This window comes from Capra hircus, chromosome 6, assembly GCF_001704415.2.
Source record: "Capra hircus breed San Clemente chromosome 6, ASM170441v1, whole genome shotgun sequence".
NCBI lineage: Eukaryota > Metazoa > Chordata > Mammalia > Artiodactyla > Bovidae > Capra > Capra hircus.
In genome coordinates, this window is record NC_030813.1 from 85468631 (window position 1) to 85540719 (window position 72089).

General features: G+C 37.9%; 1 protein-coding gene and 1 pseudogene across 1 annotated transcript; both read right to left on the reverse strand.

The window, feature by feature from the left end:
- Positions 9650 to 42891, reverse strand: LOC108633190 (UDP-glucuronosyltransferase 2C1-like). The gene is made up of 6 exons (XM_005701834.3): positions 42095 to 42891; positions 32462 to 32610; positions 30062 to 30193; positions 17992 to 18079; positions 16639 to 16858; positions 9650 to 10134 (listed from the first exon to the last, which is right to left on the reverse strand). The coding sequence occupies exons 1-6, from the start codon at positions 42813 to 42815 to the stop codon at positions 9855 to 9857; spliced, it is 1590 nt and encodes a 529-aa protein (XP_005701891.3). The 5' UTR covers positions 42816 to 42891; the 3' UTR covers positions 9650 to 9854.
- The window catches only part of LOC102183411, a 13104-nt pseudogene continuing 2201 nt past the window's right edge, over positions 61187 to 72089 (reverse strand).

The window sequence follows — 72089 nt, forward strand, 5'->3', positions numbered from 1 at the left end:
CTCACACAGGAGAGGCATATAAGGATGTTATACAACATCTCTTTACTTGTTTTTCATATTTGGGTTTGCCAAAAGCTTTAAAAACTCCCAATGCTCCTGCTTACACCTCTAAGTCTTTCCAGGAATTTTGTACAAAATTCCAAATTAAACATAACACAGGCATCCCTTATAATCCACAGGGACAAGCTATAGTAAAAAGAACTCACCAAACATTAAAAATACAAATTAAAAAATTAAAGAAAGGGGAATTTAAGCATAGTTCCCCCCCCCCCATCAGATTTTACAACATGCTCTCTTTGTAATAAATAACTTAAATGCTGATTTGTCCGGAACCACTGCAATGCTTCACCATTTGTGTCTGGAACAACAGAATGCAAAGCCATTGGTGAAATGGAAGGACCTCCTCTCCAGACAATGGAGGGGTCTTGACCTATTGTTAACTAGTGGTCAAGGATGTGCTTGTATTTTTCCACAGGACACAGATTCTCTGATTTGGATCCCGCACAGGCTGATTTGCCATGTCGCAGTCCCCTAGATATCCGGTTCCCCCATTGCTTCCATCACAAAAGAGGAAGGGCACTCCTCTGCCCCTGCCGCCGCCGCCTCATGGAACAGCTGCGTGCTGGGAGCCGCGGGCAGGAGCAGCCTGGCTGCCAGGACCCAGTGCACAACGTTTGCAGCCGGTGGCCCCGCCAGTGTCCATCTGCATGCTTGGCCACCACTGGGCCCGAGGCTGGCTTAGTGAGGGGGCGAGGGCAGTGCCCAGGCGCCTGCCAGCAGGAGAGGCAAGATAAACATCGAGATCCCAGTGGGACTGACGGAGCTGCTGCAACGCGAACATCGACCAGAAAATAAATCTACTTATTCTGTTTTGGCTTGTTTACCCTCTCCTTATGTTTTTCTCTTCACTAATGTTTCCGGAAGACTCTATGTACGGATGAATTATTCAGGTGGACTTAATATACTGTCCTGTGAATGATGTATGCTTTCATCTTGCTTAACTGCTCCATATAATATTTTCTCTTTTTTGGTGTTAAAACGTCCACCCTATCTTATGGTGCCTGTAACTGTAACTATTTATTGGTATGATAAGTAGTTGGTATGATTATTGCTGTGTTACAACAACTACAAGATTTAATGTAATCACGATGGTTTGTGGGCTTACTTATCTTAGGAATATCAGCTTTAATAACTGTAATTACTTCTGTTACTGTGGCAGCAATATCATTGACTCAACAAGTGCATACTGCCCAATATGTTGATACTATGTCTAAAAATGTTTCTTTAATGTTGGCAACACAAGAAACTATAGATAGGAAGCTAGAGATGAGGGTTGATACCCTAGAGGAAGCAATAACACATATTGGGACTGAACTATAGGCATTAAAAACAAAATTGGCATTGTCCTGTCATGCAGACTATGGGTGGATATGCGTTACATCCCTGAAAGTGAACGAGACAGACTATGAATGGAAAAAAATTAAAAATCATATTTCAGGTATTTGGAACAGCTCTGACATTGGTCTGGATTTAGGGAAACTTCGTAATCAGATACCACTATGGAACACTCCCAACTAGACTTTACTGCCACAGGAGCAGCTAATGACTTTCTCCACACCTTTTCTAATTTCATTTCTGGAAAAAACATTCTGTCTACTGTTTTTAGCTATGTTGCTGTGGGTGCTCTAATCTTGCTCGTCATAATCATTCTTCCTTGTATTGCCAGGATTCTTCGGCAGAGCATTCAGAAGCTCGCGACTGAACTGCATCTGCCTGTTTTAAGAAATAAGAAAGGGGGAGATGCCGGGAGCCAGTATGGGGAATCTCCCCCATGGCAAAGGTCATGAGGAAAGGGTCCTGACAAAATGCAAAGGTGGGATCAGGCCTCAGAGGTTCCCCTGGACTTTCTTGGGCATCTACCCCCAAAACCACAGTCTTCCTGCCTTACATCATTATGCTTTCCACCTATTCTTCTGACATTATACTGGGGGCAATCCCTGATCACCTTTCTCAGGAAAAAGTTAACTGAGAGCTCCAGTTATTAGTCTTCTGCCTATAAAAGGAGTGTCTCAGCTCAAACCCCTCTTATGGCTCTCTAACTTGCCTGACAGGTTTACCTGGACTTTTACAATTACGCATGTGATTGTTTACAGCCCCCCAACTGTGAGAGGCATGGGAAGCCTAAAATATAAAGCCTTTCAAAGAGTTAAAAGCTGTTAGAATAGTGCTGGTATAAGATTTCACTGTTGAGCCAACGCTTGCTGCTAAGTTCCCATGTCCCTTATCCACTGTGCACTGGGAGAGCATTAGTTAACATAGTCGGAATGCAAGAAAAACAAGTGCAGCCTTGAAACTAACCACATCAGAACTTTGAGCTAATTGGTCCTTTCTTTGTGGTAACTTGCTGCACCTTTGCGTCGTGAAAATGTAACTCTGTTTGATACTTTCTGAGGCTAACGTAGATTAGAAATATAAAGAAAAAACACCAAGGGAAAATAAGTTTTCTGGTTGAGTAGCCTTTATCAAAAGAGGGTCATAAAATGTCCACAGGCTTCCAAGGCCAGAAGATAATATACACAACATTGTTTGTGGGAAAGGTATGCAGAATAAAGCCTGGTCTCCATAAGGATTAGGGCTGCTGACCCTGCCTGACTTTGTATTATCCATTGATCTCTATGTACAAATTAAAGTCTAAAAGCTTTCCTAGAAAATAAAAGGATGGACCAGTTTCTTGGAAATCTGCCTCCCCCTGTGTCAATTCTCTCTCTCTCTCTCTCTCTCTCTCTCTCTCTCTCTCTCTCTCTCTCTCTCTCTCTCTTTCTCCCTCTCTCTCCCTCTTCTTTTCAGGCTGAATTCTCATCTGGAACACAAAGGCTTGCCATGTCTACTTATTTGCCTGGGCTTCTAAGACCCACACGAGAGGGAGCCCAATGTGGGGCACCCTCCACTATTCAAGCAGGTACCTGTGGCCCTACGTAGATGGTGTAAGTCCCTTGTCTCGGGGCTTTATTGGCTTTCTATGTAAACCAAGGAATACAGCCTCTTTCTCTCTTCTATTCTCTTAACTGCAAATTCTTTCCTTATCTCTCTCTACATCTATATATCTCTCTCGCTCTGCCATCCCTACTTCGAATTCCCTGGATCCACTGGGGCTGAACCCCAGCACTTTCCAGGTTTCCCAGCACCACCTATTGAAGATCCTATTTTTTCTCCACAGTTATAGATTAATTTAAAATAGGTCTGTGGGTGTGTTTCTGGACTTTCTATACTATTCCAGTGATCTATATCTATTTTGTGCCAGCAGCATCTGTCTTGATGACTATAGCTTTGTAGTGTAGTCTGGGAGAGCTTATTCCTCTAACTCTGTTTTTCTTTCTTAAAATTGCTTTCACCATTCAGGATCTTTTGTGTCTCCATATTTTTTTTTAATTGTGTTAGTTTATAAAAAAATACCATTGGTAATTTGGTAGGGATTGCATTGAATCTGTAGATTGCCTTGAGTACTGTAAAAATTTTGATAATATTGATTCTTCCAATTCAAGACTATGGTATATCTTTCCATTGATTGTGTCATCTTTGATTTATTTCATCAGGGTCTTATTCTGTTCAGAGCACAGGTCTTTGGCTACCTTGGTAGGATTATTCCTAGGTATTTTATTCTTTTTGATGAAATGGTAATGGGGATTTTTTTTCTTTAATTTCTTTCTGATCATTCATTGCTGGTGTATAGAAATACAATACTGTGTTAATTTTGTATCCTGTTTACTTACCAAATTCATTCATGAGATCTAGTAGTTTTGCATATAATCTTTAGGATTTTCTATGTGTAGTATCATGTTTTCCATAAACAGTGATAGTGTTGTGTTTTTTTTTCCAGATCTTTTATTTGTGTGTAGTTGCTTTACATTGTTGTGTTAGTTTCTGTTGTACAACAAAGTGATCAGCTGTGTGTATACATATGTGCCCTCTCTTTTGGACCTCTTTGTGAACCCCCATCCCACCATCTAAGTCACCAAAGAGAACCAAGTAGAGCTCCATACACTATACATCAGGTTTCTACCATTTATCTGTTTTGCACATGATAGGGTATGTACGTCAAACCCAATCTCCCAATTCATTCCCCCTCCCAAGTCCACATGTCTGTTCTCTATGTCTGCATCTATACCCTTGCCCTGCAAATAGATTAATATGTACCATTTTTTTTTTAGATTCCACATGTATGCATTAATATATGTTATTCATTTATCTGCTGATGGACATTTATGTCATTTCTATGTTCTGGCTATTGTATTAATAAACAGTATTGAAATGATATTTGAGGTGCATATATATTTTTCACATATGGTTTTCTTAGAGTACATGACCAGTTTGGAATTGCTGATCTTCTGGTAATTCTATTTTGAGTATTTTAGGGAACATCTGTACTGTTCTCCATGGTGGCTATGCCAATTTGCATTCCAACCAACAGTGCAAGAGGGCTCCCATTTCTTCATTCTCTCTCCAACAGTTTTTGCTTGTAGATTTTTTGATGATAGCCATTCTGAGTGGTGTGAGGTGATATTGTTGTTCAGTTGAGCAGTTTTGTCTGACTCCTTGCAACCCCATGAATTGCAGCATGCCAGGCATCACTGTCCTCCACTCTCTCTTGGACTTTGCCCAAACTCATGTCCACTGATTCAGTGATGCCAATCAACCATCTCATCTTCTGTCACTCCATACTCCTCTTGCCTTCAAACTTTCCAAAGAGTCAGCTCTTCACATCAGGTAACCGAAGTATTTGAGATTCAGCTTCTGCATCAATCCTTCCAATGAATATTCAGGGTTGATTTCCTTTAGGATTGATTGGTTTGATCTCTTTGCTGTCCAATGGTTTCTCAAGAATCTTCACCAGCACTACAGTTAGAAAGCATTCATTCTTTAGCATTCAGCCTTCTTTATGTTCCAAATATCACATCCATACATGACTACTGGAAAAATCATAACCTTGACTATAGAGACCTTTATCAGAAAAGTGATGTCTCCACTTTTTAATGCTCTATTTAGGTTTGTCATGGGCTTCCTTCATACTGTGGTTGCTAAAGAATCTGCCTGCAATGCAGGAGACCTAAGTTTAATCCCTGGGTCAGGAAGACACCCAGGAGAAGGAACTGGCAACCCACTCCTATATACTCACCTGGAGAATCCCATAGACAGAGGAGCCTGGCTTGGGGTTGCAAGAGATGGACACGACTTAGCACCTAAACCACAGCTACCACCAGGTTTGTCATAGCTTCCCTCTCAAGGAACAGTCATCTTTTAACTTCGTGGCTGCAGTCATGGTCTGCAGTGATTTTCCAGCCTAAAAAAATAAAATCTGTCACTGTTTCCACTTTCTCCCCATCTATTTGCCATGACGTGTTGGGACTGGATGCCATGATCCTAGATTTTTTGAATGTTGAGTTTTAAGCTACCACCTTCATCAAGAGGCTCTTTACGTCCTCTTTACTATCTGTCATTATGAGATCAGATTTAAATAGATTTTATATTTTGTTAAGAGTACTGAGGAAATGGATTGTATAATCCCATAGAAAGAGAAGCCTAAGAGGCTACAATCCAGGGGATCGCAAAGAGTTGGACATGACTTAGCAAATAAACAACAACTGGGAGATAGTCAAGGACAGAGGAGAACGATGTGCTGCAGTCCATGGGGACACAAAGACTCAGATACCAACAACTACATCAAAAATTTACTTAATTTGAATCCTACATTAATTTTACATACAATATAAATATTTGCAAAGAAGAAAAAAACAGTTTAGAGTTGCACTGCAGATACTTTGGACAGAAAAATGCATTTAGTTTTCAGAGTAATCTTTTTGAATAAACTCAGAAAATTCAGAAATAAAGTATCTAAATCCTGAGTTACTTAAACTCCTTTATGTTAACATCATTTACTTCAGTTCAATTCAGTTGCTCAGTCGTGTCCAACTCTTTGCGACTCCATGAATTGCTGCACGCCAGGCTTCCCTGTCCATCACCATCTCCCGGAATTCACTGAAACTCACGTCCATCGAGTCAGTGATCCCATCCAGCCATCTCATCCTCTGTTGTCCCCTTTTCCTCCTGTCCCCCAATCCCTCCCAGCATCAGAGTCTTTTCCAATGAGTCAACTCTTCACACGAGATGGCCAAAGTACTGGAGTTTCAGCTTTAGCATCAGTCCTTCCAATGAACACCCAGGACTGATCTCCTTTAGAACGGACTGGTTGGATCTCCTTGCAGTCCAGGAACTCTCAAGAGTCTTCTCCAACACCACAGTTCAAAAGCATCAATACTTCAGTGATCAGCTTTCTTCATAGTCCAACTCTCACATCCATACATGACCACAGGAAAAACCATAGCCTTGACTGGATGGACATTTGTTGACATAGGAATGTCTCTGCTTTTGAATATGCTATCTAGGTTGGTCATAACTTTTCTTCCAAGGAGTATGTGTCTTTTAATTTCATGGCTTCAGTCACCATCTGCAGTTGTTTTGGAGCCCAAAAAGATAAAGTCTGACACTGTTTCCACTGTTTCCCTGTTTATTGCCCATGAAGTGATGGGACAGGATGCCATGATCTTCGTTATCCTAATGTTGAGCTTTAAGCCAACTTTTTCACCCTCCTCTTTCACTTTCATCAAGAGGCTTTTTAGCTCGTCTTCACTTTCTGCCATAAGGGTGGTGTCATCTGCATATCTGAGGTTATTGATATTTCTCCTGGCAATCTTGATTCCAGCTTGTCCTTCTTCCAGCCCAGTGTTTCTCATGATATACTCTGCATAGAAGTCAAATAAGCAGGGTGACAATATACAGCCTTGACGTATTCCTTTTCCTATTTGAAACCAGTCTGTTGTTCCATGTCCAGTTCTAATGTTGCTTAGTGACCTGCATATAGGTTTCTCAAGAAGCAGGTCAGATGGTCTGGTATTGCATATTGATAAAAAATGTAAATATATCTTGAGTTTGGCATAAAATGACCAAAGATTAAACTATAATTTAAAGACTATTATAGGAAAGGACATTATCATATTGCTAATATATGGTTTAGGTTTATGGTGTATTACTGCTTTAATTACATGTATTATGTCTTTAGTAACATCAGTGCTTGCATTTTTAAGTTCTATTCCTTAAAGTAATATAACTATTTAATTATTCAAAGCCTCACAAAATTAAGAAAATATATTTTAGCTCCTATATTTCTTTATAGTTAATTCCCCAACTAATAATAAATTATTACCTTGTTCTCATACCTGTAAAAGACAGATAATTGCCCAAATCATTTATATTTATTCTCATAGTGTTATATTCTGTTTTAAAATTTGGCAGACTTACATTTCTATTTAGTTATTTTAGGTCTATTTAACTTGATTTATAGATGTCAAAGTCCATGGTGAATCATTTACTGAACTTGGTTAATACATAACATCATCTGAGTTAGACTGAATAACTTTTTTGACATAAAGGGCAAATTATTGGCAAGCATATTGAAGATAGACTTTTAGAAAAGAAAGGAAGAGTTTTTTTTAATGGAGAATTTGATGGAATTTCAAGACAAAATCATGGCCAGAACTCCCCATATTCACCTATAGGATTAGAGAATAAGGAAAAACAAGAGAGAGAGAGAATATTCTATTTATAGAGACATGTTTGTTTTATTAAAATTCAATTTATGTCTTCATATTTGCTGCAGATTTCAGGCTGATGCAAGTTAGTAAGATGCCTAGATACTTGTGCTTAGTATAGTAGTCACAGTAAAGCTCATGAGAGGACCAGGAGAAATATTGAGACAAAGGAAAAGAAAGAAATGGATTAACTCCTGAATTTCTGAAGGAGAAATCATCCCCAAAGAAAGCAGCATTTATGGGAAGTACATTTTCTGTCCAAAGTATCTGCAGTGCAACTCTATATTGTTTTTTTCTTCTTTGCAAATATTTATATTGTAAGTAAAATTAATGTAAGATTCAAGTTAAGTAAATTTTTGATGTAGTTGTTGGTATCTGACTCTTTGTGACCCCATGGACTGCAGCACACCATTCTCCTCTGTCCTTGACTATCTCCCAGTTGTTGTTCATTTGCTAAGTCATGTCCAACTCTTTGCAATCCCCTGGATTGTAGCCTGTCAGGCTTCTCTGTCTATGGGATTTCCCAGGCAAGAATACTGGAGTGGGTTGCCATTTCTTCCTCTGGGGGATCTTCCTGGGTCAGGGATCAAATGAGAGTCTTCTGCATTGGTAGGCATTTTCTTTATCAGTAAGCCACTAGGGAAGCCCTCACTATCTCCCAGAGTTTTCTCAAATTTATGTCCATTGAGTCAGTGATGTTACCTAACCGTCTCATCCTCTGCCACCTCCTTCTTCTTTTGCCCTGCATCTTTCCCAAAAGTAGGGTCTTCCCCAGTGAATCAGCTCTTCTCATCAGGTGGCCAAAGTATTGGAGATTCAAAGGCAGCATCAGTCCTTCTAGTGAATATTCATGGTTGATTTCCTTTAGTATTGACTGATTTGATCTCCTTGCAGTCCAAGGGACTCTCAAGAGTCTTCTCCAGCACTACAATTTTAAGGCAGCAATTCTTCACTGGTGGGCTTTCTTTATGGTCCAACTCTCATAAATATACAGGAAAAAGGATAACTTCGAGTACATAGACCTTTGTCTGCAAAGTGGTATCTCCGCTTTTTAACACACTGTCTAGGTTTGTCATAGCTTTTCTTCTGAGAAGCAAGCGTCTTTTAATTTTTCAGCATCCACAGTGATTTTGGAGGACAAGAAAGCAGCTTCCACTTTTCCTCCTTCTATTTGCCATGAAATGATGGGACCAGATGCCATGACTTTCTTTTTTTTTTTTTAATGCTCAGCATTAAGCCAGCTTTTCCTCCTTTTACCCTCATCAAAAGGCTCTTTAGTTCCTTTTTACTTTCTGTCATTAGAGGGGTATCATCTGTGTATCACCTGAGGTTGATATTTCTGTGGCAATCTCGATTCCTGCTTGTCCAGGCCAGCATTCCGCATGATGCACTCTATATAGAGTTAAATAAGCAGAATGACAATATACAGCCTTATTGTACTTAAGTTCATTTAAAAGTGTGGGCATTAAATTCCAGTCATTTACTTTGGTCCATCATACCAATAACCATGAAAACATACAATAATCAGCTAGTTCTCTGAAACCAAGAAGTGTTGCAATACAAATAAAGTACTATCATTATTAATATCCAAATATCTATTATCTTGGAAAACAAACAAACAAACAAACAGTATTTTGTATTCCAAAGGGGACAAAGTCTAACGTGTAATATGAAAGCAAATTGATGATGTAAAATGTGCTTTACAGCAGAGTAGAAATCCTATCAGGCTTCTGATATTCCTGACTGGCAAAGAAGCTCTGGCTAGAGTGTGTTCTGCATTAGTTCTTGTATAGTTCTTTTAGAGAATATGAAATAATTATTGAGTACTGGACCCAAAATTATGTTAGATATTTAAGAAATATTCAACCTGATCAGTATGGAAATAGGATTCATCATTATGTTCCTGAGGCCTCACCAGCATTTCAACTGGTTGAACTGAAAGCAATGAATAAAGGACAGCACTAAACTTTAATTGTAACAATTTCCACGTGTTTATTCATTTGTCGTATCTTTGTAAAGAATAGATTATTTTAAACCTTCATTTGGAATCGTGTGGCTTATTTCTGGAGTGAGTCTTTGATCTTTGTCTTGATAAGTTGAAGACTAGATAAGAAGAACAGGAGAGAAATCTTTACAAATCAGTGGTTGGATTATTCAGATGGACTCTGTCAAGGTTTCTAGCCCAATTATTAAAAAAAAAGGCAGAAGAGACTACTCTCTTTTTTTCTTCTTTGTTGTCTTACCAAACTTCCAACAACAAAACAGGCAACATTTAGTGACCAGGAATGCAACAGCTGCCACACAAGCTAGCAGGAAGCCAATCACATCCAAAGAGTGGTGCTGGAACCAGGTGAGGTCATGGAAAGCTGGTCGAAGGTGCTTGGCTCCTTTGTGGCGCATGACAAACTCAACCCAGAAGACTGCTCGGTTCAGGGGTTTTACAGGTTGATCATGGTGAATTCTTGATAACTTCATAGCATTCTGTTTATAGCTAAAATTGAATATATATAAATGACAACCTATAGAGTTTGCTAAGGACATGATATACCTAAAACAGATATATATTATTAAAAATACATTGCATAATTGATTATATAAGTTGTGTCATAATTAATATCACCAAGAATATTAAAAGTTTAAGAAAATTTGTTTCCTCTTGAGATATTTCTAGATATGATGGTCCATTGGCTGGTATCTGTTGGATGTCTTAGAGTCTCAGCAATTACTGGAGGTAGGAGAGAAAATAATTTCCAATTGAAAATAACATTCTCAAAGTACACAAATAAGAATGGATTAATAGAATATGTAGCTTGAGAATACAGAATTTTGATCTAACTTGCTGAGTGTGGTTTTGGGAACATAATAGTGTAGGAAGTGGCATGGAAGGGGAGGTCAATGAAAAAGGAACCCTTTCGCCACTCCTTCACTCTTTCCCAGGTTTGGTCTGGAGTGTCAGTACTAATGAGACTTCAGAAGTAACAGGAAATGATTTCAGTATGCGATCTTCATGGTCCTGACATTTCAGATGAAAGCAAGAAAGCTTCATGTGATCCTCTAGGCAAGAAATAGGGTCTGAGACTGAATAGATGCTGGCATTTTTGCCTCAGGCTAAAGAGGGCTGTGTGTTGAAAAGCAGAAACATTACTCTGCTAACAAAGGTCTGAATAGTCAAGGCTATGGTCTTGCTAGTGGTCACATACCATTGTGAGAGTTGGACCATAAAGAAGTCAGAATGCCAAATAACTGATGCCTTCAACTGTGGTGCTGGAAAAGACTCCTGAAAGTCTCTTGGACAGCAAGGAGGTCAAACCAGACAATCATAAGGGAGATCTACCCTGAATATTTACTGGAAGGACTGATGTTGAAGCTGAAGCTCCAGTATTTTGGTCGTCTGATGAGAATAGACAACTCACTGGGAAAGTCCACAGTGCTGGGAAATATTGAGGGAAGAAAGAGAAGAGGGCATCAGAGGATGAGATGGTTGGATGGCATCACTGAAAATGAACATGAACTTGGGCAAACTCTGGGAGATAGTGAGGGACAGGGAGGCCTGGTGTGCTGCATTTCATGGAGTCACAAAGAGTAGACATAACTGAGAAACTGTACAACAACAACAGAGGGCTGCACCTGCAGTGGTGAGATGGAAGGATGGCAATAGCTAGAACACTAATCCTTCTAACTTCTGTCAAGGAACAGAAGACCGAACCATGGTTTTGGCTTAAGGCTTTGAATGGCTGACTTAGAAGCAAGATTTCCTTGGGTTTGTGAAGGAGGGAGGTTATTCTCCCACACCAAAGTGCAATCATCATTGATAAAGAATACAGAACATTAAATAGTAGAAAATCATGGGAAAGCATGCAAAAAGTATTGAGGATGAGAACTATAAACCTGAAAAAAGTAAACAAAGCTCTGTTTCCCTTTGGTTTAAACAACCAAGGCAGGCTTTTTTTTAATACACAAGAACTTAAGGAATAAGTACCTCTGAATACATCTCAGGAAAACAAACAATAGCAACAGAAATTCCAAGACAGACACAGAAAGTATTGATCAGATAAAAAGTCAATAAAATACTCTATTAAAACACAAGTTAGTTCATTAAATCCATATAAATATGAAATTAATACTAAATGATATTGGAAATTGTGGCCTTGGGCAAGATGCATATGTTGTAAGCTTTGACAACATTGTACTAATAATATAGCAAAGAAATCTAAGATGTGATGTTTAAGAGACACTGATGGAACCCACAGCCTGTTTTACAGAGTGAAGTAAGTCAGAAGGAGAAAAACAAATATCATATATTAATATTGTAACTTAGGAAAAAAAACTGTACTCATAACCCCATTAGTAAGGTAGGAATAGAAATGCAGATGTAGAGGACAGACTTGTGTACACAGCAAGGGATGGGACACAGTTGGACAAATTGGGGAAGTAGCACTGACTTATAGATACTATCATGTGTAGAGTAGATAGCCATTAGAATTTGCTGTATAACATAGAGAGCTCAGTCTGATACTCTGGGGCTTCCTAGGTGGTTCAGTGCTAGAGAATCTCCCTGCCAATGCAGGAGAGCAGGAGATCCACATTTGATCCCTGAGTCAATGAGATCCTCTGGAGAAGCAAATGGCAATGCATGCCAGTATTAATCCCTGGAAAGTCCTATCAACAGAGGAGACTAGCAGGCTACAGTCCATGGGGTCGAAAAGACTTGAATATACCCAAGAGATTGCCACAAAACACAAAAGAGTGGGATGGGGTGGAGGTAAGAGGAAGACTCAAAAGGAGGGGAATATATATATATATATATATATATATATATATACTTATGGAGGATTCACATTGTTGTACTGGAGAAGGGAATGGCAAACCACTTCAGCATTCTGCCTTGAGAATCCCATGAACAGTATGAAAAGGCAAAAAGATATGACACCAAAAGATGCACCATCCAGGTCAGTAGGTGTCCAAAATGTTACTGGAGAAGAGCAGAGAAATAGCCCCAGAAGGAATGAAGAATCTGACCCAAAGCGGAAACTACACCCATTTATGGATGTCTCTGGTGGTGAAAGTAAAGTCTGATGCTATAAAGAGCAATATTGCATAGGAACCTGGAATGTTAGATCCATGAATGAAGGCAAATTGGAAGTGGTCAGACAGGAGATGGCAAGAGTGAGTATTGACATCCTAGGAATCAGCAAACTAAAATGGACTGGAATGTGAAAATTTAATTCAGATGACCATTACATCTAATACTATGGGCAAGAATCCCTTAGAAGAAATGGAGTAGCCCTCACAGTCAGTAAAAGCATCCAAAATGCAGTACTTGGGAACAATCTCAAAAATGACAGAATGATCTCTATTCCTTTCCAAGGCAAACCACTCAATATCACAGCAATCCAAATCTTTGCCCCAGCCACTAATGCTGAAGAGACTGAAGTTGAATGGCTCTGTGAAAACCTACAAGACTTTCTAGGACTAATACCAAAGAAAGATGTCCGTTTCATCATAGGGGATGGGAATGCAAAAAATAGAAGTCAAGAAACACCTGGAGTAACAGGTAATTTTGGCCTTGGGGTACAAAATGAAGCATGGCAAAGGCTAACAGTTTTGTCAAGAACACGCACTGGTCATAGCAAACACCACCCTCCTCCAACAACACAAGAAATGACTATGTGTGGTCAATGTGTAAAGATAGTCAATCCCAGAATCAGATTGATTATATTCTTTGAAGCTGAGGATGAAGAAACTATACAGTTCAGTTCAGTTCAGTTCAGTTCAGTCGCTCAGTCGTGTCCGACTCTTTGCGACCCCATAAATCGCAGCACGCCAGGCCTCCCTGTCCATCACCAACTCTCGGAGTTCACTCAAACTCACGTCCATTGAGTCAGTAATGCCATCCAGCCATCTCATCCTCTGTCGTCCCCTTCTCCTCCTTCCCTCAATCCCTCCCAGCATCAGAGTCTTTTCCAATGACTCAACTCTTTGCATGAGATGGCCAAAGTACTGGAGTTTCAGCTTTAGCGTCATTCCTCCCAAAGAAATCCCAGGGCTGATCTCCTTCAGAATGGACTGGTTGGATTTCCTTGTGGTCCAAGGGACTCTCAAGAGTCTTCCCCAACACCACAGTTCAAAAGCATCGATTCTTCGGTGCTCTGCCTTAGTCAGCAAAACAAGACTAGGAGCTGACTGTGGTCAGATCATGAACTCCTTATTGCCAAATTCAGATTTACATTAAATAAGGAGGGAAAAGCAGTAGACCATTCAGATATGACCTAAATCAAATCCCTTACAATTATAAAGTGGAAGTGACAAATGAATTCAAGGGATTAGATCAGATAGACAGAGTGCATAAGAACTATAGACAGAGGTTTATGACATTGTACAGGAGGCCATGATCAAAACCAACCCCAAGAAAAAGAACTGTAGAAGGGAAAATGGTTGTCTGAGGAAGCCTTACAAATAGCTGAGAAAAGAAGAGAAGCAAAATGAGTACATCAAGAGAAATGCCAGGCTGGATGAAGTCAAAGGTGGAATCAAAATTGCCAGGAGAAATATCAAGAGCCTCAGATATGCACGTGACTCTGCCCTTATGGAAGAAAGCAAAGAGGAACTGAAGAGCCTCTTGATGAAGGTGAAAGAAAGTGAAAAAGCTGGCTTGAAACTCAACATTGGAAACCACTAAGAATATGGTATCCTGTCCCATCACTTTGTGACAAATAGATGTGGAAACAGTGACAGACTTTATTTTCTTGGGCTCCAAAATCACACTGGAGAGCAACTGCAGTTATGAAATTAAAAGGCTCTTGCTCCTTGGAAGAAAAACTATGATAAACACAGACAGCATATTAAAAAGCAGAGACATTACTTTGCTGACAAATATCCCTATAGTCAAAGCTATGGTTTTTCCAGCAATCATGTGAGAATTGGACCATAAAGAAGGCTGAGCATTGAAGAATTGATGCTTTCTAATTCTGGTGCTGAAGAAGACTTGAGAGTCCCTTGGACAGTAAGGAGATCAAACCAGTCATTCCTAAAGGAAGTCAACCCTGAATTTCATGGAAGGACTGATGCTAAAGCTGAAGCTTCAATACTTTGGCCACTTGATGCGAAGAGCTGACTCACTGCAAAAGAACCTACTGCTGTCAGATTGAAGGGAGAAAGAAAATTGGGCAGCGGAGGATGAGATGGTTAGATAGCATCACCACCTCAATGGACATGTATTTGAGCAAACTCCAGGAGATAGTTGAGGACAAGGTAGCCTGGCATGCTGTAGTCAATGGGGTCACATAGTCAGCCACAATTTAGTGACTGAACAACAACAACAATTCTAATAAGTGTGAGGTGGGAAAGGTGAGGTTTTTATTTGCATTTTATGATGCTTAGTAGTGTCAAGCCCCTTTTCATGTACCTGTTGGCCGTTTTACATCTTTTTTGGGCCAATATCTATTCAGTAACTCCATTCATTTTTTAAAAAATTTTGCTATTAAGTAATATGAGTTACTTATATCTTTTGTATATTAGTTTCTTATCAGATGTGTTATTTTCAAAATGTTCTCCAATTTTGTATGTTGCTTTTCATTTTGTAGGTCATTTCTTTAGCTGTACAGAAGGTTTTGAGCTTAATATAGCCTCACTTTTGTTTTGCATTGGTTTCTTGTATTGTTGGTGTCATATCCCAAAATTTGTTGCCAATACCCTTGTCAAGAAACTTCTTCCTGTTTGATCATAGGAGTTCTATGGTTTCAGGTCTTATGTTTAAGTCTTTAGTCCATTTCTAGTCATCTTTTGTAAGTAACATAATATACAGCTCCAAATTCTATTCTCCTGTATATAATTATCTAGTTTCCTTAGCACTACTCATTGAAGGGATAATGCTTTTCCTATTGAGTATTCTTCACTTTTTGAAAAATATTATTCAGCTTTATATATGAAGGTTGTTTCAGGGCTCTCAGTCCTATCCATTGGTCTGTATGTCTATTTTTATGACAATATATCATCTGTTTAAAATTACTATAACTTTATAGTACAGTTTGAAATAAAAAGTGGGATGCCTTCAATGTCATAATTTCTTGGGACTGCTTTGGCTGTTTGAGATCTCTTGTGGCTTCATACAAATTTAGAATTTGTTTTTCTATTTCTGTGTCCCAGAAGGCCTTAGAAATTGATCACTCAGTTCATTCTTCTTTTTCTACCAAGGGACTCTTTCTAGCTGAGAGTTCTCGCTTGGTGCTGAGCAATGCTGACTTGAGGATGATGCTGGTAAAATAAAGCTGTCATCATTTTGTTCTTGTGCGATTTATCTCAGGCTCTTTTGTTTTGGTTGTTGTTCCACTGTGTTGCTAAAATTTCATACATGGACTTTAGAGCACTCCCAGAAGCGATTTTTTTCATAGATAGTGTCTAATTGTTATTTTCTACTGGGGAACAAGAAGGCTAGGGTCTTCTCTGCCTCCATTTGGATCTCTCAATTTTGCTTCATTCTCTTTCTCTAGTTTTAATTTAAAATATACCAATATAAAATATCTTAAATTAACAAATATAACTCTATTTTTACAAATATATTTCTATTACTTTCTATTTATAAATTAGCACAAGCAAATAGCAGAAGTTTCTAAACTGGTATTGGTTAAAACTACATAAGGAAAGCTGAGTAGTTATGTTTTTATGATTTTGTTACATTTCCTAAATTCTTTAGAGTGATAATATCTGCAATTTTTAAGAAATAAAAAGTACTATTGTTAATTAAAAAGTTTATATCTTTTCAACAGTAGATAATTTTCTTTAAATAAATGTAGTATTTCTTTGAGGTTGTAAGCTATTACTCAGTAGTGGTAAGTGACAAAATAATTTCACAAAATTTAAGAAGTATAAAATAATCTTATTTGATATTAGCTATGCACTGGTTATTATATAAAAGTTATCAATTTATAATTGTATAAAACTGATTATTCCTTCAAAAACAAGAGGCTGCTTAAAAATGTATATATTCTCTACTCACAAAGGGTTGTTAATAACTGCTTTCAAAGCATTAAGCAGATCTTCACTTGTCATTCTTTGCAAGTCTACTTCAACAGCTGCCCCTTTGGCTTTCATACGAACAAGATTATCATGCTGATCACCAAACACAGGAATTCCAACCATAGGAACCCCATGGTAAATAGCTTCATAGATTCCATTGGTTCCACAGTGAGTGATAAAAGCTCTGGTTTTGGGATGTCCTAAAAATTAAAACAACAAAAAAAAGAAACATTATTATTCTAAATTGTAAGAGAGTCAGAAACAGAAAATCATGACACCTGCATAGGCCAATTCTATTAAGTAACATCTATATTATTATGTGCCATGAGAACACATATAAATCCTTATAGGCTCTGAAGAAAGCAGCAATTAATTACTCCAGGCTAAGTATAATTAGTGATTCCAGCAATTAAGTCATTCCACAGACAACTGAGAAGTTTCCTGCAGAATATATGATGGAGAGTACTTGCCATTTGACAAATTATTGCAGGAAGAATATATCAATAAAAACGAAGGGAAGAACTGTAGAAACCAAATATTTTTGAAGATGGGAAAAGGAAGGTGAGATGTGCAGGATTTCAATATGAGAACGTTGGCATAACAGGCTAGAAAGGTAGGTTACATCAAGTTTATGATGTTCTCTGTTTAAGAAAATAGGATTTGCGCTTGACTTTATACTAATATGCAGCCATTTATGTTATATATTAAATATAGGTGAAATGGCTTGCCAGATTTTTTTTTTTTTTTTTTCCTGTAGAGAAGAAAGGTAGGAGAAAATGGATGAAGAGCATCAGGAGTGTGTTACAATATTCTATACGAAAGTTAATGAGAACCTGATCTAAAAGTACTTTCTCTTACATTGATCCTGAGGAGGGAGAGATTAATCATAAATTAAAGATTTATAAACTTGATATTTATGCTAAAGTTTGACAAAGAACCTTGACCAAGATCTAGCTAGGTTCCTCTGAACTCTTCTCAACTAGAATTTGATTTTGTGGCTCCACTATCTCTGCATTGCCCAATTTTAGCAAGCATTTACTAGGTCAGTTGAACTCTTTGTAATTTTTCATCCAATGAACTTCCATTATGTTCTTTGGGGGAAAATTCCCTTTTCCTCTCTGCACACAAAGTTGTGTCCAAACTCTCTGTCTTATTGTAAGAGTCCATTGCACTAATAACTATATTTATCATGATGGTCTTGAATAAAGTGTGCCTTAATCTTTAAAATGTGTCATGAATAATCCTTTTTTACACAAACTCCTGAAGAATATTGAATAGTCATTTAGATTAAACTTCATTCAGCTCTGTTTATTTTTCTTCTCTTTGGTCTTACCAAGAAGATCATTTTGTGGAATCCATTTATACAGTCGGGTATTGGCTCCTAGTGTTTTTGGTTTCTTTCCTGTGTATCGCCACAGAACCTATTAAGATGAATGTCTTTATTAGAAGATATTTAGTATCACATCCTCTCAGAAGTTAACCTATGATTAATCAGATTTGATGCCTCCAGGCATCACACATGAGTGTTTATAAATCATTACACTACAACCATGTTTTCAAAGGCTTGCAATGATCCTAGTCAATAGCCTTTCATCTTCTGGTTAATTCTAACTTAACCGGATGAAGAAAAATGATGAAGATGTAGATGAAGAAAAACGAGAATCTGCATCTGAAAGAACTACATATTGGTGTTACTAGGCCACTCTGGTAAAGAAGATTTTTGAAACAAAGATTTCAGAGGCAATGGGGAGAGATGTTATTTACTCTTTTGAGCTTATTTTTTTACATACTTACCAGTAACATAGACGCATACAGTAAAATATTCATAATTATATTTATTATTTTAAAGTATTGTTAGTCTAGAGTTCGATGACACTAAAAACATCTGCAATGTTGTGTAACCATCAACTATATGGCATGGCATCCAGTTGCACAGTCGTGTCTGACTCTTTGAGACCCCATGGACTGCAGCCTGCCAGGCTCCTCTGTCCATGGGGATTCTCCAGGTAAGATTACTGGAGTGGGTTGCCATGCCTTGCTCCAGGGCATCTTCCTGACCCATTGGATAGGACTCAGGTCTCCCACATTGCAAGAGGATTATTTACCAACTAAGGCACCAGGGAAGAAAGCTGAGTGCCAAAGAACTGATGCTTTTCAACTGTGGTGTTGGAGAAGACTCTTGAGAGTCCCTTGGACTGCAAGGAGATCCAACCAGTCCATCCTAAAGGAGATAAGTCCTAGGTATTCTTTGGAGGGACTGATGCTAAAGCTGCAACTCCAGTACTTTGGCCACCTTATGCAAAGAGTTGACTCATTGGAAAATACTCTGATGCTGAGAGAGATTGGGGGCAGGAGGAGAAGTGGACGACAGAGGATGAGATGGCTGGATGGCATCACCGACTCGATGGACATGAGTTTGAGTGAACTCTGGGAGTTGGTGATGGACAGGGAGGCCTGGCGTGCTGCAAATCATGGGGTCACAAAGAGTCAGACACGACTGAGCGACTGAATTGAACTGAAGGCACCAGGGAAGTCCAATCAGTTCTATGTTTACCTCAAATATTTTCATCATCTATAACATCAACTCTATCATTAAATAACTGCCTAGAGCTCTCATTCCTTAACCCCTGATAATCTCTGCCCTACTTTCCATCTCTGTAAAATTGGACTACTCTAGGTAACAGGTACAAGTGGAAGCACACATTATTTGTATACATAAATCATACAGTATTTGTCTTCTGACTTATCATTTTATTTCAGGGTTCACACTTGTTTCAACATATCATAACTTCCTTTCTTTTTAAGGTTGAATAATACTTCACTATATACACATACGTATACATATATATGTGTGTATATATATATGTGTATATATATATATATGTATGTATGAATGTATGTAAATAAATTGCAAAGCAGAAATAGAGGAACAGGTATAGAAAACAGCTGTATGGATACCAAGGGGGAAGGCAGGTGGGATGAAATGGGAGATAGGGATTGATATATATACACTACTGATATCATGTTTAAAGTAGATTAACTAATGAAAACCTGCTGTAAAGTACAGGGAACTCTACTCAATGCTCTGTAGTGATGTATATGTGAAGGAAATCCACCAAAATGTAATATATGTATACATATAGCTGATTCACTTTGCTGTACAGTAGAAACTAATACAACATTGTAAAGTAACTATACTTAAACAGAACTAAAAACTATTAACCCTCCAAAAAAATTTAAAAAATAAATAAATAAAACAAATTATTTATCCATCATTTTTCTGACCTGAAAATTGTTGCTCTGACTTGTTCAGTTGCTCAGTTGTGTCCAACTCTTTACAACCACATGGATTGCAGCATGCCAGGCTTCCTGTCGTTCACCATTTCCCAGAGTTTGCTAAAACTAATGTTAATTGAGACAGTGAAGCCCTCCAGCCATCTCATCCTCTGTTTCCCCCTTCTTATCCAGCCTTCAATCGTTTCCAGCATCAGGGTCTTTTCTAATGAGTCAGCTCTTCACATCAGATGGCCAAAATATTGGAACTTCAGCTTCACCATCATACTTGCAATGAATATTCAGGACTGATTTCCTTTAGGATTGACTGGTTTGATCCCCTTGCAATCCAAGGGATTCTCAAGAGTCTTCTCCAACACCATAGTTCCAAAGCATCAGTTTGCCAATGCTCAGCTTTCTTTATGGTCCAACTCTGACATCCATACATGACCCCTAGAAACACCATAGCTTTGACTATAGGGACCTTTGTCAGTAATGTATCTTCTTTTTAATGTGCTGTCTATGTTTGTTATAGCTTTTCCTCCAAGGAGCAAGAATCTTTTCATTTCATGGCTGCAGTCAATATCAGCAATGATTTTGGAGCCCAAGAAAATAAGGTCTGTCACTGTTTCCATTTTTTCCCCATCCATTTGCCATGAAGCAATGGGACTGAATGCCACGATCTTTGTTTTTGAATGTTGAGTTTTAAGCCAGCTTTTTCACCCTCCTCTTTCAACTTCACCAAGAGGTTCTTTAGTTCTTCTTCACTTTCTGCCATAAGGGTGGTGTCATCTGAATATTTGAAGTTATTGATATTTCTCCCAGCAGTCTTGATTCCAGCTTGTGCTTCTTCCAGCCCAGCGTTTCTCATGATGTACTCTGTGTATAATTTAAATAACCAGGGTAACAATATACAGCCTTGACATACTGCTTTCCCAATTTTGAATCAGGCCATTGTTCCAGGTCTGGTTTTAACTGCTGTTTCTTGACTTACATACAGGTTTCTCAGGAGGCAGGTAAAGTGATCTGGTATTCTCATCTCTTGAAGAGTTTTCCACAGTTTGTTGTAATCCACACAAAGATTTTAGCATAGTCAATCAAGCAGAAGTAGATATTTTTCTGGAATTCTCTTGGATTTTCTAGGATCCAAGGGATGTTGGCATTTTGATCTCTGGTTCCTCTTCCTTTTTAAAATCCAGCTTGAATATCTGAAAGTTCTTGGTTCACATACTGTTTAAGCTTATCTTGGAGATTTTGAGCATGACCTTGCTACTATGTGAAACGAGTGCAATTGTGTGGTAGCTTGAACAATCTTTGGCATTGCCTTTCTTTGGGATTGGAATGAAAACTGACCTTTTCCATTCCTGTGTCTAGTGATGAGTCTTCCATATTTGCTGGCATATTGAGTGTAGCACTTTAACAGCACCGTATTTTAGTATTAGAAATAGCTTAGCTAGAATTCCATCACTTGACTAACTTTGTTCATAGTGATGTTTCTTAAGGGCCACTTGACTTTGCACTCTAAGATGTCTGGTTCTAGAAGAGTGATCACATCATCATGGTTATCTGACTCATTAAGTTACTATGCCTGCTGCTGCTGCTGCTGCTGCTAAGTCACTTCAGTCATGTCCAACTCTGTGTGACTCCATAGATGGCAGCCCACCAGGCTCCACCTACAAATATGTGTTTTAATCACTGATTTCTATTTCTTTCAATATACAGCCAAGAGAGAATGTCTAGTTCATATGATTCTATGTTTAACTTTCTAAGAAACCACAAAAATGTTTTTTGCAGCAGATGCATCATTTTTACTCCTAGTGGCAGTCCACCAAGTCCTATTTCTCTAAATTCTCACCAACATGTTATTGTCCTTTTTTCCCTTCTTTTTCTGATAATAGATATCCTATTGAATGAATTATTAATTTATTATGCTTTTGATTTTCATTTCCATTATGATGAATGATTTTGAGCTTTTTTCATATACCTTTTGACCATTTGTATATTCCTTGAAGAAATCTATTCAAGTACTTTTCCATTTTTCAATTAGATTTTGTTCTTGTTGTTGTTGGGCTCTACCAGTTCTTTTATGTATTGTGCACATTTATTCCTTACCAGATACATAATTTTAAAAGATTTTCTTGATAGGGATTGTGTTCAATCTATAGATTGCTTTGGGCACTATCCTCATTTTCACTATATTGATTCTTCTGATCCATGAACTTGGTATATTAATGTCCTCTTTGATTTCTTTCACCAGTGTTTTATAGTTTTCTATATATAGGTCTTTAGTTTCCTTAGGTAGATATATTCCTAAGTATTTTATTCTTTTCGTTGAAATGGTGAATGGAATTGTTTCCTTAATTTCTCTTTCTATTTTCTCATTATTCGTGTATAGGAATGCAAGGGATTTTTGTGTGTTGATTTTATATCCTGCAACTTTGCTATATTCATTGGTTAGCTCTAGTAATTTTCTGGTGGAGTCTTTAGGGTTTTCTATGTAGAGGATCATGTCATCTGCAAACAATGAGAGTTTTACTTCTTCTTTTCCAATTTGGATTCCTTTTATTTCTTTTTCTGCTCTGATTGCTGTGGCCAAAACTTCCAAAACTATGTTGAATAGTAGCGGTGAAAGTGGGCACCCTTGTCTTGTTCCTGACTTTAGGGGAAATGCTTTCAATTTTTCACCATTGAGGATAATGTTTGCTGTGGGTTTGTCATATATAGCTTTTATTATTTTGAGATATGTTCCTTCAATTCATGTTTACTGGAGAGTTCTTATCATAAATGGATGTTGAATTTTGTCGAAGGCTTTCTCTGCATCTGTTGAGATAATCATATGGTTTTTGTTTTTCAAATATTTAATATGATGTGTTAGATGGCAAGAATACACAGAGAACTGTACAGAAGAGATCTTCACAACCAAGATAATCACAATGGTGTGATCACTCACCTAGAGCCAGACATCCTGGAATGTGAAGTCAAGTGGGCCTTAGAAAGCATCACTATGAACATAGCTAGTGGAGGTGATGGAATTCCAGTTGAGTTATTTCAAATCCTGAAAGATGATGCTGTGAAAGTGCTGCACTCAATAGGCCAGCAAGTTTGGAAAACTCACCAGTGGCCACAGGACTGGAAAATGTCCGTTTTCATTCCAATTCCAAAGAAAGGCAATGCCAAAGAATGCTCAAACTACCGCACAATTGCACTCATCTCACACACTAGTAAAGTAATGCTCAAAATTCTCCAAGCCACGCTTCAGCAACACATGAACTGTGGACTTCTTGATGTTCAAGCTGGTTTTAGAAAAGGCAGAATAACCAGAGACCAAATTGCCAACATCCACTGGATCATGGAAAAAGCAAGAGAGTTCCAGAAAAACATCTATTTCTGCTTTATTGACTATGCCAAAGCCTTTGACTGTCTGGATCACAATAAACAGTGGGAAATACTTCAAGAGATAGGAATACCAGACCACCTAACCTGCCTCTTGAGAAATCTGTATGCAGGTCAGGAAGCAACAGTTAGAACTGGACACGGAACAACAGACTGGTTCCAAATAGGAAAAAGAGTACGTCAAGTCTGCATATTGTCACCCTGCTTATTTAACTTATATGCAGAGTACATCATGAGAAACGCTGGACTGGAAGAAACACAAGCTGGAATCAAGATTTCCAGGAGAAATATCAATAACCTCAGATATGCAGATGACACCACCCTTATGGCAGAAAGTGAAGAGTAGCTAAAAAGCCTCTTGATGAAAGTGAAAGAGGAGAGTGGAAAAGTTGGCTTAAAGCTCAACATTCAGAAAACGAAGATCATGGCATCTGGTCCCATCACTTCATGGGAAATAGATGGGGAAACAGTGGAAACAGTGTCAGACTTTATTTTTTGGGCTCCAAAATCACTGCAGATGGTGATTGCAGCCATGAAATTAAAAGATGCTTACTCCTTGGAAGAAAAGTTATGACCAACCTAGATAGCATATTGAAAAGCAGAGACATTTTTTTTGCCAACAAAGGTCCATCTAGTCAAGGCTATGGTTTCTGCAGTGGTCATGTATGGATGTGGGAGTTGGACTGTGAAAAAAGCTGAATGCTGAAGAATTGATGCTTTTGAACTGTGGTGTTGGAGAAGACTCTTGAGGGTCCCTTGGACTGCAAGGAGATCCAACCAGTCCATTCTGAAGGAGATCAGCCCTGGGATTTCTTTGGAAGGAATGATGCTAAAGCTGAAACTCCAGTACTTTGGCCACCTCATGGGAAGAGCTGACTCATTGAAAAAGACTCTGATGGTGGGAGGCATTGGGGGCAGTAGGAGAAGGGGACGACAGAGGATGAGTTGGCTGGATGGCATCATTGCCTTGATTGACATGAGTCTGAGTGAACTCTGGGAGTTGGTGATGGACAGGGAGGCATGGCGTGCTGCGATTCACGGGGTCACAAAGAGTAGGACACAACTGAGCGACTGAACTGAATTACATTGATTCATTTGCAGATATTGAAAAATCCTTGCATCCCTGGGATAAAGCCCACTTGGTCATCGTGTATGATCTTTTAATGCGTTGTTGGATTCTCATTGCTAGAATTTTGTTAAGGATTTTTGCATCTGTGTTCATCAGTGATATTGGCCTGTAGTTTTATTTTTTTGTGGTATCTTTGTCAGGTTTTGGTGATGGTGGCCTCTTAGAATGAATTTGGAAGTTTACATTCCTCTGTAAATTTCTGGAAGTATAGGTGTTAGCTCTTCTGTAAATTTTTGGTAGAATTCAGCTGAGAAGCCGTCTGGACCTGGGCTTTTGTTTGCTGGAAGATTTCTGACTGTGATCCAAAAGTCTACAAGCAATAAATGCTGGAGAGGGTGTGGACAAAAGGGAACCCTCTTACACTGTTGGTGGGAATGCAAACTAGTATAGCCACTATGGAGAACAGTGTGGAGATTCCTTAAAAAATTGCAAATAGAACTGCAGGGCATACACACTGAGGAAACTAGAATTGAAAGAGACACGTGTACCCCAATGTTCATTGCAGCACTGTTTATGATAGCCAGGACATGGAAGCAACCTAGATGTCCATCAGCAGATGAATGGATAAGAAAGCTGTGGTACATACACACAATGGAGTATTACTCAGCCATTAAAAAGAATACATTTGAATCAGTTCTAATGAGGTGGATATATTAATATTCTAATGTTATACCTTAAAGAATTATAAAATGAAGGCAAACCAAGCCCAAAGCTTGTAGAAAGAACATACACATCAAATTACCTTAAATGTAAATAGATTAAAAGCTCTAACCAAAAGACATAAACTGACAATTGATAAAGAAAACCACACTCATATATATGCTGTGTACAAGAGACTTACTTTAAACCTAGGGACACATACTGACTGAAAGTGAGGAGATGGAAAAAGATATTCCATGCAAATGTAAAGCAAAAGAAAATTGAAGTAGTGATACTTGTATCACACAAAATAGACTTTACTACAAGGACTGTTGCAATAGAAAATAAAGGGCACTACATAATAATCAATGGATCAGTGTAGGAAGTAATAGTAGTTGTAAATGTATATGCACCCAACATAGGAGACAAATGCTAACAGCCTTTTATAAAAGGAGAACTCAACAGTAATACAATAATAGTGGGGCACTTACACCAATGGGCAGATCATCCAGACAGAAAATCAATAAGGAAGCACAATTCTTAAATAATATATTAGATCAAATAGGCTTAATTGTTATTTATAGGACATGCCATCTGAAAGCAGCAGAATACAGTTTCTTCTCAAGTGGACACAGAACATTCTCCAGGATAAATCACATCTTGGGTCACAAAGCAAGTTTTAGTAAATTTAAAATAGTTGAAATTGTATCAAGCATCTTTTCTGATTACAAAGCAATGAGATTAGAAATCAATTGGGAAAGGGGGAAAATGCAAGAAAACATTGTACATGGAGGCTAAACAGTATGTTACTAAACAAACAGTGGATCACTGAGGAAATTTTTTAAGATCTAAGGATTAATGACAACAATATCAATATCATATCATATAACAATATCAAAAACATATAAGATACAGTAAAAACAGTTCTAAGAAGGGAAGTTTTAGCAATACAATATTACCTCAAAAAATCTCAAGTAAATATCCTAACCTTTACCGGAAGCAACTAGAGAAAGAAGAATAAACAAAATCAAAGTTAGTAGAATGAAGTCATAATGATCAAAGCAGTAATAAATGAAACAGAGACAAAGAAAACAGTAGCAAAGATCAATGAAACTAAAATCTGGTTCTTTGAGAAAATAAGCAAAACTAGCAAAACTTTAGCCAAACTCATCAAATAAAAAAGGAAGCGGGGTCAAATCAATAAAATGAGAAATGAGAAAGAAGCTACCATGCACAATACAGAACTACAAAGGATATTAAGAGAGTACTAAAAGCAACTATTTATCAATAAAAGACAACTGCATGACATGGAAGAAATGGACAAAGTCTTAGAAATGTACAATCTCCCAAGACTGAACCAGAAAAAAAAAAAAGAAAGAAAATATAAGCAAACAAATCACAAGTACTGAAATTGAAACTATGATTAAAAATCCTCCAACAAACAAAAGTCCAGAATCCTGATGACTTCACAGGCAAATTCTGTCAAAATTTAAAGAATTAATACCTATCTTTCTGAAACTCTTCCAAAAATTGCAGAGAAAGGAATATTCTGAATCTCATTATATGAGATGACTATCATCCTGATATCAAAAACAGACAAAGATATCACAAAAAAAGAATATTATAGGCCAATATCAGTGATAAACATAGATGCCAAAATCTTCAACAAAACACTAGCAATCTGAACCCAACAATACATAAAAAGATTGTACACTATAATCAAGTGGGATTTATTCGAGAGATGCAAGGATTGTCCAATATACACAAATCAATCGATATAATACACAACATTAGCAAAGTGGAGAAGGCAATGGCAACCCACTCCAGTACTCTTGCCTGGAAAACCCCATGGGCAGAGGAGCCTGGTAGGCTGTAGTCCATGGGGTCGCTAAGAGTCAGACACAGCTGAGCGACTTCACTTTCAATTTTCACTTTCCTGCATTGGCGAAAGAAATGGCAACCCACTCCAGTGTTCTTGCCTGGAGAATCCCAGGGACAGAGGAACCTGGTGGGCTGCCGCCTATGGAGTTGCACAGAGTCGGACACGACTGAGGTGACTTAGCAGCAGCAAAGTGAAATTCTGTCAGTCATGTCTGACTCTTTGCGGCCCCGTGGACTACATGGAATTCTCCAGGACAGAATTCTGGAGTGGTTGGCCTTTCCCTTATCCAAGGGATCTTCCCAACCCAGGGATAGAACCCAGGTCTCCTGCATTGTAACCAGATTCTCTACTAGCTGAGCCACAAAGGAAGCCCAAGAATACTGGAGTGGGTATCCTATCTCTTCTCCAGCGGATCTTCCTGACCTAGTAATTGAACTAGGGTCTTCTGCATTGCAGTTAGTTTCTTTACCAACTGAGCTATTGGGGAAACACATTAACAGACTGAGTAGTAAAGCCATATGATCATCTCAATTGATCCAGGAAAATCTTTTGACAAAATTCAACACATGTTTATGATTAAAAAAAAAAAAAAAGCTCTGTAGAAAGTGAGCCTAGAGGAAAGTTACGTCAACAAAATAAAGGCCATATATGACTAACCTGTAGCAAACATTATTCTCAATGATGAAAAATAAAGCATTTCTTCTAAGACCAGAAACACGGCAAGGATGTTCCCTCTTGCCACTTTTATTCAACATAGTTTTGGAGAGAGAGAGTTTTTGGTGCCTCTAGCCCTTCCTTAATGCCACTCCTAAGCATTGTATTTTAAAGCAATTAAAAATGCAATAATTTTATGAAGTTTTTTAGATTAAATGTTTAAATGGATGTTACTTCTACAAAGCAATTTTTGAAAGCAATTGGAATATAAATATAAGAATTGTCATAATTATTTGAAACACGATTGTTGTAATGGTATGTTTTATCTTAGGCTAGGGAAAAGGTGTCACTCAGTTATAACCTAGAATGATGTTAATATAAAATTACAGTTTGCTGGAACATTGTAAAGTATATTCTTAAATCTGTTACTGGATTATTAAAGCTTTAACTGTTTAAGAGTCATTATTTAGGATTTCATTTAGGATTATTTTTAAGATTCATTATTTAGGATTATTAGAAGAAACATTGCTGCTTCTGCTACTGAGTCGCCTCAGTCATGTCCGACTCTGTGTGACCCCATAAACGGAAGCCCACCAGGCTCCTCTGTCCGTGGGATTCTCCAGGCAAGAACACTGGAGTGGGTTGCCATTTCCTTCTCCAATGCAGGAAAGTGGAAAGTGAAAATTGAAAGTGAAGTCGCTCAGTCGTGTCCGACTTTTTGAAACCCCATGGACTGCAGCCTACCAGTCTCCTCCATCCATGGGATTTTCCAGGCAAGAGTACTGGAGTGGGGTGCCACTGCCTTCTCGAAGAAGAAACATTATTTAGGTTTAATTTTAGAATATGCTCTTATATCCAAGTTTCATTAAGACAATGTTTAAAATCATTAATTATATGAAAATATAGTCCCAAGACATGCTGTGAATCAAACCTATTATTTTAAATAGCTTTTCCTTTATTCTCTGTCATGTTATTTGTAACTTGTTTATATGCTTCAGATTTAAAAGATATATATAAGAACAGCCAAAGATGTTAAATTACATGAATGACTTAAAACCTAGGCTCAAAGCTGACTGATGCTTTAACAGTAGCATATGATTAATTTCAGATCATTATTTAAAGAAAATAATGCAATAGAATTTTCTGTTAATAATGCCAAGTTTAAAGCAAGATAGCAATCAAATACCCCCTTTTATCATTTGTACTTTTTCTTTAGCGCTCACTTAAGTTGAGACTAACAATATCAATAGCCTTTCCTGCATTTTAAAAGTATACTTTAGTTTGCATTCCCACCAACAGTGTAGGAGGGTTCCCTTTTCTCCACACCCTCTCCAGCATTTATTGCTTGCAGATTTTTGGATCGCAGCCATTCTGACTGGTGTGAAGTGGTACCTCATTGTGGTTTTTTATTTGCATTTCTCTAATAATGAGTGATGTTGAACATCTTTTCATGTGTTTGTTAGCCATCCGTATGTCTTCTTTGGAGAAATGTCTATTTAGTTCTTTGGCCCATTTTTTGAATGGGTCGTTTATTTTTCTGGAATTGAGCTGCATAAGTTGCTTGTATATTTTTGAGATTAGTTGTTTGTCAGTCGCTTCATTTGCTATTATTTTCTCCCATTCAGAAGGCTACACTGTTGGTGGGAATGCAAACTAGTACAGCCACTATGGAGAACAGTGTGGAGATTCCTTAAAAAATTGCAAATAGAACTACCTTATGACCCAGCAATCCCACTGCTGGGCATACACACTGAGGAAACCAGAACTGAAAGAGACACATGTACCCCAATGTTCATCACAGCACTGTTTACAATAGCCAGGACATGGAAACAACCTAGATGTCCATCAGCAGATGAATGGATAAGAAAGCGGTGGTACATATACACAATGAAGTATTACTCAGCCGTTAAAAAGAATTCATTTGAATCAGTTCTGATGAGATGGATGAAATTGGAGCCGATTATACAGAGTGAAGTAAGCCAGAAAGAAAAACACCAATACAGTATACTAACACATATATATGGAATTTAGAAAGATGGCAATGACGACCCTGTATGCAAGACAGGAAAAAAGACACAGATGTGTATAACGGACTTTTGGACTCAGAGGGAGAGGGAGAGGGTGGGATGATTTGGGAGAATGGCATTGTAACATGTATACTGTCATGTAAGAATTGAATCGCCAGTCTATGTCTGACGCAGGATACAGCATGCTTGGGACTGGTGCATGCGGATGACCCACAGAGATGTTATGGGGAGGGAGGTGGGAGGGGGGTTCATGTTTGGGAATGCATGTAAGAATTAAAGATTTTAAAATTAAAAAAATAAAAAACTAAAAAAAAATAAAACTAAAAAAAAAATAAAAAAATAAAAGTATACTTTACCGTGATCATGGATTTTAAAATACCTATCCCTGAAATAAATTTTATCTGACCTTCTGTGGAATCTGGGCAAGGGCTGATGCAATCATATTAGACTTTTCTTCTGAGAGGTTTTTGATCATTGACCCCAGAGTAAACACCATGACTCCATCTCTTCCAGAGCTTTGAACAAACTCTTCAAACTCCTGTGAAGAAAATAGTCTTTGAAATATAAAAGTTTACAGTTATAATAGATGTCATGCTCTTTTTATAATGTGTCTGAATTATTAGAACAATTATGTAATTTCATTATATAAACCATGTCAGTGTATAATAGATGGCTTGAGATCCTTATTTAGTTCAGTTGCTCAGTTGTGTCTGACTCTTTGCTACCCCATGAATTGCAGCACGCCAGGTCTCCCTGTTCATCACCAACTCCCGGAGTTAACCCAAACTCACGTCCATAGAGTCAGTGATGCCATCTAGCCATCTCATCCTTATTAGGTGAATTAAAAATTATTGTTACTAAAGGCTCATTTAGTAAAGCATATTTGAGGCATGTGTGTGTCTTTGTGCATGTGTGCTTGTGTTTACAAATTATTGACTGCCTGTTATCTTTTGCCATTGTTGAGCTCTTTACATGTATCATTTAACTTAGATATATGGTGATTTTATGAGATATGTATACATTTACAAATGGGAAATCTATCTCAGTAAGGTTAAGTAATTTGTCCAAGTCTACACAGCAGTAGCTGGCAAAGCAAATTTCTACCTTTCAGTTAAATAGTTCCAGTGTTGTACGTTATATTTAGCCTTAGATCCTAATAAGATTATCTTTCATTTTTTCTGATGAATCACTGTCAGCACAATGATACAGTTTTGGTAAATTTACTTTTCTCTGCTTTCTAAATTTCTATTTTCTTTTATTTTGATTATATATATATGTATATGTTATTATATGTATATGTATATATATTATATTATATGTAATATAATTATTATGTAATATATTATATGTATATATATATATACATATATATATATATGTTTCCACATACACAATTAGGAATGAGGCAGCCATGTAATATCTGACCAGACATGTAAAGCCGAAATACCTATAAAACATACTCTGAGGATGATAGGAATATATTGGAAATATATAATTTTGAATTAAAAATAAAAACAGTATAGTCAATCATACTAAAATAAAAATAAATCTTTTCATCCTGTGTTGAAAACTAGCAAAACTAAGCCAATTACATACAATAAGAAAAAAATGTGTGAGGCTTGAAATGGAAAGACAGGGAAGAAATTTATATTAAGAGATTTCTTACATGATCATGGAAGCTGGCAAGTTTAATCTGCAGAACAGCACATTAGGCTGGAGACTCAGAGAAGACCCACTGCTGTAGTTTAAGTCTGAAGGTGGCCTACAGGCAGAATTCAGTCTTTTGTTCTAGTCATATCTGCAACTAATTGGATGAGGCTTACCCACATAATGAAGAGTAATTTCTTTATTCAGGTTCACATACTTAAAAGTTGATTTCATCTAAAAAGAGCTTCTCAGTAAATTCTAGAAAATGTTTGTCTAAATAGCTGGGTACCTAGCCAGGCAGGTTAACAAATAAAATTAACCATTACACTATGTTTACAGATGATTTGACTTAAGATATAATGTTATCTTTATGTTCAATTGTAGCATAGTGTTAGAGAAGGAAATGGCAACCCATTCGAGTATTATTGCCTGGAGACTCCCAGGGACAGAGGAGCCTGGTGGGCTGCCATCTATGGGGTTGCACAGATTCAGAGATGACTTAGGCGACTTAGAAAAAAAAAATAGCATAGCATTTGTAAGATACTAGGAAATATTTTGATGGCATTATTGACTCGATGGACGTGAGTTTGAGTGAACTATGGGAGTTGGTGATGGACAGGGAGGCCTGGCATGCTGCGATTCATGGCGTTGCAAAGAGTCGGACACGACTGAGCGACTGAACTGAATTGAACTGAGGAAATATTTTAAAATTTATATATAATACATTTTCATGTGTAATGAATGAACTTTGAACAAGAAAAGAAAATATTAAGGACTACTTCAATCAGATAGTAATACATAATCCAAAATAAAGGCTACTCATCTTCTTACTGTAGTGTATCGTCTAAGAAAATAATGACCACTAAATTCTATGTCTGTTTTCTCTGTTTGGGGATCAAATATTGTTAACAACAACAACAACAACAAAAAAAAAAAAAAAACAGAAATCATCTTAAGAGATAAATACTCATAGCTGGGTAGTGAAAATCCCCTGGAGAAGGGAATGTCTATTCCACTCCAGTATTCTTACCTGGAAAATTCCATGAACAAAAGAGCCTGTTGGGTTACAGTCCATGGGGTCGCAAAGAGTTGGATATGACTGAGTGACTAACACTTCACACTTCATTCATGTAGGACAATAATAAGCACATTTAATTACCTTAGGTAGGGGCTTTGCAGGCTTACAGTGCAGTCCTCCAACAAATTCAGTATTAGGCAAGTAAGGTTGAGGAAATTCAAAATCCCAGTAACTTCGAAACAACCACATGTCAGCTTTCCCCATAATCTCACATAGTGTGGTAGGTTTTCCTGAATAAAAATGAAGGATAATAGAGGGAAAGGAATCTGATATGTTAAATGAGAGATATATCTCCACCTTATTTTCTAAGTAAATTCTTAAAGATCAATACTGAGCCTATGCAACCCAATGTAAATCAATTGGCCTTTTCCCCTGAAGAGTACATGATAGTCAATATGAAAAAGTAAGCATAGATTTAAGTATGTAACAAAACGAAAAGCATGTTGCTTTCTCTCCGTCAATGGAGTCTTTCGTCTCGAGCTAAGCCTAAACCCATTCATGTGCTTCTACTAAGTACAAGAAACACGCAGCAATCCTCAGCCTTCCGAGATGGAGTCGCACCTTCTTTTCTGGAATTCCAATTCATCTCATCATCATTGCTCCAAAAGCCTCTGATTATGTTGAAAAATAACTTGTGCTTTACCCATCTTTTATCTACTGTTTTCAAGAGTGCTATCACAACTAATTACATTCTGAGCACTTTTAATACAATTTTTAAATTGATTGTCTCCTTTGCTATAGTTAATGAAAGTTCTTATTTTACAAGATTTTATCCTCATTGGTGAAGATATTTCACTGCATAATAATCTGGTGGTGAAATAGTTTCTATTTTATAATGAAGCTTACCCAGAATTTTGGTGTCTTTTTTAAAAATTTTATTTTTACTTTATTTTACTTTACAATACTGTATTGGTTTTGCCATACATTAACATGAATCTACCACGGGTGTATATGAGCTCCCAATACTGAAGCCCCCTCCCCTCTCCCACCCCATATCCCCTCTCTGGATCATCCCCATGCACCAGCCCCAAGCATCCTGTATCCTGTATCGAACATAGGCTGGTGCTTCATTTCTTACATGATAGTATACATGTTTCAATGCCATTCTCCCAAATCATCCCACCCTCTCCCTCTCCCTCTCCCTCAGAGTCCAAAAGTCCGTTCTATACATCTGTGTCTCTTTTGCTGTCTTGCATACAGGGTCATTATTACCATCTTTCTACATTCCATATATATGTGTTGGTATACTGTATTGGTGTTTTTCTTTCTGGCTAGCTTCACTCTGTATAATTGGCTCCAGTTTCATCCATCTCATTAGAACTGATTCAAATGCATTCTTTTTAATGGCTGAGTAATACTCCATTGTGTATATGTGCCACAGCTTTCTTATCCATTCATCTGCTGATGGACATCTAGGTCCTGGCTATTATAAACAGTGCTGCAGTGAACATTGGGGTACATGTGTCTCTTTCAATTCTGGTTTCCTCGGTGTGGATGCTCACCAGTGGGATTGCTGGGTCATAAGGTAGTTCTATTTGCAGTTTTTTTAAGGAATCTCCACACTGTTCTCCATAGTGGCTGTACTAGTTTGCATTCCCACCAACAGTGTAAGAGGGTTCCCTTTTCTCCACACCCTCTCCAGCATTTATTGCTTGTAGACTTTTGGATCGCAGCCATTCTGACTGGTGTGAAATGGTACCTCAATGTGGTCTTGATTTGCATTTCTCTGATAATGAGTGATGTTGAGCATCTTTTCATGTGTTTGTTTGCCATCCATATGTCTTCTTTGGAGAAATGTCTATTTAGTTCTTTGGCCCTTTTTTTTTTTTTTTTTTGGCCCATTTTTTGATTGGGTCATTTATTTTTCTGGAGTTGAGCTGCATAAGTTGCTTGTATATTTTTGAGATTAGTTGTTTGCCAGTTGTTTCATTTGCTATTATTTTCTCCCATTCAGAAAGCTGTCTTTTCACCTTGCTTATAGTTTCCTTTGTTGTGCAGAAGCTTTTAAGCTTAATTAGGTCCCATTTGTTTATTTTTGCTTTTATTTCCAGAATTCTGGGAGGTGGATCATAGAGGATCCTGCTGTGATTTATGTTGGAGAGTGTTTTGCCTATGTTCTCCTCTAGGTGTTTTATAGTTTTTGGTCTTACATTTAGATCTTTAATCCATTTTGAGTTTATTTTTGTGTGCGGTGTTAGAAAGTGATCTAGTTTCATTCTTTTACAAGTGGTTAACCAGTTTTCCCAGCACCACTTGTTAAAGAGATTGTCTTTTCTCCATTGTATATTCTTGCCTCCTTTGTCGAAGATAAGGTGTCCATAGGTGTGTGGATTTATCTCTGGGCTTTCTATTTTGTTCCATTGATCTATATTTCTGTCTTTGTGCCAGTACCGTACTGTGTTGATGACTGTGGCTTTGTAGTAGAGCCGGAAACATGTGCTCCATGTCACTGATAGGAGGAAACCATAGCTATCTGGTTTCTCACCACATGACTTTTTGAATATTCTCCTTGATGTTCTAAGTGTGCTAAAGTTTTGATTAGAAAATATAAGGGATTTGAACTTCTAGGATGATGCATCTGCATAAGAGATCAAAGCAAATCTCAGTAAATGAGAGATTTTATTCTGGTAATGACAATATCCAGTTTCATACTGAGTACATATCTTTTGGAATATGTACATAGGTTTTACTTTGTCATTTATTTTTTTAATTTACTTTTGAGCTAAAATACATTGAAGTTAATTGCTAACTGGGAATATTTCTGTCTAGTAGAAAATATCATCTCCCAAATTACAATTTTATTGCTCTATAGAATATTTTTTGACCATTGTTTTGTCTAACCTAGGACTTTTATTCTAAAATTCCTTTATCCTCTGAAAGGTTTATAAAGAGCTTCTCAATTTTTTGTAATGAATGCTGTCTTTCTTGTTTTTATTTCTCATCAATTATTTGAACATATCTATGACATGTTTTCGGAGAAGGCAATGGCACCCCACTCCAGTACTCTTGCCTGGAAAATCCCATGGGTGGAGGAGCCTCGTGGGCTGCAGTCCATCGGGTCGCTAAGAGTCGGACACGACTGAGTGGCTTCACTTTCACTCTTCACTTCCACTTTTCACTTTCCTGCATTGGAGAAGGAAATGGCAACCTACTCCAGTGTTCTTGCCTGGAGAATCCCAGGGATGGGGGAGCCTGGTGGGCTACCATCTCTGGGGTCGCACAGAGTTGGACACTACTGAAGTGACTTAGCAGCAGCAACAGCAGCATGTTTTAATGAACAATTTTATAAATTATGTGTTATATTTTTAAAGTTTGAAAAACATACTTGCAATACATAACATAATGAGGATTTTAAATTCTGACTAGCTAAATTATATCTATATCTTAGAGCATTTTAACATTTATGAGAGTAAAAGAAATGTGGTTCTTCTATTTATCAAGTTTTTACTCTTCTCAGATTATTGATATAGTCCACCAATATATATATATATTCTAAGTTGCTAATAACTATGGAAGAATCAGGGACAGAGTAATACCCTATCAATAAGGCATCACTCAAAAAGATGTTCCTAAACTGAGTGTCAGACTGCTGGGACCAGAAGTAAACAAACAAGTTCAACCAAGTTGTAGATCAATCAAGGCTTAATCCATGATCAGAAAATGCAATCTAGATGAAATTTTAAGTTATTTTTTTCTTAGTGTTGCCTTTTGTAGCTTGAACTCTCAACATGGATGTGTGATGGTTTCTGCCCACATTTTATAGGGCCATGTCTAGAGATATAAGCACTTGTTTTTGTCACAAAATGCCCAGAAGAAGTTTCAGTGCAACATGCCAACCTTGATTAGGTCATATGAATTGTTTTTAACATATTACATGTTGCCAGGCAGCACAGTTCATTAGAAGCACTCATATTGTTTTTGAGTTGTTGAATAATTTCTCAGAAGAAATATTGAATAGATACTCAAAAAAGGAAGTGGCTATATAAAATAAGAGATCATAGCTATAATTTTTTTTAACTTTTTAGGAATAAACACAATTTTTAGTAATGATAGGGTATTAGAGATCCATCTGTTAAAATCAGTAACAAGAAAAATAATAAAAATTCATATGAAAATGAAAAAGTTCCAAATGGACAAATCATTCCTGAGAAATAAAAAGCTGTAGGCATTACTCACTCTAATTTTAAAGAATATTATAAAGCTATAGTAATCAAAGCAATACATAGGTTTAAAAACAGTCACCAGGTCCATTAGAATAGAAGCAAAGGCCCAAAGATAAACTGATGCATATGCAGTCAACTAGTATTTCACAAGGGAGCCAAAAATATTCAATGAACTCACTCTACTACAAAATTATATCAAAATAGACCAGGCTTAAATATAAGACCTAAAGCCACAAAATTCCTCAAAGAAAACGATGGGAAATAATTTTTGACATTCATCATGGCAGTGAATTTAAATATGACACCTAAAATATAAGGAACAAAATTAAAAATGAACAAGTGAAACTACTTACAACTAGCAGTTACCGTACACTGCACAGAAAAAAAAAAAAAGATCAACAAAACAAGAAGGCAGCCTATGAACATAGAGAAAAATATTTGCAAACCATAAGTCTGTATGTGTGTTGTTATTATTGTTCAGTCACACACTCATGTATGACTCTTGGTGACACCATCAACTGCAGCACTCCAGGCTTCCCAGTCGTTCACCATCTCCCAGAACTGATTCAAACTCATGTCCACTATATTTGGTTGGTGATGCCATCCAACCATTTCATCTTCTGTGGTTCCCATTTCCTCTTGCCTTCAATCTTTCCCAGAATCAGGGTCTTTTCTAACGAGTCAGCTCTTTGTATTAGGTGGCCAAAGTATTGGAGCTTCAATTTAAGCATCAGTCCTTTCAATAAATATTCAGGATTGATTTCCTTTAGGATTGAAAGGTTGGATCTCCTTGCAGTCTAAGGGACTCTCAAGAGTCTTCTCCAACACCACAATTCAAAAGCATCAATTCTTTGGCTCTCAGCCTCCTTTATGGTCCAACTCTTGCATCCATACAAAACTACTGGAAAAATCGTAACTTTGACTATATGGATCTTTGTTGCCAAAGCAATGTCTCTGCTTTTTAATATGCTGTCTAAGTTGGTCATAGTTTTTCTTTTAATTTCATGGCTGCTGTCACCAGCTGCAGTGATTTTGGAGCCCTGCAAATGAGGGCTCCAAAGAAAATATGATCTCTCACTGTTTCAATTTTTTGCCCATCTATTTCCATGAAGTGATGGGACCAGATGCTATGATCTTCGTTTTTGAATGTTGAGTTTTAAGCCAGCTTTTTCATTCTCCTCTTTCACCTTCAGCAAGTGACTCTTTAGTACCTGTTCGATTTCTACCATATGGGTCCTGTCATCTGCATTTCTGAGGTTATTGATATTTCTCCCAGAAATCTTGATTCCAACTTGTGTTTCATCCAGCCTGGATTTCACATGATGTACTCTGCTGCTGCTGCTAAGTCACTTCAGTTGTGTCCGACTCTGTGCAACCCCACAGACGGCAGCCCACCAGGCTCCCCCGTCCCTGGGATTCTCCAGGCAAGAGCACTAGAGTGGGTTGCCATTTCCTTCTCTAATGCAGGAAAGTGAAAAGTGAAAGTGAAGTCTCTCAGTCATGTCCTAATCTCAACGACTTCATGGACTGCAGTCTTCCAGGCTCCTCCATCCATAGGATTTTCCAGGCAAGAGTACTGCAGTGGGGTGCCATTGCCTTCTCCGTAATGTACTCTGCATATAAGCTAATTAAGCAAGGTGACAATATACAGCTTTGACAGACTCCTTTCCCAATTTGGAATCAGTCCGTTGTTACATGTCCGGTTCTGACTGTTGCTTCTTGACCTGCATACAGTATTCTCAAGAGGTAGGTAATGTGGGCTAGTGTTCACTTTCTTAAAGAATTTTCCAGTTTGTTGTGATCCACACAGTTAAAGGCTTTGATATAGTCAATAAAACAGATATAGATGTTTTTCTGGAATTCTCTTACTTTTCTAGGATCAGCAGATTTTAGCAATTTCTGCTGGATCTCTAGTTCCTCTGCCTTTTCTAAATCCAGCTTGAACATCTAGAAGTTCTTGGTTCACGTACTGTTGAAGTCTAGCTTGGAGAATGTTCAGCACTACTGTCCTAGCCTATGAAATGAGTGCAAAGTGAGCAGTAGTTTGAACATTCTTCAACAGTGCCTTTCTTTGGGTTTTGAATGAAACTGACCTTTCCCAGGCTGTGGCCACTGCTGAGTTTTCCAAATTTGCTGGCATACTGAGTGCAGCACTGTCACAGCATCATCATCTTTCAGGATTTGAAAGAGTTCAACTGGAATTCCACCACCTCCACTAGCTTTGCTCATAGCAATGCTTCCTAAGGCCCACTTGACTTTTCATTCTAGTATGTCTGGCTCTCTGTGAGTGATCACACAGTAGAGATTATCTAGGTCATGGAGATCTTTTTTGTATAGTTCTTTTGTGTATCCTTGCCACCTCTTCTTAATATCTTCTACTTCTGTTAGGTCCATACAATTTCTGTCCTTTTTTGTGCCCATCTTTGCATGAAACATTCCCTTGGTATCTCTAATATTCTTAAAGAGATCTCCCATTCTATTGTTTTCCTCTGTTTCTTTGTATAGATCACTTAGTAGGAGTTTCTTATCTCTCACTTGTATTCCTTGGAACTATGTATTCAGATAGGTATATCTTTCATTTTCTCCTTTGCCTTTTGCTTATCTTTTCTCAGCTAAGTGTTACCATCTAAAATATAGGGAGAACTCATAAAATTCAATACCACAAAAAAAAAATTCCTTAAAAAATTAGCTGAAGACCTGAATAAACAATTTTTGAAGAAAAGATTCAAATAGTTAATAAGAATATGAAATAATGCTCAGTGTTACTAGCCACCAAGAAAATTCAAAGCAAAGCTACAAGGAAGTAACATCTTGTACCTATTATGATGGCGATCATCAAAATGATAAGAGACAAGAAATGTTAGTGAGTAGGTAGTTAAAAGAGACACCTTAACACTGTTAATGCAAATGTAAATCAATATAGCCAATATGGAAAATGTAATGGTGATTCCTCAAAATTTAAAAATAAAGCTAACGTACGATCCAAAATTTCCACTTCTGGATATAATATAAAAAAAGAAAAAGGAAAACAAACAAACAAAAAACAGATCACTGCACTCTCAGGCTCATTGAAGCATTGTTTACAATAGCCAGAAACATGGAAACAACTTAGGTGTTTATAAATAGGTGAATGTATAAAGAAAACATGATGACAGATGGAGTGGAATATTATTAAGTCATGAGTAACAAGGAAAACTTGCCGTTTGCCTCAACATGGATGGACCTTGAGGATATGATGTTAAGTGAAGTAAGATAGGCAAATATATCACTTATATATGGATTCTAAAGAGAAAACAAAACAAAAACTACAACAAGCTATAGACACTGAGAAGATTGGTGATTGCCAGATGCTAGGGTTGGGTCATGGTCACAATAGGTAGGTGAAGGTGGTCAAATGGTACAAAGTTCCAGTTCTAAAGTAAGTAATTAGGGAGTGTAATTTACAATCTGGTGACCCTAGTCACTAATACTGTATTACATTTGAAAGGTACTAAGAAAATAGGCTTCCCTGGTGGCTCAGAGGTTAAAGTGTCTGCCAGCAATGTGGGAGACCTGGGTTCAATCCCTGGGTTGGGAAGATCCCCTGGAGAAAGAAATGGCAACCCACTCCAGTATTCTTGCCTAGAGAATCCCATGTATGGAGAAGCCTGGTGGACTATAGTCCACGGGGTTGCAAAGAGTCGAACACAACTGATTGACTTAACTTCCAAGAAAGTAGATATTAAGAGTTCTTAAGTAAAAGCCATTTGTATTTATGTGTAGTGATGGATATTATCTAGAGTTATTGTGGTGATTATTTCACAATATGTACAAATATCTAATAAGTTTGTTGTAAATCTCTTTTGAAACAAAATTATTTTAAAGCAAGACAGAAAAACTTTGCATAAAAATTTACTGCCAGTTGAGGCACTCCTTGTTTTAGTCTTCAATGTGCGTCTGCATTATACATTAACTAGATTCCCTTAGAAGACACAGGAAAGCTTGCTTACAAAAAAGAAAAATTTTCTTCCTTGCACCAGCAAGGTAACTCTTTAGGAGGTAATATTCCTTCCTTAACCTCTTCAGGGGTCACAATGACCCACTACTCATTTTTTAGGACTACATAAACTGGCAATCAAATGTGATGTATAACCCTTTCTCTCAAAATCTTATATGACAATTCTTTAACTTCTAATGGGCAGAACATTCCTCAGAGATTCCTGACAGATTTTCTCCAGGGTTATAATCCTCAGATTGGCTCAAATAAAATTTTCCATTTCTTTCATAGGTTGACTATTGATTAACATTTTTGTCGCCAACTGCAACTAATACAGTGTTGCTGCTGCTGCTGCTGCTGCTGCTGCTGCTAAGTCGCTTCAGTTGTGTCCGACTCTGTGCGACCCCATAGACGGCAGCCCACCAGGCTCCCCCATCCCTGGGATTCTCCAGGCAAGAACACTGGAGTGGGTTGCCTTTTCCTTTTCCAATGCATGAAAGTGAAAAGTGAAAGTGAAGTCGCTCAGTCCTGTCTGACTCTTAGCGACCCCATGCACTGCAGCTCACCAGGCTCCTCCATCCATGGGACTTTCCAGGCAAGAGTACTGGAGTGGGGTTACATGCTAATAATAACTCAAAAAAAAAAAAAAAATCTATCTGAAAGTGAAAGTGAAACTCGCTCAGTCGCGTCTGACTCTTTGTGACCCCATGGACTATATAGCCCATGGAATTCTCCAATCCAGAATACTGGAGTGGGTATCCTTTCCCTTCCCCAGGGGATCTCAAAAAAATCTAGCTAAAGAAAATATAAGAAAGATTCTGCTTTCTCATGGGTAATTTATCCCTTATGCAAAACTTCCTTAACATAATCACATAATCACCTTAACATAATAAAAAATAAATTATTCAAAAGGAAAATAGAAGGGATAAATGGACTTGATAAAATAGAGAAAAATTTTGTACTCAGGGTCAAAAGTCACTAGTTGACCTCTAATGCAATTTTAAATAGAACAACAAGAACAAAACACTGAGGTGAGTTTAAAAAAAAGTTAGAAATATGATCCTTCAAAAAAAAAAAAACTTCTTGTTTTAACACTTTAGAAGACAAGAGAAAATGAAACCAAACTACATTATTTATTTTCTATTTTCAGGTTTGCTTGCATTGCAAACCTGGCCACCAAGTAATCATTACTTTATAGAAAACAAATATAAAGCCTTAGAAGGTGCAAGTTAATCAGAAAGAAAGTAGTCTGCTTAAGAGCAGAAGTGAAAAACAGAAAACAAATCCAAGGTTAGAGAAATCAAGCACACTGTCCGATTTGGGTTCTCCAGACACTCCAAAATATTATGCATGAGTATAGAGAATATTTCTTCTTGGATATATTATCAGTATTTAATCATATAACACAAAACCATAAAAAGGCATGTTATTACTTTTAAAATTCAAACCAGTGTAGCCACAGAAGCTTGGATCTTCTTCACCTAAAATACTTCTTGTAAGTTTTCATACAGTCAGATAAATATTTACATTTTTCATAGTATATAAGAATACTTACTATATACACATTTCTCTTACCTAAGACCTTGCTGTAATATTCATCCCATTCTGGAAATACATAATATGAATATATTATGTCATTCACTGTATATAGTAACCAGTTCTCCAGCCTCTGTATAAAAGTCATGTTGTCTGTCAGTCTTGATGTGATACCAGGAACATATGAAGAAGGCATAGGAAGCCCAGCACACAGTCTTTCAATGACATTCCCAGAGAAAAACCGAAAAGTGTATATAAATGGAATATTCAGGAGTTCAGCCACCAATTCCCCACAAAATCTTAAAGGGTCGGCAATACATACATCAAACTTGGCTGCCTGTAGCCTGCTGAGTAACTCCTTGTTAGTGACAGCACTGTCACACACTCTTTTGGTTGTTAATAAAAATTTTCTGCCTATGTTTGCCAGTTTTATTTGCATTTCCCACCATGAGAACTTTGACATGTCAAAAGAAGCTTCATAGAGAATGGTACTGAGCTCTTCCATGGAAGTTTCTTTAGTTACCGAAAGTTGGAGGATCTCCACATTATAGGGAACCTTGGTATGATCAATCAGAAGACTTGGTGAAGGTATCAAGACAGTTATCTCATGCCCACGATGGTGAAGCTCTTCTAGAATAACTTGTAAATTAATCCAATGACTAAAATCTGCAGGCCATACAAGAACTTTGCCCGTCCTCCCAGAGTCAAGGAGACATAGCTGCAGCACGAAAAGGATGCAGAAGCCTTTCACAGTCTTCATGGCTACTTCCTGCCTAAATTAAATCTGGGCTTAAGTCAAGTGCATGAAACTCACAATCCAAAGATCTCTCCTTAACTTTCTCGATCAGTTCATAGTAGGTTGGGCTGAACTTTGAATTGTGTACTTTGTATTATGGATTAAAATGAAAAACAACAGCTTTGATGGAAGAAAAAAAAAAAAAAAAAACACCTCTATAAACTCAACCCCTCAGTCAAAGGCATCAATCTTCAACATTCAGCTTTCGTTGTAGTCCAGCTCTCACACCCATACATGACTACTGGAAAACCAATAGCTCTGACTAGATGGACTTATGTTTTGCAAAGTAATGTCTCTGTTTTCTAATATGCTCTCTAGGTTGGTCATAGCTTTTCTTTCAAAGAGTAATCATCTTTTAATTTCATGGCTGCAGTCACCATCTGCAGTGATCTTGGAGCCCAAAAAAATAAAGTCTGTCACTGTTTCCATTGTCTCCCTATCTATTTGCCATGAAGTGATGGGACCGGATGCCATGATCTTTGTTTTTTGAATGTTGAGTTTTAAGCCAACTTTTTCACTCTCTTCTTTCACTTTCATCAAGAGGCTCTTCAGTTCCTCTTCACTTTTGGCCATAAAGGTGGTGTCATCTGCATATCTGAGGTTATTGATATTTCTCCCAGAAATCTTGATTTCATCTTGTGCTTCTTCCAGCCCAGCATTTCACATAAGCAGGGTGACAATATACAACTTTCACATACTCCTTTCCCAATTTGGAGCCAGTCCATTGTTCCCTGTCTGGCTGTAACTGTTACTTCTTGACCTGCATACAGATTTCTCAAGAGGCAAGTAAGGTGGTAAGGTGGTCAGGTATTTTCCACAGTTTCTTGTGATCCACAAAGTCAAAGGCTTTGGAGTAGTCGGTAAAGCAGATGTTTTTCGGGAACTCTCCTGCCTTTTCTATGATCCAACGGATGTGAGCAATTTGACCTCTAGTTCCTCTGTGTTTTCTAAATCATCTTGAACATCAGGAAGCTCTCCACATACTTTTGAAGCCTCACTCAGAGAATGTTGAGCAATACTTTGCTAGCTTGTGAGCTGAGTACAGTTGGGTGGTAGATTGTACACTCTATGGCATTGCCTTTCTTTGGGATTAGAATGAAAACTGACCTTTTCCAGTCTGGTGACCACTGCTAAGTTTTCCATATTTGCTGGCATATTGAGAGCTGCACATTAACAAGCATCATCTTTTAGAATTTGAAATAGCTCAGCTGGAATTCCATCACCTCCACTAGTTTTGTTCATAGTGATGCTTCCTACGGCCCACTTAAGTTCACACTCTAGGTTGCCAGGTTCTAGGTGAGTGATCACACCATCGAGGTTATCTGAGTCATTGAGGTTTTTTTTTTTTTTGTATAGTTCTTCTGTGTATTCTTGCCACTTTTTCTTAATATCTTCTGCTTCTGTGAGGTCCATACCATTTCTGTCCTTTATCGTGCCCATTTTTGCATGAAATATTCTTTTGGTATCTCTAATTTCTTGAAGAGGTCTCTAGTCTTTCCCATTCTATTGTTTTCCTGTTTCTTTGCATTGATCACTTAGGAAGGAAAGCTTTCTTTTCTTTCCTTGCTATTCTTTGGAATTCTGCATTCAGTTGGATATATCTTTCCTTTTCTTCTTTGCCTGTCAATTCCCTTTTTTTCTCAGCTATTTGTAAGGTCTCCTCAGAAAACCATTTTGCTTTTTTGCATTTGTTTTTCTTGGAGATGATCTTGATCACTGTCTCCTGTATAATGTCATGAACCTCCATCAAAAGTTCTTCAGGCACTCTGTCTATCAGCTCTAATCCCATTAATCTATGTGTCACTTCCACTGTATAATCATAAAGGATTTGGTTTAGGTCATACCTGAATGGTGTAGTGGTTTTCCCTACTTTCTTCAATTTAAGTCTAAATTTGGCAATAAGGAGTTGGTGTTCTGAGCCACAATCAGCTTCCAATCTTGTTTGTGCTGACTGTATAGAGCCTCAAAATATTCTCCAGGAAAAAATATAATCAATCTGATTATGGCATTGTCCACCTGGTGATGTCCATATGTAGCACTGCCTCTTGTGTTGTTAGAAGAATGTGTATGCTATGACCAGTGTGTTCTCTTGCAAAACTCTGCTAGCCTTTGCTGCTTCATTTTGTACCTCAAGGCTAAACTTTTCTGTTACTCCAGGTATTTCTTGATTTTTTTATTTTGCATTCCAACCCCCTCTGATGAAAAGGACATCTTTTTTCGGTGTTAGTTCTAGAAGGTCTTGTAGGTCTTCATAGAACTATTCAACTTCAGCTTCTTTGGCATTAGTGGTTGGGGCATAAGACTTGGATTACTGTGATATTGAATGGTTTGCCTTGGAAATGAACAGAGATCATTTTGTCATGTTTGAGATTGCACCCAAGTACGTATTTCAGACTATTCTGTTGACAATGAGGGCTATTCCATTTTTTCTAAGTGATTCTTGCCCACAATAGTAGATATAATGGTCTTCTGAGTCCAAATCTCCTATTCTAGTCCATTTAGTTCACAGATTCCAAAAATGTCTATGTTCATTATTGCCATTTCCTATTTGACCACTTCCAATTTGCCTTGCTTTATGGACCTAACATTCCAGGTTCCTTGTAATATTTTTCCTTACTGCAATATTGTTCTTTACAGCATCACAGTTGACTTCTACCACTGGTCGCATCCACAGCTGGGTGATGTTTTTGCTTTGGCTCCGTCTCTTTATTCTTTCTGGAGTTATTCCTCTACTCTTCTTCAGTAGCATATTGGGTACATATTGACTTGGGGAGTTTATCTTTCAGTGTCATATCTTTTTTCCTTTTCATACTCTCATGGGGTTCTCAAGGCAAGAATACTGAAGTGGTTTTTCATTCTCTTCTCCAGTGGACCATGTTTTGTCAGAACTCTCCACCATGACTCATCCATCTTGGGTGTCCCTATACGGCACAGCTCATAGTTTCATTAAGTTCTACAAGGCTGTGATTCTTGTGATCAGTTTGGTTAGTTTTCTGTGAGTGTAGTTTTCATTCTGTCTGTCCTCTGATGGGGCTTCCCTGGTAGCTCAGCTGGTAAATAATTTGCCTGCAATGTGGGAGACCTGGGTTTGATCTCTAGGCTGGAAGATACCCTGGAGAAGGAAAAGGCTACCCACTCCAGTATTCTTGCCTGGATAATTACGTGGACTGTATAGTTCACGGGATCACAAAGAGTAAGACACAACTGAGTGAAGAACTGTGTTTGATCCCTGGTTTGGAAGATAACCTGGAGAAGCAAAAGGCTACCGACTCCAATATTCTGTCCTGGAGAATCCCATGGATTGTATAGTCCATAGGATCGCGAAGAGTCAGACAGGACTGAGTGACTTTCACTTTCACTTGCCCTCTGATGAATAAGGATAAGAGGTTTATGGAAGCTTATCATTTTTTAGGACTACATAAACTGGCAATACAATGTTCTGATATATAACCCACTCATATATAGCCCTTTCCCTCAAAAACTTTTATGACAGTTCTTTAACTTCTAATGGGCAGACCATTCTTCAGAGTTTCTTGCCAGATTTTCTCTAGGATTATAATCCTCAGACTGGCATTGATAAAATTTTCCATTTTTTTCCTAGGTTGACTATTGATTAAATTTTTGTCATCATCTGAAACTAATGCATTAGGGCCTAGAGGAGCTATCCCACGTTGAAGGTCAGGAACAGCGGCGGTAAGGAGATACCCCTCGTCCAAGGTAAGGAGCAGTGGCTGTGCTTTGCTGGAGCAGCTGTGAAGAGAGACCCTATGCCTAAGGTAAGAAAAACCCAAGTAAGATGGTAGGTGTTGCAAGAAGGCACCAGAGGGCAGACACACTGAAACCATACTCACAGAAAACTAGTCACTCTAATCAAACTAGGACTACAGCCTTGTCTAACTCAATGAAACCAAGCCATGCCTGTGGGGCAACCCAAGATGGGCGGGTCATGCTGGAGAAGTCTGACAGAATTTGGTCCACTGGAGAAGGGAATGGCAAGCCACTTCAGTATTCTTGCCTTGAAAACCCCATGAACAGTATGAAAAAGAAAAATGGACACTAAAAGAGGAACTGCCCAGGTCATTAGGTGCCCGATATGCTACTGGAGATCAGTGGAGAAATAACTCCAGAAAGAATGAAGGGATGGAGCCAAAGCAAAAACAATACCCAGCTGTGGATGTGACTGGAGATACAAGCAAGATCTGATGCTGTAAAGAGCAATATTGCATAGGAACCTGGAATGTCAGGTCCATGAATCAAGGCAAATTGGAAATGGTCAAACAAGAGATGGCAAGGGTGAACGTCGACATTCTAGGAATCAGCGAACAAAAATGGACTGGAATGGGTGAATTTAACTCAGATGACCATTATATCTACTATTGCGGGAAGGAATCCCTCAGAAGAAATGGAGTAGCCATGATGGTCAACAAAAGAGTACGAAATGCAGTACTTGGATGCAATCTCAAAAGCGACAGAATGATCTCTGTTCATCTCCAAGGCAAACCATTCAATATCACAATAATCCAAGCCTATGCCCCAACCAGTAATGCTGAAGAAGCTGAAGTTGAACGGTTTTATGACGACCTACAAGACCTTTTAGAACTAACACCCAAAAAAGATGTCCTTTTCATTATAGGGGACTGGAATGTTAAAGTAGGAAATCAAGAAACACCTGGAGTAACAGGCAAATTTGGCCTTGGAATGCAGAATGAAGCAGGCAAAGACTAACAGAGTTTTGCCAAGAAAATGCACTGGTCATAGCAAACACCCTCTTCCAACAACACAAGAGAAGACTCTACACATGGACATCACCAGATGGTCAACACAGAAATCAGATTGATTATATTCTATGCAGCCAAAGATGGAGTTCTAACAGTCAACACAAACAAAACCAGGAGCTGACTGTGGCTCAGATCATGAACTCCTTATTACCAAATTCAGACTTAAATTGAAGAAAGTAGGGAAAACCGCTAGACCATTCAGATATGACCTAAATCAAATCCCTTATGATTATACAGTGGAAGTGAGAAATAGATTTAAGGGCCTAGATCTGATAAATAGAGTGCCTAATGAACTATGGAATGAGGTACATGACATTGTACAGGAGACAGGGATCAAGACCATCCCCATGGAAAAGAAATGCAAAAAAGCAAAATGGCTGTCTGGTGAGGCCTTACAAATAGCTATGAAAAGAAGAGAGGCAAAAAGCAAAGGAGAAAAGGAAAGATATAAGCATCTGAAAGCAGAGTTCCAAAGAATAGCAAGAAGAGATAAGAAAGACTTCCTCAGCAATCAATGCAAAGAAATAGAGGAAAACTAAAGAATGCAAAAGACTAGAGATCTCTTCAACAAAATTAGAGATACCAAGGAAACATTTCATGAAAAGATGGGCTCGATAAAGGACAGAAATGGTATGGACCTAACAGAAGCAGAAGATATTAAGAAGAGGTGGCAAGAATACATGGAAGAACTGTACAAAAAAGATCTTCATGACCCAGATAATCATGATGATGTGATCACTAATCTAGAGCCAGACATCTTGGAATGTTAAGTCAACTGGGCCTTAGAAAGCATCACTACAACAAAGCTAGTGGAAGTGATGGAATTCCAGTTGAGCTGTTTCAAATCCTGAAAGATGATGCTGTGAAAGGGCTGCACTCAATATGCCAGCAAATTTGGAAAACTCAGCAGTGGCCACAGGACTGGAAAAGGTCAGTTTTCATTACAATCCCAAAGAAAGCCAATGCCAAAGAATGCTCAAACTACAGCACAATTGCACTCATTCACCTGCTAGTAAAGTAATGCTCAAAATTCTCCAAGCCAGGCTTCAGCAATACGTGAACCATGAACTCCTTGATGTTCAAGCTGGTTTTAGAAAAGGCAGAGGAACCAGAGATCAAATTGCCAACATCTGCTGGATCATGGAAAAAGCAAGAGAGTTCCAGAAAAACATCTGTTTCTGCTTTATTGACTGTGCCAAAGCCTTTGACTTTGTGGATCACAATAAAGTGTGGAAAATTCTGAAAGAGAGGAGAATACCAGACCACCTAACCTGCCTCTTGTGAAACCTGTATGCAGGTCAGGAAGCAACAGTTAGAACTGGACATGGAACAACAGACTGGTTCCAAATAGGAAAAGGAGTACGTCAAGGCTGTATATTGTCACCCTGCTTATTTAACTTATGCAGAGTACATCATGAGAAACCCTGGGCTGGAAGAAGCACAAGCTGGAATCAAGATTGCTGGGAGAAATATCAATAACCTCAGATATGCAGGTGACACCATATTTATGGCAGAAAGTGAAGAGGAACTAAAAAGCCTCTTGATGAAAGTGAAAGAGGAGAGCTAAAAAAGTTGGCTTAAAGCTCAACATTCAGAAAACGAAGATATTGGCATCTGGTCCCATCACTTCATGGCAAATAGGTGGGGAAACAGTGGGAACAGTGTCAGACTTTATTTTTTGGGGCTCCAAAATCACTGCAGATGGTGACTGCAGCCATGAATTAATAGACGCTTACTCCTTGGAAGAAAAGTTATGACCAACCTAGATAGTATATTCAAAAGCAGAGACATTACTGTGCTGACTAAGGTCTGTCTAGTCAAGGCTATGGTTTTTCTTGTGGTCATGTATGGATGTGAGAGTTGGACTGTGAAGAAGACTAGCACTGAAGAACTAATGCTTTTGAACTGTGGTTTTGGAGAAGACTTTTGAGAGTCCCTTGGACTGCAAGGAGATCCAACCAGTCCATTCTGACGGAGATCAACCCTGGGATTTCTTTGGAAGGAATGACGCTAAAGCTGAAACTCCAGTACTTTGGCCGCCTCATGTTAAGAGTTGACTCATTGGAAAAGACTCTGATGCTGGGAGGGATTGGGGGCAGGAGAAGTTGATGACCGAGGGTGAGATGGCTGGATGGCATCACGGACTTGATGGACGTGAGTCTGAGTGAACTCCGGGAGTTAGGGTTGGACAGGGAGGCCTGGCATGCTGCGTTTCATGGGGTCTCAAAGAGTCAGACACGACTGAGCGACTGAACTGAACTGAACTGAACTCTTTTCCTCTAATTCTTTGCATTGATTGCTGAACAAGTCTTTCTTATCTCTTCTTTCTATTATTTGTAACTCTGCATTCAGATGCTTATATCTTTCCTTTTCTCCTTTGCTTTTTTCCTCTCTTCTTTTCACAGCTATTTGTAAGCCCTCCCCAGACAGCCATTTTGCTTCTTTGCATTTCTTTTCCATGGGGATGGTCTTGATCCCTGTCTCCTGTACAATGTCACGAACCTCATTCCATAGTTCATTAGGCACTCTGTCTATCAGATCTAGGCCCTTAAATCTATTTCTCACTTCCACTGTATAATCATAAGGGATTTGATTTAGGTCTTACTTGCATGGTCTAGCGGTTTTCCTTACTTTCTTCAATTTAAGCCTGAATTTGACAATAAGGAGTTCATGATCTGAGCCACAGTCAGCTCCTGGTCTTGTTTGTGTTGACTGTATAGAGCTTCTCCATCTTTGTCTGCAAATAACACAATCAATCTGATTTTGGTGTTGACCATCTGGTGATGTCCATGTGTAGAGTCTTCTCTTGTGTTGTTGGAAGTGGGTGTTTGCTATGACCAGTGCATTTTCTTGGCAAAACTCTGTTAGTCTTTGCCTGCTTCATTCTGCATTCCAAGGCCAAATTTGCCTGTTACTCCAGGTGTTTCTTGATTTCCTACTTTAGCATTCCAGTCCCCTATAATGAAAAGGACATCTTTTTTGGGTGTTAGTTCTAAAAGGTCTTGTAGGTCGTCATAAAACCGTTCAACTTCAGCTTCTTCAGCATTACTGGTTGGGGCATAGACTTGGATTATTGTGATATTGAATGGTTTGCCTTGGAGATGAACAGAGATCATTCTGTCGCTTTTGAGATTGCATCCAAGTACTGCATTTCGTACTCTTTTGTTGACCATCATGGCTACTCCATTTCTTCTGAGGGATTCCTTCCCGCAATAGTAGATATAATGGTCATCTGAGTTAAATTCACCCATTCCAGTCCATTTTTGTTCGCTGATTCCTAGAATGTCGACGTTCACCCTTGCCATCTCTTGTTTGACCATTTCCAATTTGCCTTGATTCATGGACCTGACATTCCAGGTTCCTATGCAATATTGCTCTTTACAGCATCAGATCTTGCTTGTATCACCAGTCACATCCACAGCTGGGTATTGTTTTTGCTTTGGCTCCATCCCTTCATTCTTTCTGGAGTTATTTCTCCACTGATCTCCAGTAGCATATTGGGCACCTACCAACCTGGGGAGTTCCTCTTTCAGTATCCTATCATTTTGCCTTTTCATACTGTTCATGGGGTTTTCAAGGCAAGAATACTGAAGTGGTTTGCCATTACCCTTTCCTAAAGGAAACCAATTCTGAATATTCATTGGAAGGACTGATGCTAAAGCTGAAACTGCAATACTCTGGCCATCTGATGTAAAGAACATTATACTCATTAGAAAAGACCCTGATGCTGGGAAAGATTGAAGGCAAATGGCAAAGAGGGCAGAAAGGATGAACTGTTTAGATAGCATCACTGACTCAGTGGACATGAATTTGAGCAAACTTTTGGAGATAGTGAAGGACAGGGAAGCCTGGCACGCTGCAGTCCATGGGGTCACAGAGTCAGAGATGACTTACCAACTGAATAGTAAAAATTATTACATCAAAAGATGTTATCTTATTGCCAGAGTAAATCATTTAACAGCATGGAAACTTATCACTTTTATTACATGAATCAGATTTTAAGACAAAAGGCATTAGTGCTTCCAATTTTTATATTTTATATCTTAAAGTATAATAACTACTTAACTATTTCAAATTTCACAAAGTTAATTTTTTTATTCTAGATTTCTTTATAATTAATGTCTCATCTAAGGAAAAAATGTATATTTATCTTGTACTTACTTGAGCCGCTACTCCTGCTAAAAAATAAATAAATAAAAGACAAATGCCCAAATGACTTACATTTGTTCTAAGATAGTTTTATATTTTTTTCTAAAATAATTATATTTTTGATAGACTTAAATTTGCCCTATGAAAGTAATTTTAGGTCTATCTTGCCTGAGTTATAAACATCAAAGTTCATAGTAAATTATTACTGACTTTGGTTAATATTAGAGAAGGGAATGGCGATCCACTCCAGTATTCTTGCCTGGAGACCTCGTGGACAGAGGGGTTTGGCATGCCACAGTCCATGGGGGTTGCAAAGAGCTGGACATGACTGAGTGACTAACACTTTGTTAATATATATTACATCAAATAATTTTTACCTCATTAGCAAATTATTAGCTAGCATACTGAAGACAGTCTTTTTGGAAATGAAAGAAAGGTAATTTTTTTAATGGAGAATTTGGTGGAATTTCAAAACAAAATCATTGTCAGAACTCCCTAAAATTGACCTTGTATAGTAAGAGAAGAAGGACTTAGATGCTTTTTTTAAAAAAAGATATATATTTTTATTAAAATTTAACATGTCTCTTCATGTTTACTGCATATGTCAGGATGACACTAGTTAATAAGAAGCCTAGTACTTGTGCCTGGTATAAAGATCACAGTCCAGTTTATGAGAAGACCAAGGAAAGTGATGGGATTAAAGAAAAGGAAGAAATGTAAAATCATTTCTGACTAGATGGAATTTCTGATTAGATGGAGAAATTATCCCCATGGCAAATAGTGTTTCAGAGAAATGCATTTTCCTCCAAAGAATCTGCAGTGTGGCTCTAAAAATTTTGCTTATTTCTGAATGTGTTTATTGTAAGCAAAATTAATGTAGAGCAGATTTTTTAAATTAAGCTATTTTAAAAGAGTAGTTATTAAATTCCAGTCATTCACTTTTGTTTCATCATGGCATCAACCATGCTAACATAAGAGAGTCAACTAGTTCTGAGAAAACATGAAGTTTTGCAATACAGATTAAGTACTATCATTATTAGTATCTAAATGAAAGGCGATCTTTAAATCAAAGACAAAAATTAGTGTTTTGTATTACAAGAGGGATAAAGTCTGATGTGTCATATGAAAATAAATTGATAGCATAAAATATGCTTTATGGCATCTGGTGGCTCAAATGGTAAAGAACCTGCCTGCAATGCAGGAGACCCAGGTTTGATCCCTGGGTAGAGGTGACCCTTGAGTAGGGAATGGCAATCCACTCCAGTAATCTTGTCTGGAGAATTCTATGAACTTGCAGACTACAGTCCATGGTGTCACAAAGAGTTAGACAGGACCGAGACACTAAACAAACCCAGAAATCCTAACAGTTTCCTGATATTCTTGATTCGAAGGGAAGCTCTGACTAGACTGCCCTGCATAACTCTTTGTGTAGTTCCTTTAGAGAATAAGAAATAATGATTACCTACTGGATCCAAAATCATGTGAGATATTTAGGAAATATGCAACATGATTAGTACTGAAAATAGAGTTAATCACTATGTTCCCAAAACCTCAAAAGGCCTCTCAAATCATTGAACTGAAAACGATGAAGTAAAACAGTGTCTTTAATGATTACAACTTCCATGCAGTTGTTTATCCTCTCTTTGTAAATACGTCATTTTAAAACTTAATTGCAAATTATGTGTCACATAGTTGAGTGAAGCCTTTGATCTTTGACTTGATAAGTTAAGGAATGAATACAAACCCAGGAGAGTAAGGAAGGGATCTATTCAAAACAGTGGCTGAATTAATTCAGATGGACCCTATCAAGGTTTCCTGCTCAATTGTAAAAAAAAGAAAAAAGAGAAAGAAAAAGACTACTCTCTTTCTACTTTGCAGTTTTACCAAACTTCTAGCAATAAAACAGGCAACATTTAGTGACCAGAAATATAATAGTTGCCACACATGCTAACAGGAAGCCAATCACATCCAAACAATGGTGCTGGTACCAGGTGAGGTCATGGACCACTGGCTGAAGGTGTTTGGCTCCTTTGTGATGCCTGATAAACTTAATCCAGAAGACTGCTCATTCCAAGGGCTTCATAGGCTGATTATGGTGAATTCTTGATAACTCCATAGCATTTTCTTTTTAGCTAAGGAATGAATATATAGTCACTTGAAAAATTTCTTAAGAACACAATATATCTAGATATATCTAAATATATTATATATTTAGGTAGACATATCTAAAATTGTTATATATTATTAAAAGTACATTACATAATTCTTAATACATTATGTCATAAAAAATCATCAAGGATTGTGTGCTCAGGCATGTTTGACTCTTTGCAACCCCATGGACTGTAACCCACCAGATTCTTCTGTCCATGGAGTTTTCCAGGCAAGAATACTGGAGTGGGTTGCCATTTCCTTCTCCAGTGCATCTTCTGGACCCAGAGTTCAAACCCCTGCGTCCTGCATCTTTTGCATTGGCAGTCAGATTCTTTTACCACTGTGCCACCTGGGAAGCCCAGAATGCAGAATGCATTTGAGAGTTTCTTTCCTCATGAGGTATTTTAGATGTGGTGGTCTATCAACTAGAATTTGTTGGATGTTTCATAGTCTTAGTAATGATTGGAGGTAAGGGAGAAAATAATAATTTTTAAACAGAAATAGTATTTTGACAGTTCAGAAATAGGAATGTAGAATATATAGTTTGAGAATACAGAACTTTGATCTTGTTCACTGACGGTGGCATTGGGAACTTGATAGTAGCAGGAAGCCACATCAAGGGCAGGTCTATGAGAAAGAAATCTTCCCCCTGCCACTTCTTCCATCTCTAGGTTTGGTCTGGAGTGTTAGTTTTAAGAAGAAGCAAGTCTTTAACAGTATCAGGAAATGGTTTCAGTCTGTGATCTTTGTGGCCCTGAATGCCAGATATTAAAAAAAAAAAAAAACACCCTATGGGCAAGAAGTAGGACATGAGAGTGAGGTAGATGCTGGAATCTTGGCTTCAAGCAACCAAGGGGTACAAGTTCAATGATGAGATGGAACAATGGTGAGAACACTAACCGGTTTAACTTCTGTCAAGAAACAGATCAGAAGTTTGGGTTTAGGTTTTGTAATGGCTGACTTAGATGAACTATTTCCTTGGATCTGTAAAGGAGGTGAAGAAGGGAGGCTATTCTCCCACACTGAGGTGCAGTCACTATTGATGGAGACCATAGAACATTAAAGTATAAAAAATAGTGGAACAGCATGTAGAAAGTTCTGAGAATAAGACTTTTGAACCAAAAGAAAAATTATACAGAGTCCTCTTGCCCTTCGAACTGTGCTTTTAAACTGTGGTGTTGAAGAAGACTTTTGAGAGTCCCTTGAACTTCAAGGAAATCAAACCAGTGCATCCTAAAGGAAATCAGTCCTGAATATTCACTGGAAGGACCGATACTGAAGCTGAAATTCTAATACTTTGGCCACCTGATGTGAAGAACGGACCCACTGGAAAAGACCCTGATGCTGGGAAAGATTCAAGGCAGGAGAAGAAGGTGATGACAGAGGATGAGATGGTTGGATGGTATCACCAACTTGATGGACATGAATTTGAGCAAGCTCCAGTAGTTGGTGATGGATCGGGAAGCCTGGCATGCTGCAGTCCATGGGGTCTCAAAGAGTCAGACACAACTGAGCAACTGAACTGAACTGAACTGTTGCCCTTTGATTAAAAAAATATACGTACGGACAGGCCTTTCTTAATTCACAAGAATTTAAGGAATAAGTAACTTTGATATATCTCAGGAAAACAAGGAAACAACTGCAACAAAAGTTCCAAGACAAAGAAGCAAAATATTTGTCAGATTAAAAAGTAATAAAAACAGAATCTTTCAAGAATAGAAACATGCAAATTAATAAATAAATAAAATGTAAATTTCATCATTATAACCATATAAATACTAAACTAATGCTAAACAGTATTGAATATGTGGTCATGGACAAGAGACACATGTTGTAAACTTTGATAATGTTGTATTGATAATATAGCTTGCAGAAATTAATATGTGGTGTTTAAGAAATACAAAATGGAAGTTGAGGATTGACTTCAAATAAAAAGTCATTCTATATTGACCAAACTTTGGAAACATTTACAAGATAATTATTCTAATCCCTATTGTCAAAATTTGTTCATAGATTCTAAATGTTTAGTAATAGTTTATCTGATATTCAAAAAATATTCTTCCAAAGCCTGGAAATTCTTTTAATTTTAATGTTTTTTCCCACATAATTTGTTTATTTGATGTTTGTGAGAAAGAATAACATAATAAATATAATTATTCATAGTTAAATTCCTAATTTATTTACTCACTTATGATCACAGCTAAACTTTGTTGTACAAAGTGCCCCACAAGTTATTCATTGAAGCAAGTTTCAATTTATTGATAATTTGTAATTTCATCTAATATCTCTTCACCTCTCCAACTCCTAGTTTCTAGTAACCACCACACTTCTGTTTCTGTGTGTTTTATACACAAATATAGTGATATATCACAATATTTTTTCTTCCTTGATTTATTTCATTTAGCATGATGTCATGTGATCACAAATGGCAAGATTTCCTATTTTTTTGTTGTTGTTGCTAATAACATCCTTTTATGTACATAAACCACATATCCTTTATCCTTTCATTCACTGATAGACATTTAGGTTGTTTTCATATCCTGGCTATTGTGAACAATGTTGATGAACACGGGAGAGTGAGTATCTCTTTTATATCTTTTCTGTTTCCTTTAGATAAAAATAGGCTTCTGAGGTGGTGCAGGGGTAATGAATCCACCTTACCAGGAGATGCAAGAGATGTGGGTTCAATCTCTGGGTCGGTAAGATCCTCTGGAGTAGGAAATGGCAACCCATTCCACTATTCTAGCATGGAAAATTCCATGGACAGAGGAGCCTGGTGGGCTACAGTCCGTGGAATTTCAAAGAGTCAGACATGAATGAGCATGCATCCTGGCTGGCTGGCTTAGACGTATAGGCAGAAGTAAGCTTCCTGGATAGTATAGTAGTTCTGTTTTTAAGCAGTAGTTCTATTTGTAATTTTTGAGGAGAATCCATACTGTTTTTCCATAGTCTACTGTGTTCCATCAAGAGTGAACTAGAGTTCCCCTTTCCTCACATTCTTACCAACACTTGTTCTATTTTGTCTTTTGATGCCAGCCATTCTAACAGGTGTGAGGCCATGCCTTATTAGAAACTTGATCTGCATTTCCTGGTGCAACAATACAAGAGAAAACTCTACACATGGACATCACCAGATTGTCAATACTGAAAACAGACTGATCATATTCTATGCAGCCAAAAATGGAGAAGCTCTAAACAGTCATCAAAAGCAAGATTGGGAGCTGACTGTGGCTCAGATCATGAACTCCTTATTGCCAAATTCAGACTTAAATTGAAGAAAGTAGTGGAAACCACTAGACCATTCAGGTATGATCTAAAACAAATCCCTTGTGATTATACAGTGGAAGTAACAAATAAATTCAAGGGATTAGATCTGATAGACAGAGTACCTGAAGAACTATGGATGGAGGTTTGTGACATTGTACAGGAGGCAATGATCAAGACCATACCCATCAGTTCAGTTCAGTTCAGTAGCACAGTTCTGTCCGACTCTTTGCGACCCCATGAATCGCAGCACGCCAGGCCTCCCTGTCCATCATCAACTCCCGGAGTTCTCTCAGACTCACGTCCGTCAAGTCAGTGATGCCATCCAGCCATCTCATCCTCTGTCGTCCACTTCTCTGACTGCCCCCAATCCCTCCCACCATCAGAGTCTTTTCCAATGAGCCAACTCTTAGCATGAGGTGGCCAAAGTACTGGAGCTTCTGCTTTAGCATCATTCCTTCCAAAGAAATCCCAGGGCTGATCTCCTTCAGAATGGACTGGTTGGATCTCCTTGCAGTCCAAGGGACTCTCAAGAGTCTTCTCCAACACCACAGTTCAAACGCATCAATTCTTCGGCGCTCAGCCTTCTTCATAGTCCAACTCTCACATGAATACATGATCACAGGAAAAACCATAGCCTTGACTAGATGAATCTTTGTTGGCAGAGTAATGTCTCTGCTTTTGAATATGCTATCTAGGTTGGTCATAACTTTCCTTCCAAGGAGTAAGTGTCTTTTAATTTCATGGCTACAATCACCATCTGCAGTGATTTTGGAGCCAAAGAAAAATACCCATGGGGGGAAAAAATGGCAAAATGGTTGTCTGAGGAGACCTTACAGATAGCTATGAAAAGAAGAGAAGCGAAAGGCAAAGAACAAGAGGAAAGATATACCCATTTGAATGCAGAATTCCAAAGAATAGCAAGGAGAGATTTAAAAAGCCTTCCTCAGCAATCAATGCAAAGAAATAGAGGAAAACAATAGAATGAGAAAGACTAGAGATCTCTTCAAGAAAATTAAATTTTTCATGCAAAGATGGGCACACTAAAGGACAGAAATTGTATGGACCTAACAGAAACAAGATATTAAGAAGAGGTGGCAAGAATACACAGAAGAACTATACAAAAAAGATCTTCAGGACCAGACAACCACGATGATGTGATCACTCACCTAGAGCCAGATATCCTGGAATGGGAAGTCAAGTGGGCCTTAGGAAGCATCACTAAGAACAAAGCTAGTGGAGGTGATGGAATTCCAGTTGAGCTATTTCATATCCTGAAAGATGATGCTGTGAAAGTGCTGCACTCAATATGCCAGCACATTGGAAAAAATCAGCAGTGGTCACAGGACTGGAGAAGATCAGTTTTCATTCCAATCCCAAGGAAAGGCAATGCCAAAGAAAACTCAAGCTACCACACAATTGCACTCGTCTCACACACTAGCAAAGTAATGCTTGAAATTCTCCAAATTAAGCTTCAACAGTATGTGAACTGTGAACTTCCAGATGTTCAAACTAGACTTAGAAAAGGCAGAGGAACCAGAGATCAAGTTGTCAACATCCATTGGATCATCAGAAAAGCAAGTGAATTCCAGAAAAACATCGACTTCTGCTTTATTGACTATGTCAAAGCCTTTGACTGTATGGATCGCTACAAACTGTGGAAAATTCTTCAAGAGATGGGGATACCAGACCACCTGACCTGCCTACTGAGAAATCTGTATGTAGGTCAAGAAGCAACAGTTAGAACTGAGCATGGAACAACAGACTGTTTCCAAATCAGGAAAGGAGTACATCAAGGCTGTATATTGTCACCCTGCTTATTTAACTTATATACATCATGAGAAATGCTGTACTGGATGAAGTACAAGCTGGAATTAAGATTTCTGGGAGAAATATTAATAACCTCAGATACACAGATGACACCGCCCTTATGGCAGAAAGTGAAGAAGAACTAAAGAGCCTCTTGATGAAAGTGAAAGAGGAGAGTAAAAAAGTTGGCTTAAAGCTCAACATTCAGAAAACGAAGATCATGGCATCCGGTCCCATCACTTGATGGCAAATAGACGGGGAAAAATGGAAACAGTGACAGACGTTATTTTCCTGGGCTCCAAAATCACTGCAGATGGTGACTGCAGCCATGAAATTGAAAGATGCTTGTTCCTTGGAAGAAAAGTTATGACCAACATAGACAGCATATTAGAAAGCAGAGACATTATTTTGCAACATTGTCCATCTAGTCAAAGCTATGATTTTTCCAGTGGTCATGTATGGATCTGAGAGTTGGACCGTAAAGAAAGCTGACTGCTGAAGAATTGATGCTTTTGAACTGTGGTGTTGGAGAAGACTCTTGAGAGTCCCTTGGACTGCAAGCAGATCCAACCAGTCCATCCTAAAGGAAATCAGTCCTGAGTGTTCATTGGGAGGACTGATGATGAAGCTGAAACTCCAATACTTTGGCCACCTGATGTAAATAAGTGACTCATTGGAAAAGACCCTGATGCTGGGAAAGACTGAAGCTAGGAGAAGAAGGGGACAACAGAAGATCAGATGGTTGGAGATGGCCTCACCAACTCAATGGACATGAGTTTGAGTAAACTCCAGGAGTTAGTGATGGACAGGGAGGCCTGGCATGCTGCCGTCCATGGGGTAGCAAAGAGTTAGACACAACTGAGGGACTGAACTGAACTGAACTGAACTTATGCTTAGTGACATCAAGCCCCTTTTCATATACTTGTTAGCCATTTGTGTGTCTTCTTTAGTCAAGGAGATTTTTTTCCCCTATGTTTTCTTCTGGGAGTTTCATGGTTTAAAGTTATGTTTAAGTATTTAATGTATTTCTAGCCAGTGTTTGTAAGCGATGGAATATAGGGGCCCAAATTTCATTCTCCTTCATATTATTATCAATTTATCCCAGTACCATTTAATGAAGAGACAACCATTTTCCTATTGACTATTTTGGTTCTCTTTTCAAATTACTGTTTGGTATGTGAGGGTTTATTTCAGTGTTCTCGTTCCTCTCCCTTGGTAGATGCATCTATTTCTATGCTAGTACCATACTTTTAAAATTAAAAGACGCTTACTCCTTGGAAGGAAAGTTATGACCAACCTAGATAGCATATTCAAAAGCAGAGATATTACTTTGCCTACTAAGGTCCGTCTAGTCAAGGCTATGGTTTTTCCAGTGGTCATGTATGGATGTGGGAGTTGGACTGTGAAGAAGGCTGAGTGCCGAAGAATTGTTGCTTTTGAAATGTGGTGTTGGAGAAGACTCTTGAGAGTCCCTTGGACTGCAAGAAGATCCAATCAGTCCATTCTAAAGGAGATCAGCCCTGGGATTTCTTTGGAAGGAATGATGCTAAAGCTGAAACTCCAGTACTTTGGCCACCTCATGTGAAGAGTTGGCTCATTGGAAAAGACTGTGATGCTGGGAGGGATTGGGGGCAGTCGGAGAAGGGGACAACAGAGGATGAGATGGCTGGATGGCATCACAGACTTGATGGACGTGAGTCTGAGTGAACTCCAGGAGTTGGTGATGGACAGGGAGGCCTGGCGTGCTGCGATTCATGGGGTTGCAAAGAGTCGGACAAGACTGAGCGACTGAACTGAACTGAGCTGATTCCCTTATGGAGACATCATGGTAATTGTAACTTGTGTATATGCCAAAAATTCAAAGCAAAACACAACAAACAATAAACAACAAAAAACAAAGTTAGATTATATGGAAGCCTTAAGCCTAGGCACAAAACTGACCATTTCTTCAATAGCAATGAATTATAATTTTTACCTCATTATTTAAAGAAAATTTTGCAATATATTTTCCTGTAAGTGATGCCAGGCTTAAAGCAAGAAAAAAATCAAATATCCTTAATATTTTTTTTCTCTACAGTTCACTTAAATTGATGTTAATAATACCAATAAAATTTCCTACATTTTTAAGCACATTTTAAGGATATCTTCATGAATTTTAAAATAGCTGCCCCTCAAGAAATAAAATTATCTGACCTTCTGTGGAATCTGGGCAAAGACTGATGCAACCATATTAAACTTTTCTTCTGAGAGGTTTTTGACCATTGACTCCAGAGTAAACACCACGACCCCATCTTTACCAGAACTTTGTATAAACTCTTTGAACTCCTGTGAGAAGAGTCTTTGTAATATGAAAGTTTACAGTTACAAGAATAAGACAGTTGCACACTTTTCTTAATGTTTCTGAATTATTAGAACAATTCTGTCTCTTCATATGTTAACCATTTCAGAGTATAAAGTTTGACCTGAAATCATTGGTTATTAAACAAATTAAAAATGATTTAAATTGGAGGTTCCCTCTCCAATTTATATGTGTGTGTTTACAAATTACTGATTATGTGTTTTCTGCCATGTGTTGAGCTCTTTACATGTATCATTTAAATCTAAGAGAAATGTATATATTTATAGATGAGTAATCTATTTCAATAAGGTTAAGTAATTTCTCTAAGTTTATACAGCTCTAGCTGACTGAGCCAAATTTCTAAGTAAGCTTGTTAATTGTAAAGCCAATTATTATATTTAACATTCTCTATTCTCTTCCAGCACCCTCTCCACAATGCTCCAAATGAAGATCGTTTGTTTCCTGCTTTAAGTTAAATAGTTCTGGTGCTTAACTTCATATTTAGCTTTGGATGCTAATACCATTTTCATTCATTTCTCTGCTGAAACATTGTCAGCAAAATGATATTATTTTGGTACATTCATCTTGTTCTGTTTGTTTGTTTGTTTTAATTAGCAGTTTTATTTTAACTGTATTTTCTTTGTATAAGCTTCCAAGAATACATTTAGAAATGAGGTAGCCATATAAACTTCCTGACTAGATAAGAGATGTAGAAATGCCTGTGATGCATACTATGAAGATAACAATAATATAACAGAAATATATGACTTTACATTCAAAATAGAAATAGCATATCTAGCCATGCTGAAGTAAAAAGAAATCTTTCTATCCTTGTTGAACTGCTAACAAAACTAATTCAATCAATTAAGAGAAGGAAAAAAATGTGTAAAACTTGAAATGGAAAGACAGGGAAGAGATTTATTTCAAGGGGTTGACTCACATGACTGTGGAGGCTGGCAAGATTAATCTGCAGAACAGCCAGTCACAGCAGGACACTCAGAGAAGAGCCACGGCTGCAGTTCAGGTCTGAAGGCTGCCCACTGGCAGAATTCTTTTTTGCTTGGGGGAGTTCAGTCTTTCATTCCATTCAAGTCTTCAACCAATTGAGTGAGCCTTGGCCATATAATGTAGGGCAATTTGTTACTCAAGGTCCACATATTTAAATGCTAATGTCATCCAAAAATACCCTCAGGGAAACTTCCAAAGTCATGTTTGGCTAAATACCTGGGGACCTGGCCCAGGCAAGTTGACACTAAAATTAACCATTACACTATATTTATAGATGGATTGACATAATCTGTAAATTCATCAATGTAATATCACTTTACCTCTATGGAACCGGCCTGTATTAGAAAATAGATTAATAGTCAAGGTTTAGACAAGATCTGGAAGATGTAGTCCCCTACGTACTCCTGCTGAAAAAATAAATTTTTATAGATGTCCAGTGAAATTAAATGCACAACAAAATTAAGAAGGCAATGGCAATCCACTCCAGTACTCTTGCCTGGAAAATCCCATGGACAGAGGAGCCTGGTGGGCTGCAGTCCATGGGGTCACTAAGAGTCAGACATGACTGAGCAACTTCACTTTCATTTTTCACTTTCATGCATTGGAGAAGGAAATGGCAACCCACTCCAGTGTTCTTGCCTGGAGAATCCCAGGAACCGGGGAGCCTGGTGGGCTGCCATCTATGGGGTCGTACAGAGTCATACACGACTGAATTGACTTAGGAGCAGCAGTGACCCATGACACTACCATTTCACTATTGGATATAAATCTCAGATATATGCAAAGATTTGCAATTTTTCCTCCCACTATTCCTTACTGTATCATAGAGATGGGGATACCTAACTGTCCTTTGTGGGGAATAAATAAAATATGGTAAATATATATACCAAGTATCTCTGCAACAGTCAGAAATAATGAAATATATTTACAAATAGAAACTTGGATACATATGAAAAAAATTCCATAGACTAATAAGGTTGAGAAAATGTGAATTGTAGCTACCTTGTGGATCAGCTGGTAAAAAATCTGCCTGCAATGTGGGAGACATGGGTTCAATCCCTGGGTTGGGAAGATCCCCTGAAAAAGGGAAAGGCTACCCACTCCAGTATTCAGGCCTGGAGAATTCCATGGACTGGATAGTCCATGGGGTCACAAAGAGTAGGACATGACTGAGGAACTTTCACTTCACTATCATTTATATAATTTAAAAATTCAAAAAATTTCTACAGATAGTTTGAGGATCCACAGTTATCTATATAAATTGCAATGATATAAATATTAACTACATTTGACTGGGTGCTCACTGGTTGAAGAGTAATGGAAGAAAAGAAGATAAAGAACGAATACAAGAAATGTAAATCAAAAGAGATGCCTGCCGCGGCCCTAATTATGGAGTAGAATGACTTGAGAGTATGATTAATACATCCTATCGCCCTGAGAACCATGAAAAGCAAAGAAAAACAAATTATCTAATTCCACAAACATGTTTTGGCATCCAAAATCAAAATGACATCTTTTATGATGGCTTTCCTGGTGGTTCATATGGTAAAGAATCTGCCTGCAATGCAGGAGACTTGGGTTTGAACCCTGGGTTAGAAAGATCCCCTGGAGAAGGGGATGGCTACCCACTCCAATATTCTTGCCTGGAGAATCCCATGGACAGAGAAGCCTGGTGGGCTACAGTCCATGGGGTGGCAAAGAGCTGGGCACAACTGAGCGACTAACACACATGATGTTGTCAGGGGAGGGATATTTCTCAGTCCTCTCTCCAACCTTTTCATATGTCTTTCTTACCAGGAAGAGATGAGCTTTGCTGTGGATCCCTAGTTGGGTCCCCTTCCCTAGAGGATTGTTGTAGTGCTTTAAGAACACACATACTTGGATAAGTGTGGCTGTCCCTCTACTTCTTCAATATATGGACCCAAATGTTAAGAACAAAAGATCCTGGGACTTAGTTTCTTTCTTTCTTTTTTTTCCTTTTACTGTTTACAGAGATCTCATTAATAGCTTCCCTGGTTGCTCAGTGATAAAGAATTTGCCTCCTAAGCAGGTGATGCTGGTTCAATTGAAGGGAATGGCAACCCACTCCTGGAGAATCCCATGGACAGAGGAAACTGGTGGGGTACAATCTATGGGGTCACAGAGTCAGACACCACTGAGACTCTGAGCACAAAGGAGCATTAATGTGACATAGCTGCCTGACTATTGGTAAGATTTTGGCTCAAGGGAAGAAAGAGTTGTATACAGTTGAATTTAACCAAATATTTCAGGTTAATTTACCAATGGGCACTGCATAGGGATTAAGACACAAATGTAGAGACATTACTTTGCCAACAAAGGTCCATCTAGTCAAAGCTATGGTTTTTCCAGTAGTCATGTATGGATGTGAGAGTTGGACTGTAAAGAAAGCTGAGTGCCAAAGAATTGATGCTTTTGAACCGTGGTGTTGGAGAAGACTCTGAAGAGTCCCTTGGACAGCAAAGAGATCCAATCAGTCCATACTAAAGGAGATCAGTCCTGGTTGTTCACTGGAAGGACTACTGTTGAAGCTGAAACTACAATATTTTGGCCACCTGGTGTGAAGAACTGACTCATTGGAAAAGACCCTGATGCTGGGAGGGATTGAAGGCAGGAGAAGAAGGGGGCGACAGAGGATGAGGTGGTTAGATGGCATCACCAACTCTATCCACCTTCTCCAGGGGATCTTCCCAACCCAGGGATCAAACCCGGATCTCCTGCATTGGAGGCAGATTGTTTACCATGTGAAACACCAACACTATGGAGTTTCGAGTAAACTCCGGGAATTGGTGATGGACAGGGAAGCTTGGCAAGATGCAGTCCATGGGATCACAGAGTCAGACACTACTGAGTGAACTCAGCTGAACTGATTCTCAGCTTATCTCCCTTATTTAAATCTTGCTCCATTCTGACTAATTTAGTAGGCCATATTTATGCAAGGGTAAGTTGTATCATGTTGCTGCTTAAAAATTATACATTGATCCTTCACTGACCTTAGATTTTTTTATTATTTTTATTTTATTTTTATTTTTACTTTATTTTACTTTACAATACTGTATTGGTTTTGCCATACATTGACATGAATCCACCATGGGTGTATATGAGTTCCCAAACATGAACCCGCCTCCCACCTCCCTCCCCGTAACGTCTCTCTGGGTCATCCCCGTGCACCAGCCCCAAGCATCCTGTATCCTGCATCGGACATAGACTGGAGATTCGTTTCTTACATGACAGTTTACATGTTTCAATGCCATTCTCCCAAATCATCCCACCCTCTCCCTCTGAGTCCAAAAGTCCGCTCTAACAAGTGGTGCTGGGAAAACTGGTCAACCACTTGTAAAAGAATGAAACTAGATCACTTTCTAACACCGCACACAAAAATAAACTCAAAATGGATTCAAGATCTAAATGTAAGACCAGAAACTATAAAATGACCTTAGATTTTAAAGAATACTTAGTATTGCTCATTTGATTTTTTTATGACCTAACCTCTAATCACCTCTCCAGCCTAATTTCTCTCTGTTTAAACCCAACAAGTCATCATTATTGAATTTCTACCAGGATTTTGAGTGGACCATTCCATCTCTATTTGCTCTTTTCTATAATTATTATACTATCCTTATTATGTCCATTTTTAGACTAAGTTATGCAAAATAACTTTCAACTTCAAAATCTCAGTAGCCTAAAACAACACATTGTTTCTTTTTCATGTCATATGTCCATCTATTGAGCTGCGCCTGTTGCTATATTCTTTAATCAGGACTCAGGTAGACAGAGTAGCCACTCTGGAACACACCCCTTTGACATCACAGAGGAAAAGAGAACTCTGGGGAAAGTGCTCCTGACAGTTGAGTGCTGGACCTGAAAGGGATTCATGTAACTTCAGTTCACTGTCATTGCCCAGAGAGTATTGGACAATTCCACTAAACTCAGAGGCTAGGACCATTATTTATGGCAAATATCTGGTATATTTGATAAGCATCAGTAAGGATTACCATGATAACATGGCAAAAACTTAAGGGTAGCATAATATTAATAGTCTAAGGTGGATAATTCCCATTAACTCTTATATCTAGTTTTTCAGTTTGAGAGTTAAATACTAAAAATGATAGACTTGAAATCATTCTAGGAGGTAAATACTCAGAGAAGTATGAAGAAGCACATTTAATTTACCTTAGGCAAGGGATTTGCAGGCTTGCAATGCAGTCCTGCAACAAATTCAACATTAGGTAAGTAAGGGTATGGAAATTCACAATCCCAGTAAGTTCGAATCAACCACATTTCAGCTTTTCCCATAATCTTATGTAATGTGGTAGGTTTTCCTGGACAAAATGAAAGAGAGGAAAAGCAGTCTCATATGTTAAGTGGGGCATGTTTTGCCAAAGAATTTTCTAAGAAAAATATTTAAAGAACCAATATTAGTTCTATGCAACCCATGAGAAATCAATAAGCCTTCCCCCCTCAAGAGTACACAATACTGAGATTATGATAACTAAACATGGATTTAGGAATGAAATAAAGCCAAAAACCTGTTTCCTTCTCTCTGCCAACAGACTCTTTCTGTTTCTGCTAAGCCTGAGCCCAGCTGCACGCTCAGAATCAGCATGTGCTCCTAGTTTTTGTTCATTCAGCCAGAGGTCCTCAACCTACTATGGTAGTCTCCTCTTCTGGAATTCCAATTTATCGTATCCTCACTGCTCCAAAAGTGGCTGATATCTTTTAAAAACAGCATTTGTAATTTATCCATCTTTTCTTCTGGTGTTTGGTACTGTTCTTCCATAACTAAATACATCCTATCAGGAATGAAAATCCTGTAATAAAAATTTGAAAGTAATGACCTTCTTTTCTATACATAATTATAATTCCTGTCTCACAAGACTTTGTTCTCTTTGGTGAAGATAGAGCACTGCATAATAATTTGATGGTGTAATATTTGCCATTTTGACATATTTAGCTGATAAACATTACCAAAGGGTGACTTTTGAACTGAAGTGAAGACCAAGTGAACATGAACTCAAATTAGTGACTCTGCATTGAGTTATCTTCCTTAGTTTGGAAACAGAGCTTCATTTCTGAACTATATTTAATTACTGTGGCATAAGAACCTTACCCCAGAGAAGGCAATGGCACCCTACTCTGGTACTCTTGTCTGGAAAATCCCATGGACAGAAAAGCCTGGCAGGCTGCAGTCCATGGGGTTGCTAAGAGTCGGCACAACTGAGCAGCTTCACTTTCACTTTTTACTTTCATGCATTGGAGAAGGAAATGGCAATCCACTCCAGTGTTCTTGCCTGGAGAATCCCAGGGATGGGGGAGCCTGGTGGGCTGCCATCTATGGGGTCACACAGAGTTGGACACAACTTAAGCGACTTGGCAGCAGCAGTGGCAGCAAGAACCTTACCCAGAGTTTGGTGTCCTTTTGAAATATGTGCTCCATATCACTGATAGGAGGAACCCATATATATCTGTTTTCTCACCACACAGCTTTTTGAATATTTTCTTGATGTTCTAAGTGTGATGAAGTTTTGATCAGAAAATATAAGGATTTTTTATCTGACCAGAACAATCTTTTTATGTAAAAGATCACAAACAAATCTCAGTAATTTAGGGGCTCACTCTTAATGACACAGGTATTAAAAATCCAGTTTCAGATCCAAGACAGACCCCATACTGGAGCCTTACTGGTGTTAACCAGGGGTATAATCTTATTCACTTTCTGTAAAGTTTCTCTCTCATGCTTTATTTTAGTGACAGTTTTACTGAGATGTATTTTATATGCCATACAATTCTTCTTTTTAAATAAACAATTGAGTAGTTTTTAGTACATTTGTAACATTATGAAAACATCACCACTGGCTCAGTGCTAAAAGAATCTGGCTGCCAATGCAAGAGACTCAAGAGATATGGGTTCCATCCCTGAGTCAGGAAGATCCCCTGGAGTAGGAAATGGCAACCCCCTCCAGTATTTTTGACTGGAAAATTCCATAGAAGAGGAGCCTGGCGAGCTATAGTCCATGGGGTCACAAAGAGTGGGACATGACTGAGCACACATGTGCATGCATATACACCACTATTAAATTCAAAAGCAAACTTATTACTCACAAAAGAAATCCTGTATCCATTGGCCATCATTCTCCATTTCTAAACCAGTAACCTATTTTTTTCTTTACTTGCCTGTTCCAAAATAATTTTATTTCCCTTAATGTAAATGAATTCATACACTATCATGTCTCTTTCATTGCCTTCTTTCATTTAGCATAATGTTTTTCAAGGTTCACCTGCATGGTAGTATATATCGGTACTTCATTACTTTTTGTTGCTGAAAGATTTTTGTTGAGATATACTTCATTTTGTTTATTCATTCACTGGCTGGTGAACTTTCAGGCTGTTTTTATGTTTGTCTACTATGAATAATGCTGATATGAGCATTCATGTATATGTTTTCTATATACATATGTCATCATTTTTAAACCTAGGAGTAGAATTGCAGGGTCATATGATTGTTTCACTAACCTTCATATTATCAGATGACATCTTTTTCCTGTTAATTCTCCACTCCTAATTTAGTAATCTAGAGTGGTAAAGAACCCACCTGCCAATACAGGTTAGATGTTTAGAGATGTGGGTTCAATCCCTGGGTCAGGAAGATGCCCTGGAGGAAAGCGCTGGCAACCCCCTTCAGTATTCTTGCCTGGTGAATGCCATGGACAGAGCAGCCTAGCAGGCTGCATTCCTTACAGTCCCACAGAGTCAGACACGACTGAAGCAACTTAGCATGCATGCACACACACATGCACTTAATGCATCTTATTGAAATGAATCTGATATTGTAGGAGAAATATAAAAGCAGTTTATTTGAATAAGGAGATTGTGAGACAATATCTCAAATCTGGAAAAGCATTTCAGAATTTCCAAAAGCAATGCTACATTTGATGTAATGCTAGAGCATTTGCTGAATATTAAATGATTAAAGAATTATTTACATCCTTTAAGAAAAGCATAGGAAAGTGTGCCTATGCTTTGTTTTGTTATTTATTATCGATTTATTGTGGACTTTTGTGTTCTGATACTGTGAAGTTAAAAACTTGAGTTATATTTCTGTCTGTTAAAAAATCATCTATTAAATTATGATTCTGTTACCCCTTTAGACATTCACCATTTTTGTATCTAACCTAACAGTTCTTTTTCTCCCAAAATGTTTATAAATATTTCCTCAATATATATTTTGAAACAGATACCACCTTACTCATTTCCTTTTCAATTATTTGAATATATCTGTGACATGATTCAGTTTATAATTGTATAATTTATGTTATCCTTTTAAAATCTGAAAAATATACTTGAAATATACTTTAAAGTGAAGATCTTCAATGGATTCTGAATACCAAATGTAATAGCATTTTAAAATTTATGAGAGTCAAAGAAATGTTTTTCTTCTATTTACCAAGCCTTTCTTATTCTTTCTCAGATTATCGATATATTCCCCAAAAGAATGTTCTAGTGTGCCAAGAGTTAGGAATAAATCAGAGACAGAGTTATATCCTATCACTATTCCTTACTATAAAAGAGTTTTCAAAACTGAGTACAAAGTTGCTGGAACCGGAAGTAGGCAAATAGCTTCAGTCCAGCTGTAGATCAGTCACTGCTTGATCCATGACTCAGAAAATGTCACCAGAAGATTTTCAGTTTTCTTTTCCTACTTTTGCCTTTTGCAGCTTGGAATCTCACTTTGTAGCAGTTTTGTCCACATCTTTTAGGGTTGCTTCTAGAGATATAAGCACCTGTTTCTGTCACAGAGTGCTCAGAAAAAGCCTCCATGCAACACATCGACCTTGATTAGGTCATATACTTTTTTGGATCTGTGGCATATTTCTGGGCAGCATACTTCAATAGAAGCACTCATATTGTTTGTGAGTTGTAGAAGAAATAACTTCTCAGAGGAAATTTTGAACAGATATCTTGAGAAAAAATGAAGTGGCTACATAAAACAAGAGATCACAAGTGTAAGGAAAACTTAATTATTTAGGAATAAGCTTAATATTTAGTAATGATAGGGTTTTAGAGATATTGATACTTCTGTTAAAAAATAGCAACAAAGAAAACACTTTTAAAATTCATGTGGAACTACAAGACTTCAAATAGTCAAAGCAATCATGATAAAAAAGAACAAAGATGGAGGCATCACAGTTTCTGATTTTAAGCAATACCAGTCAAAATGATATGATACTGGCATAAAAGCAGACCCACTGATCAATGGAACAGACTCAAGAGCCCATAAATAAGCCCATACATATATGGCCAACTAACATTTCACAAAGCAGCCAAAAATATTCAGAGGAGGAAGACAGTCTTAAATAATTCTTGCTGAAAAAACTGGATATTTACATGCAAAAGAATGAAATTAGTCCCCAATTTTACTTCACTAGAAAAATTAACTTGCAATGGAATAAGAAGAATATAAATGGAAGTCCTGAAACCATAAAATTCTTAGAAGGAAATATAGGGGGAAACCTTCAGACATGGATTTTGGCAATGATTTTTTTAAATATGACAACAAAATCATGTGATAAAATTAAAAATTAAAAAGTACAGACTAATTCACATTATGAAGCTTTTGAACAGCAAAAGACATGATTAACAAGATGAAAAAGCAACCTATGAAATGAGAGAAAACACTTACAAACCATGTATCTCATTTGTTGTTACTATATAAAATGTCTAAGGAAGACAAAGAATTCAACAATGGAAAAACCAAATAATTCAATTAAAAAATGAACAAAGGACATGAATAGACATTTTTCCAAAGAGGATACTCAAATAGTCAACAAGTATATAAAAGTGTTCTCAACATCACTGATTACTAGAGAAATGTAACTCAAAACCACAATGAGATATCAACTTTCACCTATTAGGATAGCTATCATTAAAAAGAGAACAAATTTTATACTGATAGGGATGTGGAGAAAAGAGAACCCTTGTGCTCTGTTAGTGGGAATGTAAAGTGGTAAAGCTACAATGGAAAACACTACGGTTGTTCCTCAAAAACTTCAAAATAAAACTAATACGAGGCACTCCCATGTCAGTTGTATCATTATCGACAATATACATAATATGGAAACAGTCTGTTTTACAGTAAGTGAACGGACAAAGAAAATATGGTTATATAAAAAAAAATTATTAAGTCATGAGCAAAAGGAACAATCTGCCACTCGCTTAACCAAGAATGGAACTTGAAGGAAATATGGTAAGTAAAGTAACTCAGGGAAAGACAATTATTGTTTGATATTATTTAAATATGAAATCTAAAAAGAAAGTGAAACAAACAAAGAAAAATAAAGTCACAGACTGATGGTTGCCATATCCTAGGGATAAAGGATAGACACAGAGGTGAAGGTGGACAAAAAATACAAACTTCAGTTTTCAAATAAGGAAGTCCTGGGGATCTAATGTACAGCTTGGTAACTATAGTTAATAATTGTGGTTGTTTTTTAGTCACTAAGTACTGTCTGACTCTTTTGCCACCCATGAAGTGTAGCCTGTTAGTCTCCTCTCTTCATGGAATTTTTTAGGCAAGAATACTGAAGTGGGTTGCCATTTCCTTTTCCAGGGGATCTTCCTAACCTAGGGATCAAATGTACTGGCAGGCAGATTCTTTACTACTGAGCCAACAGGGAAGCCCATCGTTGTTAATACTGTATTGTATATTTGAAATGTGCTAAGAGA

Excerpts from the sequence above, each read along its gene's own strand:
- LOC108633190 (XM_005701834.3), bottom strand. The coding sequence starts at position 42,815 with ATGAAGACTGTGAAAGGCTTCTGCATCCTTTTCGTGCTGCAGCTATGT. Across the intron at positions 32,611-42,094 it reads ATATTACAGCAAGGTCTTAG|GAAAACCTACCACACTATGT; the intron begins GTAAGAGAAATG and ends ATTTTTATTCAG. Across the intron at positions 30,194-32,461 it reads CTGCAAAGCCCCTACCTAAG|GAGTTTGAAGAGTTTGTTCA; the intron begins GTAATTAAATGT and ends TTTTCTTCACAG.